Here is a 70,045-nt window from a genome sequence, read left to right on the forward strand (position 1 = left end):
TGTGCTATACGTTGCACTGTGAAGAGTCTATTTTTCTTTTCTTTTTTAATCATAGAGGAAACATCAACACAGATCCTCACAAGCCTGTCATAAGTAAATGGAAAAAATGCAGGTTGTGTGATATGTTTGCAGATATACATGGCAGCACAAAAGCATGATATGCCATCAAGGTTGGAGTTTGTGCCTCGTCTAACAAAGCGGCCGTTTGTTTGGTTTGTCCACATGAGCTACTGTACTTTACATCTCAGCTTCCTTCTCTGGAACACATTCCAGTGAGGTGTCCAGCTGTGCGTGTCTTCGGCATCTCTGCAACATCAAAATGAAGGCGGGTGTCTGTACACTGCTCGCTGCTCAGCGTCTCTTTTGGAGGGCAAGAATGTGTACGTCTTCACAGTTGGACTCCAGTAGATGATGCAAAATGGGGAAATCTGGAGAGGAGAAAAGGAACAACTTGTTAAACCGGATAATAAGATGAATGACGATGACAATACCTTTTAAGTAATTATTCCAAATGAAAAAGCTTAAAACGGAAAACACACATTGAGGAAAAACAACATCTCAAGTGACCTCACAACCTTCCCCAAATTTCTGTAATCTTTTTCTTTCCAATGCTTTCTGTTATGAGTGGGGGGGGGGGGTGTTCAGGGGATGAATGAAATACACTTGAAATCCAATATGACTACTATCAAATCTCTTTTGTGCTCCGTTTGTCACGACGCTGCCTTCTATTCATCCTTTGATATAATACAGAAGCAATGTGAACAAAGCTGCTGTTGCACAGTCTAAAGACAACGAGCGTCACAAACAGCTACTCTCTTACATTTGAGAAGCACTGCCAATGTGCCCACTCTTTATCTCCTGCTAGACTAATAGATGTTGTAAAGCAATGTTTCCTCAGTGCAGTCTGGCCTTCATCCAGCTTCTTATCTCCTATTCAGCCTACTAGACTTTTCACATCAGTGAGGAAACTAACTCTCAGATTTTCACTCTGACATTTCCTTTTTCAAAGCTTTAAGTTAACATGTACTTATCTATATGGCACAGATGGTCACAAGCTTGGCAGCTTCCTAATGTCTAATTTGGATGTAATTATTTGCTTGTGGCATAAATAATTCGACCATGAAGAGCCCTTACGAAGACTCGATGTACCTTCAGGTGCCGCAATTGTCTCGTGAATTTACTGGAAATCCAGGTTTGGGCCGAGCACCGGCACATTTTGGTGAAATTTGGCCGACTATGGATCACGATCCCAGGTTACTCGAGGCTAAGAGTTGGTGCGTTCTGGCCCAGTGTACATTCACACATCACTCAGGCTGGATTATTTCTTCTGGTCTGCCAGATCTAGGCCACTACATAGTCAAACCACTTCGGCTACTTGGGTAGTAAAAAAAAGACATGTCTGCAGCTAACAGTTATACAGTAGAAGCAGTGACTTCTAACCTGGGCTCACTGCTTGATGCCTGTAACTTCATATTTAACACACAGCATAGACAATGTCTAACTTAGCAAGGAAGTAAATAAGCACATTTTGCAGAATGTGAAATTATTCCCCCAACAACACACACACACACACAAAAACTGCTGCATTCGTTCATTTAGTTCACATCCGGTTGCAAAGCAACAATTGCATTTGAGTAACATTCATTAGATCACTCCAGCTGAGTGAATAATATATGCTCATATTTTATTTAGTATCATATTCACATTCCTTCTGATGGCTTCTTATATGTAAATATCTTCTAAATTTCCATATCAACATTACCAACAGTCATGTTGAAACTATGGCTGCAGCGACGAAGTCATACGACAATCGTGTGTTTTGTTGTGATTTTAAAAAAAGTAAAAGTCTGAAACAAGTTGGAATTGTTCCCCTGGGAAAAACTGAGTGAGAACATCTTTTCTCTCACAGCTACAACCTCCTTCTGTGAGGTCTAACACACTTCCTTCTCCTTTCATTCCTAAACAGTCGGCTTTCTTTTCCATTCCTCCACATTTTGTCTTTTCACTGCGTTCAGCGTGTGGACTGTCAGTTGCCATGACAGGCAGGCGCACAAAAAACATATTCTGTATTAAATTAGTGGTAGGGTTCCATCCTTGACTGAGCACTATGTTGCTCAGTGCTTAGAGATAGTTCAAAACGTCATCCTTTTCAGAGATGAGTCAGAAAAAAGAAATGGAATAATACATACAAAAAAAGTGTAGAGAGGGGGAACATCACAGCATCACAGCAGTGAAGCTGCTCTGAGCTGCTTCCTGGCATTATCAAACAGGAAACGGTGCTGGACAGCCTGGGAGTCTCTCTACACATCTTCTGTGCTTTCTCCGGAGCTGAAGGACGCCTGCTATTTCAACAAATACAGCAATACGGGAAAGGAGCGCCGGCAAGTGTATGTGTGGGGGGAGTCGGTACAGGACGCCGGGTTCGTGTGATATGATGTGACTGCGACCCTGCAGCTTTCACCATGCAGAAAGATCAGGTTTGCCAGCTAACTACCCCTGCTCCACATATGTCTGGCTTGTTTATCATCACAGCGGCAGAGCAGCGTTAGACTGAGGCCAACAAGAGCCTACGTTGAACAGTAAAATTGCAGAGCAAGACCAAAGCTATCGAGGATTTGCTGATGGGGGGGGTTGACTCCCTTTATCCGTACAACTCTTCCTCCTCACTCCCCCGCCGCTATCAGTCACCTCTCCTCGTAACTGCTGATGAATGGTTTCCGACACGGCGTGAGTCGCCATCTCACCCTGCGTAAAGACCATAACCTCATCAAAGGAAGGCAACTGAGAGTGGATTATGCTTGCCAGGGTGTTGTTGCCTGCTGGTGTGTGACTTGTCTAATTGGCAGACCCCCTTTTTCCTCTTGCAGAGATTTCCCCCACAGGAGCAATAAAAGTATCCTATTCTCTTTCAATTACCCTTTTTGTCCTTCGGCCCATCCCCATTGCTACATAACTCACTTAACTAAAGCACACAAGTCCCTATCAATCCCGCCCACTGTTCATCCTCCCCCCTCTAAATCTTTCTCCTCTTCTCTGCCGAGAAGACTCTACCGAGGCCTTTCAGCATTTCTCTTATTCTAAAAATGTGAAAGCCAAAGCCAACTGAGTATCACAAATTGTCTGTAGGCAGCACTGCATACCATCATTTTTAAATTTACATTCAAAATGTTCTTGTTGTGGTTGTCAATATTTTTTTCAATGATTTCACCTATTGTGAAGATTACTTTAAAACTCTAAAATGTGCTGCTTCAGGATTGTACATTTGCAAAGTTGAAGGTTGAAGGTTAAAGGAAATGGTTAATGTAATGTGTGAAATAGGAATATCAGCAAATATACTGGTATATATTTGAAATTATGAAACATGTGGGTGAATTTCCCTATGTAGACATAGATACATGACAAGTTAAACTTACTTCATGGAAAGGATGTAAGTAGAGGGTTTGGGGCTCAGGCAGGCAGGTGTTTCCAGGTGCTGACAAAAGCAGTGGGAATGAGTGAGTATGGCACAGTAGTGATGCTGTTCCAAGCATCCAGTGTGGGGTCATAGCAGTCCAGAGTTTTACACCGCTGTGTGCCAAAGTACCCACCCACCACGTAGAGTTTGTTGCCAGATGCTACAGCCTGGCAGCTCATCCGTTTGGCTGTCACGTCGCCCACTTTAGTCCACTGGTAGCTCTCGCTGCTGAACTTATAAGCCGAGCACGCTGAGAACTCTGTATCCCCGCCCATGACAAAGATCTGGTTTCCCAGCACCGCAGCAGCTGTGTAGCGCCATGGTTGTGGGCAGGACGCAGGCACAGTCCATCGATTCTCCTGTGGATCGTAGCATTGCACCTTGGGCAGCTTGTCATGGGTGACACTTGTTCCTCCAAAGGCAAACAGCTTGAGCTTGACGCTGACCACTGCTGCATTGCTCACGCCTTCTCTCAAAGGAGCCACCATGGTCCACTTGTTTGCCACTGGATCAAACTGCTCCACCTGTTTGAGTGACACTGACGGAGAAGCTGGGAGGCAGCCAGTTGCTGCAGTGTGACCTCCCACCACGTACAGGCAATGTTTCAACTCTGCAGAGCCATGGCCAAACCGGGCGATGAGCATGGGAGCAGCTTTGGACCATTCCTCATGGACAGTGTCGTAGACCCATACATCTTTGGACACGCCATTCTCTGAGCCTCTCCCACCAGTGATGTACACCTTACAGCCAATGGCACAGGCACTGAATTCCTTCCTGGGGCTGGGGATATCCGCCTTTGGAATGATCTCTTTGGCCTTCTGGTCCACCAGGTACAGCTTGTCACACATGAACGTCTGCCCTCCCAGAAGAAACAGGGCGTGGCTAGTTTTTCTCGGTCGGGCACATGGGCTGTTAACGACACCATCATTCTGCAAGATCTTCAGCTTACAGCGGATAGCTTCGTCCACTAGCTCCTTGCTCTTGGGCTGGGCGTTGATTAGCTCTTCTGTGGAGACATTCTCCATCAGAAAGATGGCGGGCAGCAGAGCCAGGCGGACTGTTCTCAGAAGCTCCGGAAGGTGGCAGTGTCTCCTCTCCAGGTCATAGTTTATCCAGTTTAGGGCAGCTTCATAAACCAGTCTCTCATCTTCTGTCTCTAGCTCCTCATGTGACAAAAGCTGCACCACCATATCTTTGGGCAGTTGGAGGAAGTCCTCTGTCTTGCAAATAGCAGGGAAGTTGCTCAGACACATGCCCCAGGAGAGCTCTGACAGCTTGGTACAATGGTGGGCGTCAGACAGCAACAACATGCCAAGGCAGTTAGATGGATGAAGGTTTCTCTCTAGAAATTCGGCGCACGCATCTCGGATGTCTTGAAACTCCAACATGTCCCCAGCCTCCAGTAGCGACTCTGCATTCTCCTCATTGATGACCACACGTGAAGAATACGCGTAATCCAGCAGCAGCTCTAAAACCTCTGGGTGGATGGAGTCTCGGAAGTCAACCTCACGGGCCTGGCTCTCCCTCAGCCCACCACTGAACATGGCCTCAAAGTAGCGGCTGCAGGCAGCCAGCACGGCACGATGGCAGGGAAAGGAGCGGCTACCGGCATGAAGCAGCGCATCTGTGAAAAGCCTCTGTTGCCGTAGTGAGTTGAGGTGCATCAGGACACTGTCAGCATAAGAGGACTTGTGGAACAGGTAGATGTTCATGGAGCCGGTGCTGGCTCGCGATTTTCGGTTCTCATGGACGCACACAGACATTTTCATTGAATCCTGCAAGACAAAAAACAGGGGAAAATCAGTCCTCAGTGAACTTCATCTTTAAAGTCCATAAACAAAAACATCTGTGGTGTATTGCTATGGAAAAGTATCAGTATCACAGTGTTTGGTGTGTAGTCTTGTTTTGAAATAGACCTTTTTACCTATTCAAATTCCTTAGACAAGGTTGCTACCATCCACAAGTTGACTAACTAAAGACAGTCTCACAAACAGCTCTTTCCTCTCTCAACATTCGCTAAAGATTTCACAGATTTTACAGTAGATGTGCCAGTAAGACAAACGGGGAAGAAGTTGACTCATATCAATTATTTCTGCTAGTACCATTGTGAACAGACCTTGGAGTTTAACGCCACGTGAATTGGTTTCCTGTAGAGGAGTCGAGTTTTTAGCAATAACGTGTTTGCGGCTGTCAAGAGACATCTTAATGGGCAAAAATGATCACTTGAGTGTCGTAAAAATTGATTTCCTATCATTCAATTTCCACCTATTCACTCCTCCAGTCTCCTTTCACAACATCAATCATTCATATACTCTTGTTGTCACTGTCAAGCCTCTTTGACATGATAATAATGCATGCACAGATTAATTCTGTACAACATTCGCAGTGATATTATTCCAAGAATGCTTACATATTTTAACTAGATACTCTGCAAATGTATGCAGATTTTTGTTTTTGTTGTTCCAAATGGAAAGGAAATGCGAGTGTTTTCCTTCCTTGCAATATGTTTTACTGTATTTATCTTATAATTGCCTCAAACACCAGATGTAGCAATTTCCATCAACACGTTCCAACTTCGTCCACTAAATATATAAGGCCCTTTACTGTATGCATTTATTGTAAGCCATGTCTGCATATTATATCTATTAGTCATAAAAAAGCCGAATTAGCAGTTTTAGCTTTCTGTCAAGTGGATCTAAGTGAGTCTAATTTGCCTCATCAAATTGCATCCTCAGCAGCAACGACTCTGTACCCACTGATGTAAATGCTGAAATATTACACTGTGCAGCACTAATATCCATAATATGATCAATGAGGTGCATTTCTTTGTCAAGATTGCGATCCTTCCCAAGAGATAGGAAGACATTTAGCAAGATTCAGTGATTACGAGTTGCAAAACAGCATTCGTCTGGGAGTTAGGAAGGTCAAGCAGATAACAACTGTCTGTGTTCTCTGCAAACAACAGGAGGCTTTTCAACGTGTAACTCCGAGCAGTTCTAGTCTTATTAAAATCTACAAGTGAATGTCCCTGGTTTGTCACTTTAAAAGAAATGCACAAACAGAACAGAAAGACACAAACTTTACTCCATCACTCTCCTCCCAGAACATATCAGCTCCCATCCGCATTGTCCTTGTCCCGTCCTCGCTCGGAGCTCACTTTCATTCCACCCAAACTCTTCACGTCACGACCTCCGCACTCTTTTTCCTAAGGTACTCAGTCCCTGTCTGCCCTAGTAAATCCACAGCTGAAAGATTCTTCATCCAGACTTACAGATATTTTAAGTTCTTAGACAGGCTTTTAGGTCTGTAGGTCTGTGTAAATAATTTAAGGAGTGATGGAAGATCTGAAGAGTAAACCTTAAGGCCAACTGCGCTCCACCCTGCCTTTTTAGTATCAAAACAGGCTTAAGGTCGCATTAGCATGTTTGTAGTTCTCATTGACAGTGTAAAGCTGCAGCTGCATTAAACAGGAATTCTATCAGTTACCTTGAAATTCCAATGCTGTTTTCAAGGCAAAAGATGAGAAGACCCAGAAAAACTTCTGCTGCATAACATTATTCTCCACCACCCATTCATGTCACAAAAAGTTAAAATGATTGAAACAACTAACATCCTGCAGAGCTTAATAACTTTGACGAGAGTCGTAGCACAACACAGACACTGTGAATCTATATGTACATTTTTTAGGAGGTGTTCTGACACTGTGTACTTTAGCAGGAAAGCTGGTCACCACTGTAACCTGCTGTAACTCACTGCGGTCAAGCTGATCGCAGAAGCAAGTGATTCTCTATCAGTGGGAAAATGTTTTACAAACCTCCAGGTGGCAAGTGTTTGATCCTCAAAAAACTTATTTTCACCTCAAGACTCGGAGAGTTCTGACATTCCTATGTGTCATAAGAGGTATGTGTATTACACAGCCATGAGAAGGACACTTTCCATTTTCCTTAAGTTGCATCATGCTCCTCAGAAGACTTTCTCATAAATAGATGATCAAACTCAAAACCTGCAGGTACAAAGGAAAGTTGAACAATGCACACTGCTGAGCAGTGCCACTCGCACCTTTAGCTTCAACCAGAGTGTATTGTTCTTTGTAATGAATTCCTTCCCCAGACCAGTTGCTCTCTGCATTTGCTTTCAAAAACCAAGACACCTATGTTGACTGTCATTGGGGATAAAACATCCTGCAGCGTGTGTTGGCCTAATATGCTCGCATTGGTTTCCAGCCTTAGCTTTCAAAACTGGAGCCACAGCAGGAGGCTGAATGAGTAAAGATTACGCCTGCATAACGAAAGACCTGTGTCCATTTGTTTTCAAGTTAAATGTGCCTGTCAGCAAATGTATTGGCCTAATGAAACTGTTTGATATTTTGAGGAATATGTTTATTGGCTTTCTTGGGAGGAGTTTGAGTTTTGCCGCACCTAATGGAAAAACTGTTCATTGACAGTCAGCTCGTACAAATGTTCCTTCATCTTTAGATGTAACAAAAATGGTCAAGTAGCGTATACAAGACAGTTATCGGTGCAAAGGTTTGAATCCCCCTTAATAAAGACTTAATGCTTGATGAGTGGCACCAGGTGTGTTAAATTTGGATTGCACCCAAATATGGAGGTAGGTAGATGCCCAGTGGTTGTTTTAAAGCAATTTGCAAAGAGCAACACAAACGATGGCATCAAGAAAACCATTTTCAGATCTCATTTAGAAATGGGTTAAAACAAACACTGCTCAGAGGCTACCCCAAGAGGTTGGAGGGGTTTTTAAAAGCAAAAGGAGGACATGCAAACTATTAGAGAACATTTTATAAAGGGCAATGGCAACTTTTCCACTAATATAACTTTTATTATTCTTGGGCGGCAGTGGCTCAATTGGTAGAGTGGCTTCCTACTGACCATAGGGTCGGGAGTTCGCACCCCGCGCTTCCCGACCACATGTCAAAGTGTCCCTGGGCAAGACACTGAACCCCCAACAGCCAATCCCCATCCCCAGCCTTGCAGCGCCAGTCCCAAGCCCAGTAGAAATTGGGGATGGTTGTGTCGAAAGGGCATCCCGCATAAAAACTCAACATGTGGACAAATGATCCACTGCGGCGACCCCGAACTCACAGGACAAAAATATCTTATAAGCATTTATGTTCCTTCTGATGATGAAGGACCATTTGAGCCGAATGTGCATTAAACTTTAGTTTTACTGTTTTCGCCATTTTAAAGTAAAGGGGTGCAAGGTTTAAAGTTATTAAAATGACAAAAATAACATGCTTGACTAAATCAAAACAATAAACAGGAATAAATTGTTTTTTCTTTTAAGGAGTAAATTTAGGAGGGTGACATTTATACCGTTTTCATATTCATATTTCACAACCATTATAAGGGGAAGAATATTATTATCGCAGCTTCATGAAAATGCAAAACAAACTGTAACCTCGGTTCAACAGGATTTATTGCATTCCAGCGCTGACAAAACTGGCAACCCGTCCTCTTCCGCCCTCTGGCTCAGTTATAATGAGAATATTCGAGCCTGCTCCCTCACTGATACATGCCATCTCCTACACATGCACACGAAAGACACACTATAGCTCATGATTTCTGATTATAAGATGTAGGATTTGCTTTGATTAAGTGGCTTTAATACATCAGCCACTAAACTAGAGAAGCTTTGCATAGACTAACAATGAGCATGTTAATCAATACGACCTTCAGTAATCCAGCACTGAGTTGCAGTAGCTGACAAGCAAATAAACACTGTGCGAAACATGAAAAGAGTAAAATGATTAAGATCAAACATGATAGTAATTTCTAATGATACTATGATAATTCTGTCTTCATATAAAGGATGATAATAAAAGAATAGTTACCTGAAAGCATCATAAGACATAAATGGCCTAGGTGCAGCACTTTTACCAAACAATCTGTAATTTCAATGTCCGTAGTGTGACTTCTAAAGAATATTAATTTCCTCTCTGAAATGACTCAGACAACAACAGCATGATCTCATCATGATAATGGCACGACACACTGTTGTTCTCACAAACATTTTAGTCTGCTGTCCAAATAAGTACTTACTATCCTCGTGAGAATCCTCGAAATTCCCTTTGCATTTCTTTCCGTTGGCTCGCTCATACATGCTGTGAGTGCAAGTGAAGCCGAACAAAGGAAAGAGCAGCGACCCGGACACCTATTCCATCTGCACATTAAAGGATAAAGCCTGGATTACCAAGCAGGCCTGCAGGTCCTGAAGACCTCACTAATAAGAAAGAATGACTTCAGAGTCAGAACTATTTTTACATGGATTTATTCATGTTGCATTCCAGTTCTCAAGCCCCAACTAAGACCAGACCCTAACGTTTCCTATACGTGACCATGTGTCCCTCTTTAGATCAACACCTGTAAACAGAGTTTACTGAGAAAATCAGATTAATATACTATAAGACTTTAATCTGCTTTTGCCTACTAAACAGGATACAGCAGCACTGTAAACAGCCTGAGTGCAACACGTTGCTGTTTAATGCCCAATAACAATCTGAAAGACACGTATACTGAAAATCAGGGACATATTGTTTGGGACCAACAGACTTATTCAGCTCTAAATGTGAAAAACTATTGGATTTATCATTCACCTTCACAGCTCTGTAATCTGGCCAATAGCACATTGGAGCCAACTCCCATAGCTTCCTAATGTTTTTAGGATTGACTTTATGATTCAACCTTTTCAAAGAATAATAAAAAAATAAAAATAAAAAAAAACAACAACAAAAAAACAGTTACACACCAGCTTTCCTGTTGCCCTCTTTGTGTGACTGTTTAGTTTTTGGCTTCAGTGACCTTACACACACAGTCTTTCTCAAACTACATTTTTACTTCCAAGTATAACTTTGTATTTTGACTAAATCAATATTCTTATTATTACTAATGATAAACAAACAAAGCAAAGAAATAAATACCAATGCCGTCCAGTCAGAAGTCTAACGTTACAAAGGCTCAGGCCAATCCAGCCTATGTTTGCTGCTTTGTCACTTTGGAAAAACCTGGAAATAACTAATTACATTATTTGCTATTTTTTTCACGGGTGACTGTATTGACTTTTCAAAGGTTAAGAGTATGATTGAGGGCAAACAATATAAAGTTCTACGTAATTACAATCTTGTCTTCACTCACATCATAATTTTACTTACAATGAAGCTACACAGAAACTTGTGTAGCTTTTAAACTTGTTAAAATACTCTGTTTCTTAAACATGGGCACATGAAGCTTTGTCAAATTAACAGTTAATGAGGAATAAACTTTTGCTCTTGATTTTCATGGTATTATAATTTGTCCCTGGTCTCTGGTGGATTTCGCAGCCTATTTCCTTACAGTACAGACTCAGTACTTTCCCACCAACGTGCCCTGAGAGGATGAAAAGATGCCAGCAGTTTGAGAGTGGCTGGTTGGATGGCAGCGACAGTTGTCATCCTCACAGAAAACAGATCCACAGACACAAAACCGGAAAGCGCACACTACATGCCTGCCACACTCACACAGTAAAAAAAAAAGGCATGCACATGTAGCGTCTGGTCCCTATCTGAGGCCTGGCTGGCTGCAGTCTGTTTAAAATCATTGCCAGGTGTTCACAGTCATCCATGTAGTCAGGAAGAGGGACGGGAGGGAGAGACTTTTAAAGTAAACACCATGGTTTTATGGGACAAGCATATTCATCTCCACTGGGAAGAAGGAAAAAAAAAATGAAACAGGATGCAAAACATGAGGGTGGACCAGCGGCTATTGATTTTCATGTCTGCATCAATCTCTAACAGAATCAAACGTCCAGACTCACGCCAGCTGTCCACACACACACACACACACACACATCTGAGCAAGCCTCCGTTTACACTGCCACACAAAAATCAAATTGTAACTTCCAAGCAAAGCGCGTCACACCTGATGTGTCTTTTCAAACATGTCAAACATCTTGAGCATTCAAGAGAATCCTTGTGATGATCTGAGAGGAACACAAAGGACTGCGAGAGGAGACGAAGCATTATTTCATGAGCATAAAGCAATAGTACAATCAATGCGCAGGGTAAACTACACCCACGGCATCATATTGGCACAATTAAGTCAACAACAGGCTTTTGACCATTAGTCTGTGGCGCTTCCTCTGTTGCAGCTCGGAGTTTTCCATCATCGGAAACCGGTGCAGCAAGTGTTACGATATAACAATCGGATGGTAAGATGATAAGCTGTTAGGAGATGCATTTATTCGATTTATGGTCAAATGTACCTCTTTGGGTGAAAGCAGGAGTTCAATTGCGCCCGCAGTATCCTTCGAACATGCCACTTCTGAAAGAGCCACGATGCAAGCCGTGCGCTCGGGGGAGTGCGGACAACTCCTTGGTTATTTCCCGAAGTGCTGGCGAACACGCGATCGTGATGAGGCCGTTTTCCTCCTCTACACTGCGAATTTGTCCAAAGGGACATTTACATGGACGCCAAGCCTCCGGATCAAAAACGCACTGGCTTTGTTGGAATGGGTGCGCGGAGATGCTCGGAGGTGCCACTCCAGCGACGCAGCTCTGCTCCAGTGTGACAACCCTGCTCCTGCGCTCCCAGTCCCCTCTCGCTGAAAACCAATGGGTGTGTTTACAAAGAGAGGGGGAGGACCGTCACCTAGAGCAGGAAATGGAGGGAGAAGGGAGAGGGGAGAGGGGGGAGAATGTAAAAAGATGCTGAGGAGAGTGGGTCACACGACGTCACTGAGGTAGAAATGTTCCTTTCACGTTTTAGCCAAGTTTTACTTAAATTCAACTTGTCTGCGTTTGAAGGTCATTCGTAGTCAGGGGACCACTGCACTGAAGGCATCAAAAGGAAGCCGAGTATTTCTTTCCTGGACACTAATGTGCTCAGGTTCTGTGCATCTTTATGAGACTGGTGCCAATTGTACTCAGATTTTCTATTTCTTTAAAAAAGAAAAAGAAAAGCACCAACGTATTGAGGTAAAAAAGCTTAAATACAAGTACATCCTGTATGTAAGTGTATTAGTAGTATCATAAGTGAAGGTGCTCATTCTGCAGAAAAACTTAAACGCATAATGATACTTCATTTTGCAAAATCTTTGTTGATGCAAGAAGGTGCATCCACGGATGTGGTTGGATCCACCTTAAGGAGTCACAAGGGGATTCTCAGGGGTCGTGCGATAAATAGATGATTAGAGACCCAAACAAAAGTTCACATACACACATTTGTGTGACTTATTCCAAAAAAATTAAATAGCAGACAGCAATGTCTTTTTGTTGGACTATGCTTAACTAGTCATGAAAAAATGTATTTGTAAACGCTTATAAGACATAAAAAATGAACTGTGTTTTATAATATCTTAAATTTAAAACCTTAATATGTAAATTTAATTAATGTAAAATAAAGTACCTTAGCATTACCTACTTATACCACAGTGGTACTTTTCAGCTTGGAGATTTTAAATAAATCATATGATCAGTTAATGAATTAGAATTTAAACTTTAAATTAAAGTGACTAATTTAACTTTTGATACAATTTATTGTTACTCTTTCTGTATTTATGTACAAATGTGAGTGCAGTACTTTTACTTACTATGGAAAACAATAGCAAGTAAATTCGATGTAATGGTGCTTTGTGCCAATTTCCACCATGGCTCCTATGGACCTGGGATATATGCAACACACACACACACACACAAAATGAAATTTACGAATGTCAATGCACACTCGAGTTTTCAAAAATCGCTTCTGTAAAATCTCTGTCTTCAATAAATTACGTTAAATGTTAAAGCAACACATGGGCTGCTCCCATTGTACAGGAGCAGTAGGTTACGCAGTTGTGGGTCCGAGCTATTCAACTGGAAAACGAGCAAAACAAAAACCTCTGTTGTGATCAGGGCCCCAAAGAGGTTTTGTTTGTGTGTAATCATGACTTTAAAAAAAAAAAATAACTATGGAACATACATTTAAAAAACAATACCATATAGGAAAGACCAAATACCAGCTTGATTGAATCACGGCAATTCCAACAGTGAATGCCACGGACACAATGCAAGTCCTATAGGATTATAAAGACATTATGGTTTTTGGTTGGGGTAGCTGGGAATGGGATGTCCAATTTTATGCCTGGAAATGTTGCGTGAGTCACATCTGCGGTTCTTGTTGACGATACTTTTGGCTGTGACTAAACTCTTCAGTGGAGCATTTAGGGAAAAAAGTTGTTACTTTCTTTGTTTATGCCTGTGTGGTGATTACATCTGTTGTCTTCCCCCATCAGCTGTTGTGTTCTTCACATTAAGTAATAGAGCACACTGTTCTTCGGAGAAGTTATTGAGTTGTGAAGAAAACTCATCTTGGCAGAAATGTACTTCATGTAAATGACAAGAGCGACATCTAGTGGATAAGCCTGAAAACAAAACTGAGGGAGCGGTGCAGCCTGAAAGCGGAAGAAGACAGTATAATAACCGCTGACCTCTTAAATAACTGCGTCAGGATTCTCATTTTTGTCGGTATCTTAAAGACCCCATTGCTGTGTGTGTCAATTAGAATAGACAGATTTTCATGCACCTTATGTAGATACACAGTTTTGTATTATGTGATGGAAAATCAAGTATGATTAAATGATTGCATTTTAATCTTAGCACTTTACCTAGTTATAATGGCAACTTGTAGTCACAGTACTTTTGAGGGATGTTTAAATGTTGTTCCAACTTTGTCTCATATACATGTTTTGTCTATAAGTGTTTGCACAACTGCTCCAAGGTCAGTTATTGTCTAACAGCAGACACATCCCACACTGTGGTGACCCAGAGTCACTTCATGCTCACAGGTGCTTATCAACGTGCTGAAAAGGGAAAAAGGTTTCCATAAAAGGAGATTGAGCATTTTGGTTTTCCTCGAGGAGGTTGCTTTAATAAAATAAGCTAACAAAATTAGAGGAAAAACGTTAAAACAAGAAAAGAAACTGAATGTTAAATATGTGAGCAAAGAAATATGAACTGGGTTTAGGTAGAGAAGACGACAAAAAAAAAACTCTCATGACAACTGCACCATTTTTTTATTTTTTGTCCTTTCAGCTTATCCCATGAGTTCAGCGTTGCCACAGCGGATCATTGTCCGCATACAGAACAGATAACACTTCAGTAGAGAACACACACCACCACCATATGCTCCCAGTGTGTCTTCTCTCTGTCCACAGATCACGGCACTGAAACTAAACCCTGGCTTGGACTCCTACCTGTCAGTGCCGCCACAACCACCACCGCAAGGACACCATGAACAACGAGTGCAACGACAACCACCACCTGACTCCACCACATCTCCGTCCTCATCCTCATCTTCCTCCCTTGGTCAAAGTGGCAGGCCCAGGCAGTCTGTAATACAGGATGAATATGTCTTCATTTAATGGAGGTTGTGGAGGACAATGGAGAGGCAGAGGACGAGGAGTTGGATGTGGCTGACATTCAGTAGCTGCAGATGGATTGCGCACATGTGGGCAAAGGGGACATTGTGCAGAGGACTGTCCCTCTGGGATTGAGGAGGACAGATCCAGAGATTGTCCTGAGAAGTCATCGCCAGTGGCAAACTGACAGGAGGAGGAAAAGCTGGTGTCCCGGGGACAGTTTGATAACTGACTAAAAGGAGGGAGGTGATGCACAGTGACACACACTGCAATGAAGACATGCTTGCTCAGACATGCACTGATAGTTTGCCAGTCAAATGCAATGAAAACTGCTTGATAAAGCTCAAACATGTTGGAATAAATGTGGATTTGATTGAACAATGTGTTCAATATCAGAGCTAAATTTAAAACAACCGAGGTTTAAATGCTGAGGGAGAGAGTCAATGTCCTGAATACACTCTGAAAGTGAGTGATGAAGAGCTGATTTTTTTTTTTTTTGGTAGGCAGTGGAGCAATAAGGTCAGTATTAAAAGTCACTGAAGAGTAAAAAAAAGAGTATTTGATTAATCGCCAGTCGTTGCCTTGTGCTAAGTCTCAATTGAACTTTTAAAAATGCATTCATGTTGTCAAAATTATGCCCCATAAATTTGACATATCTGATGTAGACATCAGAAGTAACACAAGTGTTCTTTTCTTTTTTTTTTTTTGTCCTTTCGGCTTATCCTGTGAGTTCAGGGTCGCCCAGCGGATCTTAGTTCGCATGTTGATGTGGCACAGCTTTTAGTGGTTCAGTGTCTTGCCCAGGGACACTTCAACATATAGCCAGGGCCAGGGATTGAACCACTCACCCTGTGGTCTGTGGACGACTGCCTTTAGCTGCAGCAGTCTGTCTTGTCTTGTTCATGTAAGGAAGGAACATTGTACAGCGCATGTTTCACATGGCCCTGATGTTCCTTATGAACAAAAAGGGGATTCAGTGAAGTTTGAGAAATTGACTGCAGGGTTTAATTGGTCTGATCACTTATGTGCGGTCTCTCTGAATGAGGAACAAAACTGTTTCTATGACGTTCCAAATGCTGTTCCCCATATTTTCATTAGTTAAATCAGAAAATGATAGGTGGGAAAATTCAGGCTATTTTGTCAAAAGTGTTGTTCTGTGCATGGTTGGTAGCAACTTGAGGTTGAATCAGTTGTGATACTTTCAGCGTCTGCCTGTTTACAGGAAGGCTCTTAGTTCTGTTTTGTTAGTTTGTGCCTGAGCAGAAAACACACTTTTTTGCAAGGTAGAGATGTTGGATTTTAGACTTGACTTGACTAGAATTGTTCACAAATCTGGAACACTGTGGACAAACAGAGTTCAAGGAATCAACAATCCTATTTTTTGTTTAACATATTAATGTTGCTGCATAGCTTGATATAAATGTTTGTGTAATAACACTCACTTAGTTTCAGCAGGAAACACAAAAGTGGATGCTGTAACTAAGGAAGCTGCCCAACAGGAAGTATCTCAAACACACACACACACACACACACACACACACACACGCGTTGAACAGACTCAGACATTTTATCATCACTCACTGCTGTGCAAAAATGTTCTGTCTCTGAGAAAGAAATGTAAAAAAGCGGGGGTTGCAAATTCCAAAAGTTCTAAAAGTTTTCCTAAACACTGATAAAGTTGACATGCAGGTTAAACCACGTGTCAAAAGAAGGGAATGTTGATTTATTACAGCAACAATGATTTACCAAGGGCTGTGTATCATACGCACAGAAATATGGTCAATCTTGCTTTATCTTTGTGACATTAATAAAGCCACAGGGAGCACATCCTCCATCTGATAAACCATTTGACCATGTGATGATTGATTTCATTGAGTTGATGCGCAATTGAGAGAAGAAATATGGTGTTATTATGACTGACGTTCTCAAAACGAAATTGGTACGAAGAAGAAGGTCTCCTTGGTCTGAGGGTTCTCCAGTTGTTCTAATGAACAAGGGGATAATGGAAAAAATAATAATAAAACTGTTTGGGAAATCTCCAAATTTGGGAAAATGACATGTTGCAGTATTGCCAGACGTTGTCTTCTGCTTTGTTTCAAATACATTAGCAGGTGAAGGACCTTCTCTCTATTCCAGCTAAAGGGTTTCTAGGAGGTGAAACGGACCCTTTCAAATGATGCACACAACCACACAGCAGTGAAAGACGTGGATACACACCACCCACTGCAGGAAGGGGCCAAAGCCTGTGGACGACCTCTCCCAAGGCTGGATGGCCCGACGCTCACCGGAGGGCAGGAGCCTTGAGGGAGCACTCACACTTAAGCTTCTTTTGGTGACAAAGAGGACGAGTGCAAGTGGGCGTGCCTGCACTCTGAGTCTCCAAGCCGTGAAGAAGGAAAGCAACAATGAGAACAACACCATGGAAGACAGAATGAGACTCCTTGCGCAACAGTACACTGGTTGAGTAAAACACATGCTTTGAAAGACATATGGTGAATCTGCGGAGGAAACCCACAACAGACTCGATCCCAGAACTGGACAGGAACGTGTACACAGGTTATGTTTGGAATCGAAGGTAGGAATCGAACATGACATATCCACACTCTCCAGGGAGGAAGTGCAGTGCCCAAAGAAAAGATAATTTGATGGAAAATTAGAAACCAAATTGCTGCAGGATTTGAGTCTTCTTTGTGCCTATTTACCAACATACGTATATATTACATATATTATATTCACCACACCTCTGATGCTGTGGAACACCTGGCGGAGCAGCTGGCAGAACAGGATGGACCTAGACATGCTCCTTGCTGAGAAAGAAGGTGTTTGTGTGATGTTTGGAGACTCATGTTGTCCTTTCATTCCTAATAATACTGCACCTGATGGGAGTGTCATCAAAGCCCTAGACGCTCTTAGATCCCTCAGGGAGGAATTTGCTTGAAACTGTGTAAATAGTGGTTGGACCGACTGGATTGACCAGATATTCGGTAAAGGGAAACCTGTTAGATTGTTATTGCTTACTTCTACACTTGTGCTTGCAATTTTTACATTTTATGCGGACAATGATCCGCTGTGGCGACCCTGAACTCACGGTATAGCCGAAAGGACAGGTGTGTTTGCAAACTAATTATAAGAATGGAAGGGATGTTCCCTTTTCCCACCACCTGTAATATTACTTAATAATGGTATAAAGAAAAGCAAAGTGAAAAGATTTAACTTCCTGCAGCACTTGGAGACTGTTGAATGTGTTTTATTAGACTGATCCTACAGATGCAACAATAATAATAAAATTCCTCAATAATCTGCAAATGTTGTTGGCTGCTTTGCTGGGTCTATAGACCTAGACCACTTTCCATTGTGGAGGGGATATCAAGGTAACCTAAAGGACAATGCCAAGGTGGCCGTCTGAAGCTTAGAAGAAGCTGCACAGACCATAACCCAATAGAAATACAAGGGGCTCAATAGCTGTTCACACTAGACATCCTGAAAAATGGCAGAGCTGAAGCTGTTTTGTGGAAAAATCTTCTTTCGACTTCTTTTAATATCTTCAGCAGTTATAAGTCCCATTACTATGAAATAAGAAGTTCAAAGACTGAATGACTTTCATAGTTTTATTTGGACTACTTTCACATTTCTTAATTGATTCATTTTCTTTTAGCTCCATCTCTAATGTAAGCCCACTTTTCTACTGGTCATTGTGTTCATTTATGGGACTAACTACTTACAAATAACATCAATGAAATGTTATGTTAAGAGCATAAATTTAAATCTTTTGTGTTGCCTTATCTATTAAATTTACATTTGCTTTCAAAAGAATCAGAGGAATATTTGAAGTTTTGTCCTTTTGCTTTTTCACATTTGTTGCATCACAAGTATTTTGAAAGTTAACCACAGGCCCACAGGGTAAAGCAATTTAAAAGAAGCACCGTGGCCTGATATTCTTATAACTTCCAGCAAACATAAAGTGAGAATAGATGTCAAGTATCAGACACGTTGTTTCAGGCAGTATAATGTGATACAGTGAACAATATTTACAAATATTCAATTTTCAATTAGAAGAGAGGGGGGTTTTATTTTAATTTATTGAGTTTGTGGAAAAAAATAAAACAATCTCGTTAGAAACAGATTATCAATTAAAGCAAACTAATGTTAGACGTCTTCCTGCATGATCCCTGCACATTGTGGCGATGGTTTGTACTACGCCTTTAAATCTTTCTACATAACGGACTTCCGCATTCAAAGCCCCGCCCCCGCTCTCTTCCCCATAATGCAGCTGACTGATTACCGGATCTTGTGACTTCGCTGTTGTCTACCAAGATGATCACTACTGTCCTGCTGTGTACACTACTGGTGTTCGCCGTTGGCGTTTGCAACGGGCTGCAACACAACCACGTCCTTGAAGAGTTTGAGCCGGTCTCACAGCCTCCAAACCGCGTCTCTCTGTGGCCTTTGCCGCAGAAGGCGCAAATCTCAGACGTTTCATTCAAGTTGGCCAGCTCCAGCTTCAGGATAGTTGACGACAAGGACTCTGCTGGCACCGGCTGCGTCCTCCTGCAGGATGCGTACAAGAGGTATTTGCTTTGTTTCTCATTTCTTTTTCTCTCTGTTGGAATAGAGAAAAAGCGAAAGAGAGGTCCGTGAACTGCTGCTGCGTTCAGGGACCGGTGAAAACACAAACACCTCTCTTGTTTCTCTCCAAAGGTATTTTGAATACATATTTGGCTTCGCTAAGAAATCGGGGGCGAGCAGAAGCAGGACAACAGATCAAGCTGAGCTGACCGAGCTGAAGGTGTTGATCACGTCACGTGACTCTGAATGTGACGGGTTTCCCAGTTTAACATCTGACGAATCATGTGAGTTTCTGCTCTTCCTCATTGCAATAAGATGTTCTGAGGCACAGACAGGTGTGAATTCATTTCCAGCTGCTTCTGTGAAAATGTCTGTTGCATTCTGTTATTTACAGGCTCCTACTGATTATCAAATGTAGCTTGAACATGCATTTTTTTTTTCAGTGTTTAAATCAACTTTGTAACATACAGCGACAGTAAGTTTTTGCAATAAGTGCATTTATCCAAGCAGTAAACACTCGGACTGCAAGCTATAGAGGTAATATCCCTCTAAAAGTTGCAAAATCATCAACAACCTAAAAACATTATACACCGATAATGTCATCTAGTAGGTAAACATTTTCTACTGCACATAATTTGTACTTAAGTTTAAATTTAAGGGTGACATCAAATATATTAGGGGGGATTTGTAGTATTTGTACCCCTAGTTGATTTTGAGTAAAAGTACCTCGAACACAGTTGATGGCTATCTGCCACCAGAGAGAGGGTGTAGGGCTTGTCAGTGGAACAGCAGGTGGATTAACACGGTCAGTCTGGACCAAATCGCTCACTTATTTTAAGAATTGGACTTTAAAACCTGCTTGTCAAGCTTTGACACGACTGAAAATTGCAATATACATCTGTTCATTTCCACAGATAAGCTGATAGTAAATAAACGGTCTGCTGTCCTAACAGCATCAAAGGTCTGGGGAGCCCTGCATGGTATGAATTTTATTATCATTATTATCATTATTATTATTATTTTTATTTTGCATGCTAATTTACCAGTTCAAATTATTTTATAGTTGAATAACCAGATAAAACCAAAATATAGGTGAAACACTCAAAGCTGTGGTTGATTATTTTTCTGTCACTCAAATGAATATTATCACTCACATTTTACTGTAGACCATAACAAATACACAACCACAGGTAAAACTTAGGGTAATGTCTGCATTTATGTCTACTGTAACATGTATTCACAAGCTACACAGCTGAAAAAAATGCTGAGTCTAACGTGGTGTTAAGCTTTGCGAAGCAAACCTGGCGTCACTCGCTGCAATATAAAATGATCATATCATATATCTGGAAGTGATTATGCAACATTTAAATTTTATAGTGTTTTAAAAACATCTAAAACTTATCATTAGATCTGTTGTGTGTGTTTTGCATATTAATAACCATTTCCATGGTTTTTTAGGTCTGGAAACTTTCAGCCAGTTGGTTTATGAAGATGAATATGGTGCTGTAAGTCAAAAATAATATGGCTGTTTATGAGTATTATCATAGTGACAAAACTTTGCTGTGATTAAAATCCAAAATTGCTCAACTGTATGTAAAGCAGGTTTGAATTCAAACTTAATTTATTGCTGCATCTTCACAGAAAACCATCAATTCAACAAAAATCCACGACTTTCCCCGATTTGCACACAGAGGCATCTTACTGGACAGTTCCCGCCACTTCCTGCCTATTAAAGTCATCTTGGCTAATTTGGTATGTCAGTGAGACAATCTTCTTGTTTTCTAATGTTAATCATACTATTTACAGAGATGGTTCCTTGTTCATTCATACAGGAAACAATGGCGATGAACAAATTTAATGTTTTCCACTGGCACATTGTCGATGATCAATCCTTCCCGTATATGAGCCGAACATTCCCACAGCTGAGCGTGAAGGTCAGTGAGTAAAAGTAGATATTTTTACTTTTTTTTTTTTTAATTGGGACCCTCTCCACTAAACATTTATATCTAATAAATGGTTTACAGGGAGCTTACCACCCATACACGCATGTATATACACCTGATGAAGTGAAGATGGTCATTGAATTCGCCCGTCTCAGGGGCATTCGCGTCATCCCGGAGTTTGACACTCCAGGACACACGCAGTCTTGGGGAAAAGGTGAGTTTTGGAGCTGTTGGTGGAGAGAGAGTTTCTAAGTTCAGACTTTTGTTTACTTTATACCTGAAGCATCTACAATGTTAATCTGCTCTGATTCTCCCCTCTCAGGCCAAACAGATCTGCTCACACCTTGTTACTCAGGTTCCAAACCCTCTGGCACCTTTGGACCAGTGAACCCCATCCTGAACACCACTTATGATTTCATGGGTCAGTTCTTCAAAGAGATCAGCAGTGTGTTCCCCGATGCCTACATTCATCTGGGAGGTGATGAGGTGGACTTCACCTGCTGGTGAGACATGTACAGGATATCTGGAACTTCTGCTCGGCATCAAACATTAGACGACGTTAATTGTTGCCGGTTGTTTCTGCTCTGTTGTGCAGGAAGTCTAACCCAGACATTCAGAAGTTCATGAATGAGCATGGCTTCGGACAAGATTACACCAAACTGGAATCATTCTACATCCAAAAGTGTGTTTTTCATCTACACCCCATCTCATTACTTGTACAAGGATAAACTAATTATTAAAAAACTGATGTCACCATTAGTAGAGATTCAACAATGGAAGAAAAAAATTACACTTATTGTATTTTTAATTTACTTTTTTGATCAATAGACTCTTGGACATTGTCAGCACTACTTCGAAGGGCTACATGATCTGGCAGGAGGTCTTTGACAATGGTGTTAAGGTAAGTAAAGGGTGGGAAATGCTAAATTTATAAAGATATTATCTTGCTAGAGTTAAAGCTACACAATGTAACTTTAAAAAAAAAAACACAAAAACATTAATTAAGTGGAAGTATATGCTCCAAAAGTTATATTATTTTATGTGGAGAGGTGCAATCGAAGACTCCTTGAACAGCACTGCCACAGATACAGAAATGGTCTCCTGTAAAGGGTTTTAAGAAAACCAGTGAGATGAAGTCAATTATTTATGCTTGTTTAATAACATTTGGAACATTGTCACTTATTGAAATTCATTATTACGTCATGATGCCTTTTTGAAGTGTAGCAGAGCAAAGCTGAGCTCGATGGAGTGGATTAATCTCAAGTGCTAAGACTTTATAAAGTTGCATGTTGTAGCTTTAAGAATAATGAACCAGGATGTTTGGGCAAAATTGTAATGAGTATTTCATCAACACTTCTTTGGACTTTTTGTGTATTGGTGTTGTCCATTCTGTGTTACTGAAGGAATAGTTTGACATTTTAGGAAATCATTTGCTCAAAGTCATGTCTGAATCTTGAATATGAAGTATTGAAAGCAGCCGGTTTGCTTAGCACAAAGACTGGAAACAGGTTTAACTGCTGCCCTGCCTGTGTCCAAATGGTAACAAGATCTGCCAAAGGTCTTTGGGGGCCATTTTACTGTGGCTGGCTGTTTTACCTTTTTCCAGACTGTGCTGAACTAAGTGGCTGCTTTTGGTAGCTTCATATTAAGCACATAGACATGAGAGTGGCTTGTAACAATTCCAGCTAAAGCCAGACACAGTAGTGCATGTGTGGATCAACGGCGGGTCTAACGAGGAGATGGGCAATGTGACGGCAGCAGGATACACCACCATCCTCTCCGCCCCATGGTACCTAGATTATATTAGCTACGGGCAGGACTGGCAGAAGTACTACAGGGTTGAGCCACTCAACTTCAACGGTCAGTTTTCACAGAAATGAGGTTTGGTCCAATCAACTTATGTTGTGAAGGAAAATTCTGATATGGGGCTTGATTTTATTGAGGCATAAAAAAAAGGAATTCTGGATTTTGTTCAACAGGCTTATGCTTGACAACTGCACAGTTGTGACGAGAATAGCGGCAGACAGGAAGTGAACGGGGGGCAGCATGGTTGGCTTTAGGTTGGTGTAATTACTTGATATAGTTCACCACAATGGAGAACTATTTCTTGTGGTATTTTTAAACAACAAACCAAAAGTAGCGTCGCATGGCATGATGCTACACACTTTGTCCTCGATGCCATGGGTTCATCCAGCAGTCAGGGCAAAGGAACTGAGCGTTGATCCTCCATGGATAGAAACTGAATAAACCATTTTGGTTTCCAGACACTTCTTTTAAATGTTGCATTGCAGATTACGTAACATGATCATAACCATCTGACACAATTGTCTGCATTGGAAGAAACGACAAAAGGCTCTGGAATTTTCATCTTCGTTCCATCCCCCATTTCTCTTTTTTTTGTTCCCGATGCTAATTTTATGTATGTGTGTACTGTGTAGCTGACACCAGACACACTTATCCACGTTTGGAAAGGAAACAAGCAGCAATACCAGGAAGAGATGGCAAATGTTACAGCATCAGGGTACCAGGCGCTGCTTTCCACCCCCTGGTACCTGAACCGTATCTCCTATGGCCAGGACTGGCAGGGGGTTTACAAGGCTGACCCGCAGGATTTCAAGGGTTCGTGTGACTTTTAAGTGAGACTTTGTTCCCCTGCTCATTTTGACTCGTCAATGACTGTTTAATACAACGCTAGTTTTTCGAGTATTTGCATTAAAGTTGCGTCAGTCATAAGATTGTTATTTTTATCGTGTTGACTCAGATTTTAAATGTTAAGGAGTTGTCACTTGTGCAAATATGTGTAAGCCTGTTGAATAAACATAAGCATCCTAATATTTTGCTATTAGGGGGAGAAAAATCATCCTTTAGTCAAATGAAGTATGCATTTATTTCAATCATCACTCTAACCCAGTGGAGTTTTTAGATTCCCTGGATGTTGGTCAGACAGTCTGATTTAATCGAATATTACACTTTAAAACAGGAACTGAGGCACAGAAGAAGCTTGTGATTGGTGGAGAAGCCTGTTTGTGGGGAGAGTATGTGGATGGCACCAACTTGACACCCAGGCTCTGGTATGGCACAGAGAAAATGTATACTATGTATGTAGAACCTCAACAGATTAAAGAAGTATTTTATTTTATTTATCTTCCCACTCCCAGGCCTCGTGCCAGTGCTGTGGCAGAGCGGCTGTGGAGCGACGTGGGTGTGACAGACATCAGCGACGCCTTCAACAGACTGTCTGTGCACCGCTGCCGTATGGTGGAGTAAGTATCTGCAGTCTCTTTACACTTGTGCATAAGTCAGTACCAGACTCCAAATGCTACATTCCATCATCTCCATCATCGTAACCACCTTTTCCCGTCTCAGGCGTGGGATCCCAGCTGAGCCGTTGTTTTACAGCTACTGTCCCCATGAGTACAAAGGTGTCTGAAATCAAACTCTGCACTGTGGCATAAAAGGGAATGAAACTTTATGCTATGAACTGCATTGATCTATTTGAAACCAAGAAATTAAATGCTGAACTGCCTTTGCAGAGAGATACTGATGCTGTACTGATACGACACATGATCTTTTTTAAAAGCGGCTCTACAGAATTGCCACATCATACATATTCTCAATGAAAAATGCACTTATTTTTTTATGAATGTTTATACCATTGATCTTGATTAAAATGTTGAAATTTTGAATGCCAGTCTGGTTGTCCTGCCTGACAGTTGTAAGTCCATGCTTATGTCCCAAAGCCAGTGGTCCCACTGCTGAAAACTGGGCATCACAACAGACCGGCCATTCTTTTAAGGAGCATATTCTGCTCCTGTGGGTTCATGGCTTCATAGGTGTCCAGCTCCAGGGAGAATGTGGCGTTGCCAGACGTCAGTGTTCGCAGGATGGTGGAATAGCCCTTATATAAGCAAAGCAATTCAAATAATAAGTAATTGTAAGGGTGAAAATTAAATCAAGTAGAATTAAATTAGCTCACAACTCACCATCATCTCAGCCAGCGGTACAGTTGCCAGCAGTACCTTGTTGTCATGACGACTCTGGATGTCCCTGACGGTACCTCGTCTTTGGGCTAAGTCCCCAAGCACAGAACTAAGGTGCTCTTCACTGACTGTGACCTCTAGTGACATCACTGGCTCCAGGACCTGACCTCCTGCTAATCTCAGGGCCTGCATCCAGGTAAAACAGAAGTGTTATTTATATAGGGAGAGTCCTGCAGTTTTTAGTTGTGACACAGGTCAGAAATGGGAGCCACAGTGTTTGACCTTAAGCATGCAGCGTGACGCACAGGCGGACACCATGGCGGGTGACGTTCCTGGCTCCATGTTGACACTTTGGATCAGTGTGGACACACCTTGTAAAGGGTAGCCTAACAATGGACCTGAAAGTTAAACGAGGTGTTAAAATCCTGCATGAACACACACACTCCAGAGCCACGGCTTGAACAGTTTTTACGGCTTTTACATTGAGAACAATTTAAAAATGTGTCTGTTCTGTTTAGGCTTTCCTCACACTGTTGGGAAATACAGGCCTAACACTATGAGCACTTTACTGCAATCCAATACAGCAGCTCTGCCATTTTTACAAGGTTTATGTTTCTCGGTTTTTAGGTTGAAACTGTCACAAAGGTGATAATTCTATTATGTGTTTATCATGGAGGTCAAAGTCAGCGGTGTTGTCATACTGGAGTGCAGTGTAAGAAAAAGTGGCCACCTCAGTCATTTTAAATGGGGTGAACCACCTTTTCTTATAACGTACTCCAGTACGACTCCACTGCCGACTTTGACCTCAATAATAAACACATAGAATTATCACCTGACAGTTTCAAATTATAACCCAGTAAAAGTAGAATTTACGGCAGAACCACAGTATTGGATTGCACTCGTGGTCTTTTTTTTTTTTTCTGTCTGCGGTTGAGGGGATTTTTGTTAGTGTAACAATTAAACTGTAAATCAAACTTGATGAAACCACATCCTCTCAAGCTCCTCTGAGAGGAAACTAAGTCATGAAATGCATAGCTATATTGTTCGTGTTTGTGTGATAATTGCCTTATGTGGTTGTATGTACACTATGAACTTTGTTCTCAGGTGTCTCTTGTAAAAAAAAAAAAAAAGATCTTATCTCAATGACTGATTAAAATTTACAGTGTGTAATTTAAGCTAGTGCTATCCTGAGACTTGGAATCAGTCCCTTCTGCTCCAGAACTACTTTGCTTCGCTTTTTTAACTCAACTCTGCACAGCTCTTCAGATAGTCCCAGGGATCAAATAAGAAGCTACAAAATGTACAATCTCTGTTCACAAGTGAATATCTCTGTTCCGGGAGTCTTTGTCACCGGATTTGAGATGTGTTGGACCATGCATATTAAATCAATATATGAAAATGTTGCGCAATTTAAATTAAGTTTAACACCCACACATCTTGATAAAAATTGTGTAGTGTTAATAACTAAGCCCCCCCTTTTTTTTCCTGGGGCTTTCAGGAAGAGAATAAGTGAGTTTCGTCAGTATTACCTTGAAGATATGAGCTTTGCACTCCATTCTCCACTGCATATTTCATTTCTTGCGATAGCTGTGCCTCCGATTCTTGTGTGAAAGCTAATTGACGTAAACCAACTGGGGAGGAGGGGTCCACAGGTCTAACAGACAGCTGAACCGTCACATGGTGTCTTCTCTCCCCAATGGTCCGGTCCAGCGTATCTGCAGCGGGGGAAAGAAAAGAATATATAAAAGGGACATTGAAGCAGGAATATACATTGGGGTATCTGCAGTATGTAGTGACATGATAGTTTGTTGTACCTGTCTCTGAGGCCTCATGGAATATGGTCTCCCTGTAGGCCACCTGTAGTGGTCCAAGGTGAGTCTCAATGCCATACTCTCTTCTGATTCGATCATGTATTATCTCGATGTGCAGCTCTCCCATCCCACATAAAATGGTCTGATGATGGAGAGTAGAGAACATTTAGTTGACCTATTGTGGCAGATGCTCTGACTGATGAATATCCCAACTAATCCAATGATGGGGGTTACCTGGCCCGAATCAGGATCAACCCTGACTTTAAGACTGGGGTCTTCTCTCTGCAGGCAGTTAAGTGCATTCTCAAGATCTTTCAAGAAAACAAATGTGTGAGTGACTGCAGGGTTGCTGGAGCACGTGCTTTATAACACTAAACAGTCACTGACCAGCTTGTTTGGCCATAGTGGGTGGTTCAATGGTGCAGAAGAAAACGGGATCCGGAACCTCTACTCCTGAAAGCACCACGCTGGCATGTTCCCCACACTTCTTCCCTGTAGCACTTTGATTTTGGGCTCGGCGGGCTGCAGCTGCTGCCGAGGGCTTGGATGAAACTATGGTGTCCCCTGTGACCGTCTCAAATGAAAGCAGTAAACATAAATAACTTTTTCAGTAGGGAAAATGTTTAATGTAGCAAACAACTGATGTGGTGTATGATGTGGCACCTGCTTTAATCCAACTGTTAGTGCAATGTTTCCTGCTGTCATTGAGGGGATTTCCACATGCTGATCAGCAAACGGCACCAGTAGCCTGCTCATCCTCTCACTACAGACAACATGTCACAAAACACAAAGGTTTCACCTGTATCAGCAGAAAACGGGTCAGAGCTTAATCAGGCATTCTGGTAGAATCTACACACTTGCAGTTTCTGTTGATGTTGTGGACAGCTGTCTGTGGTTTCAGAGTACCAGAGTAGATCCTAAGAAATACCAGAGGACCTCGCTGCTTGTCGTGGAGAACCTTAAAAGCCAGCGCACATAAGTCGTTCTTGTACCACTGGCTGTCGGAAGATATGTGATTAACAATTGCATCCAACAAAGTTGAAACACAAAACTCACATAAATCAAAAAACATGCAAAACAAAACAAAACATGTAATATCCAACTTCTGCTTCTTTGAATAGCATTTTGTTCCCAAAATATAACTTCCTTATAGCCAACAATTCTCTGTGGTTCAGTTCAATATCGAAGTGACCAAAAAAAAAACCATGAAAAGCATAACAGTCCATAAATCTTAACTAAAGCACAAATGAAAGTATGACTTTACCCAACTGCAATACTGTAGGACTATTGTAATATGCAGAATCTGGACAAATGCCACTTTAACTAGGTGTTAAGACAGTTGCAATTTAACTTAGTTACAGTTGAAGTTCACTCACACCACATCGTGATGCCGTTCATTGGGGGCAGGCAAGTAAGCAGTGATGGCGTCCAGAAGAGGCTGCACACCTTTGTTCCTCAAAGAGCTTCCACAGAGTACTGCAACGCCTTTCCGGGCCAGAGTCACCCGCCGCACGGCTTCTTGCAGCTGATGACACATTGTCACAGATTACACACCATTAAAAAAAAAAAAAACTGTCAATAAAGGGCGACTTCACGATTTTCAACTTACTTTCTATAGCTTAGGTTTAGGCTGTAATTGTACATTGTTACTTTTAAAGTTCCCTATGTTAAAATGTTTCTCTGCTTCCAGCTGAAAACATTTGATCATTAGGATGATGTCATCTGGAGGAGCTCTGGAAAAGCCGGTTGACCATGATTACAAACTCCATACTTATGAGGGACGAGATGATATAATCTGAACTGAAGTTTTCAGATAGAAGTAGAGAGATGTTTTAACATAGGGAGGTCAAAGGGGCGTTTAATGGCATTTATTTACACCTACTACCCAAACTAGAGCCAAATGGAGCAAATTCAAAATCAGTGAAGGTGTCCTTTAATTAGTAACTGTGATACTTTAGGTTTAGACCATACCGTACTCACTTTAACTGTGGGAACCGCATCAAAATTGTCACTAAAATCAGTTAACAGCAGTTCAGCAAACTCATCATCCAGATCAGCAACCTGTGATTGAGAAAAGGAATACAAAGTAATACAATTATCTGGAACATACAAAAATTATATTTTGTCAATATTGTGAATATAATGATATGTACCTGCTCAACTAAAGCTGTCCTGGCCTCCTGGGCCTCCTGCAGGAGTTCTGGCTCGTCTGACTGGTTAAGAGGTTTGCTTTCAAACACCCGTCCATCATCTCCTACACGGCCTTGTTTCCATATCAGCTTGTGGTTAGTTAATAAATCAACCACACCTGTGAAGTTTTTGCCACTTCCTATTGGTATCTATAAAACATGAAATATGAGCCTAATAAAACACAAAGTTATTATTCGCATTCCTTTTGCATTTCTTTTTATTCGGGTCATTACAAATTACTAATTTTTTTAATGAACTTTATGCTCCACCCACAAAACCGAAATTTGCTGAGTGATGACACTCGTTGACACGCGTTATCATTAACAACCTAATCATGAAACAGGAAGGAGATCATTTAGCAAATTTCATTCAGCATTCATAATGAAAAGTAAGGTGGAGGTGCAAACAGTGTTATTGGTTTACTGTTACAAACAGGTGCAGTAGGTGGTGATTTTGTTTACTGCACTGTTAAGTCTAACTATGTTGACTGTGATTTCAAAAGCAATTTTAGCAGATTTAGCAAAGCAGAATTACATCTTCACTTGTTAAGCAGATTTGCTGCAAATTGAGAAGTAGACCACATATTGAGAACTAATAACCATCATATCATTCACCTGCAATTATTTCAGTAGTGAGCCTACCTGTAGGAGGACTGGATTGGCTTTCAGCTTCTTTTTTATACTTTCGATAGAAAATCTCAGGCTGATAGAAAAAAAAATAAAAATGTTTTAGTTGCATATCAAAAAATTAAAAAAAGAAAAATTATGGTGAGGAGTTCTCACTTAGCTGTGGGTTTATCCATCTTATTCAGGAAACAAACACAGGGAATGTGGTGCTTCTCTGCTTGTCGCCACACTGTCAGAGTCTGAGCCTGTTGGGAGTTTTCCGGGCAAAAGAAGAGACTTTAAGAAGAAGAATTTAACTCACAACAGTTTTCTTTAAAACAAGCAAAAAAAAAAAAACACAGATCGCAAGCAGTGACCTCACCTCAACTCCAGCAGAGGCATCAAACACTGCAACAGCCCCATCGAGAACACGAAGTGCCCGCTCCACCTCAAGAGTGAAATCAACGTGTCCTGTTATCAAACAGAGACAGGCAAATTCGAGTGCTTGCTTCCTCTCATTTCCATTGGAATTGTTCAATGTCAAACGTATGCTTTTACATAATGTTATCACCTGGAGTGTCAATAAGGTTTATTCTATGACTTTTCCAATCAAATGTTACTGCTGCTGACTGTATGGTTATGCCACGCTCCCTCTCTTGGGCCATGAAATCTGTGACTGTGTCCCCGTCGTCCACGTCTGAGAGCAACAGTGACAGAAATAACGTGAGAGCAAGAAAACCAACAATTAAACAACAACAGACCATGTGTATGCTATAAAAATCTCAATTACATTATGTTTAAATATGTAATATTGAGCAAATGACTTATCTTGTTTTCCTACCTCCTAGTGCCCTTGTATAACCGGAGTAATAAAGCATCCTCTCTGTGGTTGTCGTCTTTCCTGCATCAATGTGGGCCATGATTCCGATGTTTCGGATCCTGCGTATACAGGACACAAATGAACATGGAGCTGAATCTAAAGAGGTTTTCAAAGAAACAACTGCAAAATGCAGATACTTACTTGGATATATCAGGGTTTGCCACAGCCCGCAATGATTTGACATCATCTATGACATGGAACATGATACACAATAAGACTGAATTAGTAATGTATAATTCTATTATTGAATATATCAGTCATTTATCCACATATTTTTCTAGAAATTAATAGATTAAATAATTTAGAACAAATAATCATTTAGAAAATAATGACGTATTTATATCACAATTCGCATAACTGCTGTGATGTTCAAACCTCAAAAAAAGTTAGGTTCAGTTTCCAAGTTCAATCCAGGTCTTGACTGACAAAAGTCCATTTAATAGCAGTAGCATTCGAGCTTTTTATCAAAAGCTCAGTTACTGAACAGACCAGAGGTGGTAAAATGATTTTGTCAACAAAATATATATCCATAATATATATACATATATATACACCTTCAGAATGCTGGGAACTGGAGAAAGTCCACGAAAATCTGTAATACTTAAGACAGCAAACTAGCATTTACACTTGAATTGCTCTAGTCAATATTTGAGGATCAGAAGTGGAAGCAACTTGTCTCTTGTTGCTTGACTAATAAATTAATCAACTACTTAAAACATGTCAGGCAACGGATCTTAATAAAAACGACGTACCTGGAATCGAGCTGTAAAGTCTCTTCACGTGATAAGTCACTCTACACCTGCAGCACTGGATCCCAGCAGTTAATAAATGCCTTCCCTGTCAATGACAACGCACATGCTATGTCAACATAAGATTAATTGATATCGCATACTCAAGTAAATATATCTTACCAGAATCATTCTGCTCAGTGCCCGAGATGCTCTAGCAGGCATCTTTAATATCTTCCAAGCTCCTTCCTCGGACTAAGACAAAGCTTCAGGTGAGCCATAAACCGCTCAAACCATAACAACGAAAAAGATGTCGACAGCTCAACAATGAACGTATTCCAGACCAAAAGTATTAAATTATACCCTACAAGTGTTTGGTAAAAGTCACGTTTGCATCCGACACTACTCCAAAATACATCCCTAGGAACAACCGTGTGAGACTTGTAGTTCCGGACATTAAACACAAAGGGTTTCCTCAGTAGTAACAGTTGTAAAAAATGTTCGATATATGTACACGATTTATGCATATCGATGCACATTCTCCATTTCCGTTTATTTTGACACTGTTGGAGCCGTGTCACCGTAATGTTTTGTTACGCCAAAGCCGGTCACATTAAACGGACGGACAACTCGCTACATCGAGATGACGCTCTTCCTCTAAGTTTCGGCCTCGGGGAAAACAACATCTAAACACCCGAGCCTCAAGAAAAAAAACACAAAACATCGCGGATCTTCTCCAACTGTAACCACCTGCGACGTTTTCACAGCAGCACCTAAGTTTCCTAAACACAAAATGGTAAGGAAGTCGTCTATTTGATTGAATCTTGCTACTTTTATTGGACAGGTTAAGGCATTAGCATAACATATTAGCTTTAGCTTTGGCTCACATGTGGCAGGATGATCTAGGGTTGGTTTAAAGCTACAGCTTTCTGGTTTACCAACCATAGTTTTTGCTCATAGATTAACGTTACATGATAAATGTTAACTCCGAACCATTTAGCTGGAATCATTTGACTGTTTATTTATATTTTATCTAGTGTAGAACTCAACGATGTGTCCAGCCATCGTTCAATGGAGTAATATGTCATCGGGTTTTTAATTAAATCTGAATTCAACAGGCCCAGTGAGAGAAACGGTATAGCGAAAATGTGTTTGTAATTTAGATTGTTATTTCTATTTCGATGCAAAAACAGTTTGTTTTTGCCAAAAATGTTAGCAGTATGATTTTCAGACCCCAAAAGTGATGCCCTCAAATTGGTTTCTTGTCCACCCACAATATATTAAATTGAGAGAACTTGTGCATTTTTGTACTTTACAAATTGAATTGGTAATTGGACGTTTGGTTTTTCTTTTATAGCCCCAGAACGAGCACATTGAGTTGCACCGCAAGCGGCATGGCTACCGCCTGGACCACCATGAGAAGAAAAGGAAGAAGGAGAGCCGTGAGGTCCATGAGCGGTCCCACAAAGCAAGGAAGTTGATCGGCTTGAAGGCCAAACTGTACCACAAACAGAGACATGCAGAGAAGATACAGATGAAGAAGACGTAAGCATAGAGGGAGAAAATCAGTGTTACCTTTGTCATGGTAGCTGACTTAGATAAAACTTTTAAAAATGCGTTCGCTAAACAGTTGACCAATCTAAATTATATTTTTGCAGCCTCAAAATGCATGAACAGAGGAAAACCAAACAGAAGAATGATGAGAAGACACCAGAGGGAGCAGTGCCAGCCTACCTTTTGGACAGAGAGGGGCAGTCCCGTGCTAAGGTCCTCTCCAACATGATCAAACAGAAGAGGAAAGAAAAGGCTGTAAGTGTCCTCTAGGATCTGCTTGTCAACAACTTATTGCTGGGTGGTTGTCTACCAGCATTCCACAGTGATTTTCTTTTTTTTTTTTTTTTTTTTGTTGCAGTCTTATAAGTGTGTAGAAGTAATGTGGTTTTTCCATCCTAATGTGTGATAATCTCTTTAGGGCAAATGGGAGGTACCAGTGCCAAAGGTGCGTGCACAGGGAGAGACAGAAGTTCTTAAAGTCATTCGAACTGGAAAGAGACAAAAGAAAGCTTGGAAGAGAATGGTCACCAAAGTTTGCTTTGTTGGTGATGGCTTCACCCGTAAACCTCCAAAATATGAGCGCTTCATTAGACCCATGGTGAGTACACAGTGCTATCTTAGATTTAAGATAAGCTGAGATGTGCATTCCTGTTTTAGATTATTAGAAGCCTCACCTCTCAATGAAGCCTTTCTCTCATCTTATTTACTTCAGGGTTTGCGTTTTAAGAAGGCTCATGTCACACATCCAGAGCTGAAGGCCACATTTTGCCTTCCCATCCTTGGAGTGAAAAAAAACCCTTCCTCACCCCTTTACACGTCTCTGGGAGTCATCACAAAGGGAACGGTCATAGAGGTGAATGTCAGTGAGCTGGGACTTGTTACACAAGGAGGAAAGGTCATCTGGGGTGAGTGCTTAATACCGTGTTTTATCACTTAATCGCATATAAAGTGCAATTAGGTGCATATCTCATGCCTCCTTGATGGTAATATGTAATGGATAAAAAAAAAACAAGTTATCTTAAATGTGAAAATTACACTACATCGTATTTCTGGTATCGTTCTGTGTATCGTTAGCTGGATTTCTCTTTTATAAATGCTTACATCTTTAATACCTTAAATATTACCTTTTATATTGTAATAAGTGTGTGTGTGCGTGGTGCAGCATTTAATATTATAACAAAAACATTTCTCTTACTTTTCAGGTAAATACGCCCAGGTGACAAATAATCCAGAGAATGATGGTTGCATAAATGCAGTTCTGCTGGTGTAAGAGCCAAGACCCTCATACAGACTATTTAACTCTTTGCACGAGGAGCGTTAACAACATTGCAAACAAAGATGCGTCAAAGTGTGGGCTTTTGATCACAGGACTGTGCAGAAGATCGCCAGTGGTGCACTTGGCCACACACCCGTTTTGGTTTCAGGACACTCAAACGAATACAGTCTAATATTGTTATACAATATTGTTGTGCTAAATGTGATTAAAATAAACTTGATATGATAAGAGATGTTTTTTCCTTTTGTCTCTATTTTGCCTAGTTGTAAAACACTGCATATAATACTAAAAAAAGGCCTTTTGATTTTTTTTATGGGCCTAAAAAAAATATATAGTTAAGCTTTATTGTATCAAAACCTAGATTCAGGGTTACTTTTACTACTAACATGCGTTTACCTATTAACTTATGACTTTACTATCAAGCAAAGGATTTATTCTCTTCTTTAGTTTACCTTGGACTTGAAGTCGCTCTTTGCACAGTAGTGTTAGTTATTTGATGTTACACAACTGCCATTTGTTTCCCAACATACTGCTTTAGGCTTATGTTTGGTGAGCAGATAGAAGCTAAAACTGGGTGATTTCCTTTTAAATGGACCAGAAGTTGTTGAAACATAAGTTGGCAACCTTGCAAAACTCCACCCTATGCACAATAATTATTAATTATGAAGACTTTTGTGTTTACTGATCATTATCTTGGCCATTTTAAAATAGTGGCTGTGGGGTTTACTTTAAAGTCAACATGGTCAGCTGTAGCTCACTTAGCAAGGCAGTCATCCAATGACCACGGAGTCAGTGGTTCAAACCCCTGCACCCTCCTGGCTAAATGTAAAGTGCCATTGGACAAAACCCCGAACCTGAAGTTTCTCCCACTGGGGGAAAACTTAAGTAACAATTAAAAAGTGCTTTGGAAAAAAGTAAAATATAAGCAGATCATTATTTTTCAGTATTGTTCAGTTGAGTGCTGAAACTACATAGTATTGTATGGATTGGGTAAACAATAGAACATATGTCACAACTCGTTTATACATTTCTTGTGCACTACAGTTAGTACATGTATATTATGCAACTGTAAATGAGTGTAACAGCTTCTAAAGTCAGTGGGCGGCTGCATTAATGCAGTCGTATTTGAAAATACTGAGCATTTTTACCTTTAAATGTGGGACATTTCTTTAAATACTTTTAATTAATAAAAATTAAGTCACCATAAACTGGTAATCTGGTTATTTTTCTTACTTATGGAACAGTAGTTTGTTTAGGTTCCCCCCCCCCCTTTCTTTTCTACTTTTCATTTGGAGAGGAGCTGTAACCAGACAACCCAATTTCCCTGTGGGATTAATAAAGTTGTTTGAGGCTCCAAAACCTGACAAGAAACGCACAACATTTTCTCTACTTCTCTTCAAAATAAAATAACAGTTTTGCTTATGAAGCATGATTAGGGTGCATTTTTTTACTATTAAAATCAATCAAATAATTATATATACAAACTTCATAATTCTGTATTCTGAGCTGTGCATTTAAAAAAATAAAAAGTAAACAATTATGAGAAGGAAATTAAAAAAAAAAAAAATGTGTGTGTGTGTGTTGTGAGAATGCTGTCCTTAGTTTATCCAAAATATTCAAATGACACACTCTAGTCATAGTATCCTGTAAAGACAAATTGCATTTCAATATTTGGACAGGGGCATAGAAACAATAATCTTTTACTCATATACAAAAGCCTATTTGTAATATATGATTAACCAAATTAAAAATTAAAGGCATGTGGCTTAACAGAACATCTTTTGGGTTTGAACACTGATACCACTGCTGTGCTGAATGTGAAACCTCGTCCACTGCCCAAATACCAACGTTGACTTTTAAGGAGCTCATATGTACAGTAGATGTGTTAAAAATAACAATAAAAACACCAGAGTTCACCAATCCATATATATGCAGTGATATGCCACAGTTTCAACAATCTTTGAGACCTTCATTGTAGTGTGACAAAATCATTAACGGACCCCTAATCAGGTACAAAGCATTTCCATGTTATTTTCCCCATGTCCCATTCAACTTGCCTCTTTGCGCTTTCACCAGCCCGTTCATTCAGTGTAAGAGAGATGCAACATTGGACACGACCTGCTGATATTCTCACCGTGGTCACAACGTGAGAGAAACCTCAATGGAGGGTTTAGTCAGCTTGGCTTCCTCAGTCTTTTGGCGGAAAGCATTTTTTTAATTTTTATTTTTTTTTTAAAAAGTGCACCTAGTGATCGAACGTAGTGTCCTTCAGATGCTGGCACTATGTGTAGTAGTCCAGCTTGCTCACTATCGTCTTGCAGCCTTTGACGGAGAACACTCGCTCAGATTTGGGGAAAAACACCAAGTCTTTGGCCACCTTGTTGGCCACATCCTTGTTTGGCTTAAGTCCTCTGGCTTCCATCTCAGCCAGAGTGCACTGAACAACATGTTGATACTCCAGAGGAAGAAAAGGCACAAAGAAGTCCACCAGATTCTTGTCAATCAAACTCGTACGATAAAAGCCACCTACAGGATCAAATTTACAAATAGTAAAACGATATATGCATGTAACCTATGAAATCTAGTTAATGAAGGACTGACTAGACTGTATGCAACTTATACTCACTTTGGTTGTTGTTGAACACTGCTAGAGACAGTGAGGTTTCCAGATCTTTGAGCTCAATCTCGTCTCGATTTCTTCCTGTCTTCCAGAATTCTAAAGCTGTCTTTATAATGCTGTCGCCTCCAGTGTTGCTACGAGGAAGATCAGAAAACTTATTGTTCTGCTGCAATTATATCAAATACCACTAAGTTTAGGGTAATGTTCTTACAAACATCATTTGCTTTTTAAGTAAGAGAATTTTCAAAAAAATCCAGTTAAAGACCTGCAGTTTTATACCCACAATTCTCCATTCTGCATTATTAACAGATTATTGCTTTTTCCACTTTCACTGGATGTTATTAATGCAACACAGACAGAATGATATACAGACTGATACCCTAACAAGGTTAGGGTAGAAATGTTATACCCTGTCCTGGACAGGGTATGTCCCTGACACAACTACACCCATCACTTCTCATGGGAACAACCAACTCTGAAAATATCCACTCTGCCTACCAGTATGGCCATTCCAAACAAGCTGTAAACACTTTAAAACTTTTTTGTTCCCATTTTGTTGGACAATGCCCTACATTAACTAGTTCTAATCAAGCATAAGGAAATGTTTTTTTAGATTTTCACCTGAGGAAGATGAAGATCGCTTTCCGATATGAAACCCCATCCAGTTTATCATAGTAGTCCAGATATGGCTTAATACTATCAATCAGGCCAGGATGCATCTTGTCCATCTCATCAAAGATGAACATAGAACGTTCACAGTTGGTGACATTGCCCTTGATCCACTGCTGTAACCGGGACTGATGAGAAACAGTGGCAAAGGTAATTACAGGAGGCTGAACAGAGCATTATCACTATGATTTAGTTGAAAGTAAACTGAAAGTACTTTGTGTACTCTGTACCTTGTAGGTAGGATATTCACTTGGATGAGGAAAGTGAAGTGTAGATGTGAAAACATGAACAAAGCTGCTCTCCATTCCCTCCCTGTAAATGTTTTCAGCAATCAGCTTACTGACAAAGTTCTTCCCGGTGCCAGTCCATCCGTGCAGGGAGAGAACCAAGGGCTTCTTTGGGTTGTCATTCCTCATGAATCCACTCACAGCCTTTAGGATAATGCGCGATGCAATGTGCTGTCCGACCAGTTTGCTTTGCAGGTCAACCTTAAGGCCTAGAGAGAGGTCACAATGTCAGTCCGATTATCAGCTGCAAACGCCTGGCTGCGACATTTCTCAGCATTGTCTCTTGGTAATTCTTTAAAGTTCCGGTGGAAAAGGCACTGCATGGGAAAATTGTATGCTATCTGCCATTTTATGCTATGCTAGATAACAACATGCATAGGACCTTGCTGTGACTGGTCAGTGTGCTCATGCCCCCGTCTACCATGACATTAAAAACCACCAGAAGGTAAATACTTTATTTATTATGTTGTAAAGGATGTAAATGATTCCCCTGTGGCTTATGGCGATCATTTCTCGCTATGTTCTGCTGCTTTGTGCCACGTGAAAACTGTACGTCGTTGCTGTTTCACCTGTAGATGTAGCAACTACTTTGTGCAACTGGTAGGAGATAGAAGGTGCTAATGTGAAGTGGAAGGTTAGAAGAAAATAAATGACATACAAATGGCAAGAGTATATTAAATTCCATACCAATCAAAACTGACACATTCCAAAATAACAATGTTTAATGCCATTTATTATTAGCGTTAGCGTTGAATGATTATTCCAAACTGTCTTAACGTTACTTTTCCTTTTAGGTTTCGCTTTTGTCTTTAACTGTAAAACACTTAAACCATCGCACCTTTATTGCCCTTTACACAGTCAGCTAAATAATTCATGTCACTGGTGTTTACGCTTTTAGGCGCCTTGAAACAAACTGCACATGCTCACCTGTTGCATTGAAAGCTACCCATTTTGAATCGCACCTCTCATGTAAATAATTGTAAATCGTCCGGCCGAGGGTCGCACCGATACCTATGACCACGGTTGTTGTGATGGGATCAAACGTGTTTACCTGCACAGCAGCTGTCAAAACTATGTGTAAAAACAAATATAACCGCGTCGCTTTCATCGTCAAAAACATTCAAACCCCGCACATCGGTCGTTTATATGTAGATAAAACACATTTAAGTCCCACCAAAACGCTGCAATTCAAGAGACTTCTTTCCAACGCGGAACTTCCGTATACGTCATAACCATGTGACAAACACGCCGAGCTGTGTTCAACACAGGCTCCGAATTGTTTAGCAATAAGGATAATGCAAAATAAATTCATAAATAGGCACATTTAGAGTTAGGATTGTGTATATGTATACGAGTGATAAACTAGCCGAGTGAATGTCACATTAGCAGATATATCCCCCCGGCAAACTTTAAACAACATGCTGATACTAGCTAGTTTACAGCTGTGCAAAGTTACTAAATACCAAAGCGCATCAAATGTGGTGGTCAATGTGTCAGCAGGGAAGCAGTGCGCCACCTGTTTTGTTGAAGGAAATCCACTCGGGTCGACAGCACTCGTTGAAATAGTAGAAAATGTTCTGGTAGCTAGCTAAAAAAGCCGTCAGAGTCGCAGCCATCCCGACAGCTATGGTGGTGCTGATGGGCTCGATAGCCTCCGTCATGCCCCCGGAGCAAATCAACATCCACAGAAGTAGGACGTGTCGCTTCCTCGGGTTCATTTCACACAAAATGCCACCACTTGATCAGACTTGGGTAAAAGGGGGTGAAGAGTTACCCTGTCTGCAAACACTGCGGGCCAATCCGGCCTGGGTAAAGTGGAGTGGATCAACAGAGAGACGCTGCGGTTGTCATGACGTCAGGGTCCAAAGGTTGTCCCCCTTCGTTTAGCGAGAATTTGAACGTTTGGACACATTTTAATTTCAATGTAAAACGATTTTTTAAAAAAAAGAAAAGAAAAAAAAGGCAAATGATTAACATAGCAGGAAACATGAGTTAGCGGGTCGAGTGTCTTAGATAAGAAGGATCGCTTTCCAATAAATACAAATTAAAGTGGAAACTGACCAATTTTGGTCATAACTGAATCAATACGGTTCAAAACCTCATCGAACGCTTTCAAGTCTTTGTAAGCCCCGACGTTCCATAAGGCACTAGGCTGAGTTATTTCTATTGTTTTTAATTGTGTTATCTTCCGCTATTTAGATGAGATGGTAAAAAAGTACAAATTTGATCCATATTGCTACAATTTGAAGTAAAATGTTTATTGCCCACAACACTTTTGACATAGAAAATGTAATATAATCTAAAAAAGTAATGAATTACCCCCCAACACCAAATTACCCCCAAATTTATTACTAATTATTATATTTTCAACCTACAAAATCTTTTGATTACCTTTTTTATTCCTAACAATAAGTTTAATTTTAAGTATATTTTTGATTTGTTCATCATCAAAATTATTTCACTCCTGAAATCAGCAGATAAAAACAGATTTAAATGCCATGCCATTAACCCATTAACCCACAACACAACATATTTTCTTTTCTTGTAATATCTCTAATGCATTCTGGGAGGATTTTCAAAACTGGACTTTGAACATACCAATTCTATCTTTTAATTATAATAACTTCGGACTTGTTACGGAGGTTGTTACTCAATAAATTACTAATATTTGCCTACTAATACTTTGATTGTTTACCATGTCTATCACTTAACTTGACCACACAAAGAAGTAAGTACTAATTTTATTTACGTATTTCTTTTTCTCTGTGGCTTTCATCATTACGTCTATGTTTTGATGCCTTGTACCTCACTTGTAAGTCGCTTTGGATAAAAGCGTCTGCTAAATGACTAAATGTAAAATGTAATGTTATAACGGTTTTTACTGTTACTTTTTAAAATTCTACCTGATTTATACTATAATTATATTTTAACACACCTCTGGCTATTCTGCTCAGTTTCAAAAGTTTTCTATGTAAAGGACTTGAATGGTTGTAAGATTTGTACTTTGAAGAAAATAAAGAAAAAAAACACCTTTCCTCGGTGCTGTGCATCTTATTTTTGAATAAATTTATTTTCAAAAAACCCTGGGACGTTGTAGTTCGTGAGAAGCCGTAAAGTAATATTTGTGTCGCGGGTTTTCTAGAATACACTACAAAACAAATCGATGGGCGACTTTTTTTTTTTTGCTTTACAACTTTATTGTAAATAAAGAACTGACAACGCCCATGCAAACTGTATGCTGCTATTAATCGAACCAAAAGAATATAAACCACTGTTATTGTAAAACAACAGCTAGATAGAAAATCTGACTTTCTGTCCAGGATAACCCAATCCAAAACAAAGAAAATTATTATTATAATTACTATAACCTGAAACCCGAAAACCTTAGTTATTCAGGAGAAACATCAAAAATTAATATGGAAAGTTTAGAAAAAAAACATATTCCTGCAATATAGTGTTCACATTTGACTTTTTTGCCCATAGCGAGCGATTTAGGTTCTTGTACCTAATATAAAACGTTGAATTATAACTTTAGGATAAGGTATAAACCCTTTTTTAACAAAATCCACTCAATAATGAGAAAAACAATTCCTGCAAATCTAACAATCTGAATTCTCAATAAAGTGAAAATCAATTATTACACAACTCACATAGTGTAATATCAAACATCACCATGTCTCTCAAATACAGAATTGATGTTTATTGTATTATGTACAGCTGGCTTGGTGCTTCATTTCTTCTGTAAAAAGACACATTTTCTTATTTCAGATAAATATCTTTCACTGTATTCAATAACTAAAGTGAAACCATTCAGGTTGAAACACATACCTGCTGGATGGGACAAACTGTAGCTTTCTTTTAACATGTTGCTCTGTGTGGTTTGGGACAGGAACACTACTCAGATGAGCTTTTCCCTGCAAGCATCACATAATACTTTTGTTTTTAAACACTGAACAACTGTTAACCGTCAATGTACAAATTATTCTCGGTTTCCCCTGCAAGTGATGGGGCAAAACGCTTTGGTTAACATGCCACTGGAAAACAGTTATGGTGAATACAGTAGCTATAAACTGTAATGTTTCTACTTAATTATACCTTCTTGTATTTTTCAGCCAGGTACCTCCTGTTGAACATACTGCTTCTGTCCTCTGTGGTAAGAGCTATGCAAGGTCTGAAAGTGATGCCAGGGTCAATGGCACTGGACAAAGACCTGGACAAGGTAGAGCAGGACATGTATGAGTCCAATTCCCAGTAATTAAAGTAGTGTTCTAAACATTCATCCTAATGTCCATTTTCAAGTCAGTGCACATCATCTGTAAAGTCTACATTGTCACACTAACCATTCCAAGTGCTATAATGAGGAAAGCAGTACTGATGAAAGACACCCATTGTTGATCCAATTCCACACTTTATTACACAGATGCACTTAAAAGACACAGCAGAAATTTTTTTTTGTTTTTTATCTGAAAGAGTAAATGAAAAGAACACTTCTTACAAAATATTTACAAAACCTGGCAATGCACAGCATGTTCAGTAACTTTTTTTTTTTTTGATAAACAAAAATAAATAGCCTTTCCCCCCCCACCCCACATAGGAAATTCAAGAAAACTTGACCAACAAATGAACACACTAAATATCACGTTTAGCAAGACAGACAGGTAATTATGTAGGCATTGTGGAATCTGGAACAACTCTTGAGTTGTAGAGGTAATAAGTCCAAGACTGCTATAGTGGTTTTCATAAACAAGTAAGCTTTCAATTCCCCATGTATGAATTTAAGCCAAACAATGAAAAAAGGACACTGTCTCTTAAAATGTTGCTAGGAAGATGTAATAGATCCTCTGTGGTTGATCCAAAATAGGGATCAACGGAACAATCTGTTGTGTACATTGGCTTTATATGCAAAAGTTAGAAAGGCTTTTCTGACTGTGGGGGTAACATCAAATCTAGCTCCTCCTATCTTTTATTATATATTTAAAAAAAATACAACACATGTTAAATGCCATTCTTTACAAATTCTGTAATAAATTGTATATTATTGACTAATCATTTTGAACCCTTCTACACGAGATAAGTGCTTTTGAAGTAATGTCTATACCGTTTCTAAAACAAAAAAAAACGTGTCTGTATTCTGTTGTATGGCCAAACTCAAAGCCAAAATCCAAATGAATGTAAGGAATTTTAAATGACATGTGTCTCGCATATACCAACAAAAAGCAGCACATCCCCACATTTGAAAAGCTGAAATCAGTAGATGGTTGGCATTTGAGCATGAAAAAAAAAAACAACAACAAATAATTAAACGCAACAACATAGCATAATATTACATTTTCAACTGATCAATAAATGCAGATCTAATCCTGCTTTGCATGTGTAAGACTCTTTCCTAGGTTCTCTAACTCTTCCAGTAAGTTTTAAACGTGTCCATCTAATGTACTGGATACCTGAACATGAATGGGTCTAATTGTGCAGTACACATTTTTTCTTCTTGCTTTTATTGACGCCCTCCCTAATAAAAGACTGCTGAAATCATAGCATATCAACAATACTGGGAGCTTTTAACTTTTGCACATAAAGCTCTGTCACGTAAATGGTGTGGCTTTATGAATTACTTTTGCTGATTAACTTTGCTAGTTTTTCGTGTCCTACTAATATATTAAAAAGATAACACAATTCAATCATTTGTAACTAATCCTTGTTTTGTCATATAAGAGATCGTTTTTCCCCGTCACTTCTTTTCACACTAATTGCCAAACTCATTTAGGATGACATCATTTTCTAGGAGAAAATACTCTGCAATTGGATTTTTACTCATGCAGCTTCCCTCTTGTACAAAACATCACCGTATTGCTTTTCGAAAGATTCATTGCTATGAACTAACCTCGGAGCACATTACGTTATGATGATGATGCCATTGCCTTACATAGTTGTAGAAATGTACAAACATTTTTTTTTAAATGCCTGTTTTATTGTATTTAACATTCTCTTAGAGCCTTTATATGAATGAGCTTGGTTATAACCAACATTTATTAGCAGGGCACAATCAAAAATTGAACGAGGAAAATTGGATTATGATTCTATGGGACATACAACCAAAGGAAATACTTACAATGAAGAAAATCCCTGCTTCATCTCTGGGTCTCTTCTGTTGCCTGACTCACAATCTGTCTCATCTACAAATTCTTCTTCTGTTTTTATTAGATGAACTTCTTTATCACCTATCTTCATGCTCTCTCCTTCTCTTTTTTTCTCACTTAGCAAGTCCACTCTTTCCTTTACCTCGCTCCTTTCCCTGCTTCGAACTTGGACATGGTTGGTCCTATTAGACTCCAATTCAACAAACACACTTTTGTCTTTAGACATATGCACCATACTCTCTGCCTCTCCTTCTACAGGGCACTGTGAACTGTGGCCAGGCAGCAGCCTCTGTGCAAAGGACCTCCTTGCGTGCTGCCCGGCAATAGAAAAATTCAAAACAGAGGATCTGAATGGTGTATTTACAAAAGTCTCTTTAGTGCAGGGGAAAGGTGATCCGCTGGTTCTTGCAGATGACCAGGCAGCGACTGGAGTTTGTGGTTTGAGGTTGATGCTCCTGCTTTGATATGGTGTATTTGCTGATGTAGTTTCACTTAATTTAGAAGAGGTGATGTGGAATGGAGTTCGACTGGGAGTCCTTGTCTCAGTAGTGGGAAGCCCCAGGCTCTGGCTCCCCTTGATCGACTCTGAGAGAGAATAAGCAACATTGGGGCTTATATTTGGTCGAACTCTTTCCATCCGTGGGTCGACATCCTGGCCATGACCTCTCCCGGTGTTAGGCCTCCTCTGCTCTGTTCTAGCAGCCCCTGCCCCGTCTGCTGGCTCCAAAACACTGTGGCTGCAGGACTGGACCAGGGACAGATGTGACTGCGCACCAATGGCAGAGATGTCCGGCAGCAAACTCTGTGGCATTGTATGCAGCTGCCGTTCTTGAGATGGACTAGGTTTTCTTGGAATTTCAGCCAGCTGATTTTCCTGCTCAGTGTCTTTATCTTGTAGTGGGAAACAAACCTTAACAGTGCCATTCCTGCATGCATCTTCATCTTTACTCTTCTCTGCAGTGCAAACTTTGGCCTTTTCAGCAAGAAACCTTCTGATCTCTTGCTCAATGCTGTCATCACTGTCTACTGAACTGCTATCGTCCTTTATCGGAACAGCATACTGAGTATTGTGCAGCAACAAGGGTTCTTTCACTGCCTCTGTTTTCACCTCCGTGCATGATGCATGATGCATTTCATTTTCATCAGTTGGTTTATGTTGGGAAATATTTTTTTTATTCGACCCAGATTTGTCTTTCATGTCATCCTTCCTCTTGTCTATTTTTTTCAAAGCACTGCGTTTAGAAATTGGATCACATTTTAACTTTTTGGTCTGTAAAGCATTTCTAAGCAGCGGTTCATCCTCTTTGAGGCACTTCCTTGATTTCCGCTTTAGGTCTCTTGTCTTTTTCTTTGACTTTCTTTTTGTTTTGAGCAGGTCTTTTATAGCGGTGTCTAGGTCCTCATCACTGTCAAGCGAGCTGCTTTTGTCTCCGCCTTGCTCTGTCTTGTGTGAACCAGCTACTAGGTGTGTTGGGCTTCTCTGGGAAAGTACAGATAGCCTGGAATCTTTTCTGTGCTCAGGTAAAGCCTTAGGGGGCGTGTCTTTAATCCTGCTATCTATTGTTGACACTTTAGAAATGCAACCGTTTTCCTCTTTGTGTTTTCTTCTTTGCGTCAGTGACAATCTTGGAGGTTTGTTTTGAGTTGCAACTTGTTTCGCTTTCACTTTCTCTCGTTCATTTATACTTTGACATTCTTGAGCCACGGTAGACGTGGGTGGCTGTTTGTGCATTTGGGCCTTCTGCTCAAGAAATTTTCTGATTTCCTGCTCAATTCCGTCCTCGCTATCAATGGAACTGTCATCGCTTTCTCCACCTGGGCAGTTGTGCAGAAGCGAAGACTGCAAGGAAGATTCAGTGGGTACACAACTGCTGAGGCCAACATTAGGATGGAAGGCCCCAGACATAACAGTTTTCGAAATGTCTAGGATCGCCTCCGCACACATGAGCTCTGCAGTTGTATTGATCTTTGGTGGGGCAGGAGTAAACGGCTTTTTTAAACCGTCTACCTTAAACGAAAGAAGTCCATTTCCATTACCTTTCTCACCTACTGCAAATGTATTCTTGGGTACGAAAACCGATGGAGGAACCGATTTAACTTCTTTCTCTGTTCTGGACTTTTTCTCTCTCAGTTTCTTTGCGCTTTCTGTGCTTGTAGTTCCAACCACGTGTATTAATGACTTGCTGAAAGGTTTTTGTTTTTGTAAGGATGGTTTCAGGGCACTTTTCTCCTTGAGCTGCTCGAGCTGGTAGCAGCGAATAGCTTCTTCAATTCCATCATCGCTAGTGGAGTCTGACTCTTCTTTGAATGCATGCGGATTGAAAACGTCCGTTCTGTTCTGCTGCTCCTTTTTCTCTAACTGGTATCTTTGAATAGCCTCCTCAATGCCATCATCACTACTGGAGTCATTTGAGTCTTGCTCTATTTTAATTGGAACTGAGCACTTCACCTTGTTGAAAAGACCAATTGCTTTAGATGGACTCTTATTCTGCTCTTTGGGCACATTTTTAGTCATTGTACCTTTATTAGGATCATATTTCTTAACCATTTTGTCATTAAGGAAACACTTGTTTTTGGTGTCCTTTTTAATAGGTACAACAGGTGCTGTGAGGGTCTCGACTTTGATACTTTTTGGAAACTGGTTGCTTGAAATCAGAAATGCATTACTGTCAGAGTTCTGTTTAGAAACCTCAGGAACAGGTGGCGTTTTTCTGGGAATTTTAGACGATTGGAGAATAGGGGAACAGGGTTCAGCCTTGCGTTTGTGATCATCTTTTTCTTTCAGGTATTCCCGTATTGCCTCCTCAATTCCTCTGTCAACAGAATCATCGCTGTCTGAATCACTGCTCCCATGGTTGACCGGGGGAATAATGTTTACCTGCTCCATTTGAGTGGGACTTTTTGTTTTGGACTTGGCTCCCATGTAAGAACCCATTGCAGCCTTGCAGACTTGGGGAGGACCATCTTGTCTTAATAGAACATTTCCCTCGATCTCGTCGCTCATCTCGAGTGAGGACTGGGTGCTCCTTAGACTCTCTATGATCATCTGGACCTTATCTGAGATAGGTGTGCCTGCAGTGGACAGCTCAGTGTCCGAGTCATTGAAGCATTGAAGGCTATAGCCTCCAGGTGGGCCACATGTTCTCCATTCTATTTGCGTCGCTGCAACAGGAGGTACATTCATCAAGTACATTCTAATGGAGTAGGATGAGGGCCTTGATCAGTGGAGTACACCTGCCTCCGAACACAATCACATGGTTAAATCTAAGAAAAAAAACAGGAACAGAGAAGCAGTGAAAGGAAAGTCAAGCTACACTGAAAATTCAAAACCCTTTGTGCAGAAACTATGTAAATTGTTCATCAGATTATTTGGGTGCGATACATACCAGGTTCTGAATCCTATTCTCCAGAGACCCCTGTTTTGCTTGTTTTCCAACTATCCCTTTTACCTTATCCATTGTTAATGGCACGCATCAAGTATGTTTAATCAATCAGAAGCTGGAAGATACCATAAATGGGGATGGAGAGGGGGAGGATAAAGTGAATTGGTATCTTCCAGCCTCTGATTGAGTGCACATATTGTACCCAGGTAATCAGAGGTGAGTGGTACAAGGATAGAAAAACAAGCAGAGCAGTGGTCCTTGGAACCAAGATTGATAATGTAATATAATTAAATATTATATAGTTTAATCTGTGTGAATTTTACATATTTGCCAACACACCTAGTAGTTTGCTGTGGTAAAATGCAAACCAATGCAAAAAACCTACAATGTAAATCCGTTAAAGCGACCATGTAGTCTAATCAACAGTTTCAACAAAACGTTTAGATTTTAAACCATTCTATAATCCTATTCACCAGAAATCATATATAGAAAAAGTGATTTCTATTGTACACCAAAACTAAACAGGGCACAGCCGTCCTGCACCCTGTTCGGGATGGTATGGATAACGCTCTTTGTTACAGCTGTCAAATGGTAAATATCCTTGAGTCTTAAAGGCAATGCCAAACCTCTGGAGGATGCCAGAAGAAGCAGGGCTGTCCATGGCGAGACAAATCTGCTAGCGGACCCCAGGTCAAAAAAAGGCCGTGGGATCCTGCTATATAGTTGCTTCAAGCTAATTAAATGGAAACTACTTCGCTCTGCAGTAGGTAGACAAAATTGCAAGTATTATAAATTGACTTTGACACTTCACTCCCCTTAAGATTAAAAATATATAAATAATGATATCATCAAAAACGATAAATAAATAAAAAGGTGCCTTTTTGTGTAATATTCTTAGCTATTACATTACAAATCCATCATTATTCAAATTACTACAAAGTACTTGTCATAGAGGGAACCTGTATCCTTTATGTTCCTTGTGGAAAGGACATTAAGTTTGCCCAGTTAGTAGCTCAGTCTTTGGGGTTACCATCAAGCAATGATTGGAGCATTAAAAACATTGTATTTTAAAATTCCACCCTGAAATATGATCATCTTACACAGTGTAAAATGACGCTAATATGTACATTATGTACATTTTACTTTATACTTCACTACTACAGCATCACTACATTTACTTTTGTTACCTTTTTGATGATAAGACTTTATACTGTATATTATCCTAAGTTTACTTAGGATTACCAAGATAATCCTAGTACTACTACTACTTAAGTAGGGTTTGAATGCAGGACTTCCTACTTGCAATAGAGCTTTTTTTTTATTGCTCCACTGTAAGTTACAGTACTTAAACTTTGTGACACACATTTAAATCATTTAGATTTTGGGCTGGTCCAACATGTAGCTCACACACACGGTGTAGGTGTAGCACCTGAGCTGTATGCTACACCGAGCCAAGCCACATTTCTTAGAGAGGATGGGTATTAATATTTGCATTAAGGGCTCAAGTTTCTCGTGGATGAGAGTGTGTGGGGCTTGATTTTGTGGTGGGGTTGAGTGTGCAACAATCCGCGCTTCAAATGTAAAGCCCCCCACCTCCTCCTCCTCCTCCTCTTCCTCCTAGCTCAGTGTGCAACCTGCAGGGGGAATGGGCAACCCGACTACCGCCTGGCACAGGGACAATACCTTCAACTCGTAACTGTTTCCAACTTTTTTATTAAAACACGCCGAATCGGGTAGAAAAAGTGCAGAGAAGCGTTGCAAATCAAGGACGACGCCTCGGCGAATAAACGCCCGAAAAACACACACACGAAGCGAAGACGTAGTATAACGTAGTCGTAACGTTACGCCAACTTTCCTGCCCGTCACATCATTTGTACCAAAACTTTCCTGAAATATGCCAACAGGACTGGCTCAGGTCTCCCGCATTACATAACCAAAGAAAATTTGAGTTGTTGCGTGTGTTTCCCCTCTTGGACGTTTTGCTGGTTGCAACAGAGCAACCCCGGCTGTCCCCGTAACCCTCTAGCGGCGCAGACCGCACTGATGCGCGGCGTGCAGCGTTACGAGACTCCGCAGAGCAACCATGTTTCTTGGTACCGGCCACGGTTGTCAGAACGCGCCGTACTCGGTCAGTAACGCCGCTAAACGTGAGTGAGATGTCGCTTAAGGGCTCTACATTAAACTGTAGGGCAAATTGTGGAGAAATGGACGAGATACTGCGAGACACTGGAGGGATAACCGCGGTGACTTAAAAGACACAGGCGGGCCTCCCGGCTGCTGCAGCCCCGGCATTTTCTCCAGCACAGAAAGCCTTTGTATTGAGCCACAGCTCGCCGTCCTAACCGCGGAAAAATGCACACAACGGAGCCACAAAAAAACCAGCCACTGCGTACGGTTTACTCACCCGAATGTGTTTCACAAAACGACAGCTACGGTGAGAGTGGGTTCATCGCGCCGATTGAAGCCGTCGTGGCGATATTTCGGTGTCCGTCAGCAGCGCTCGCACACCGCCTGCAGCTCTGCCTGTCGAGTCCCCCTCCGCTCCGACTGCCGGGCGGACCCAAAAGCTTCCTTAAAGCCTGTCCAGCCGAGCATGGACCCGCTCAGCGTGACACGGGCGTATTCTCCGGACAAAGTCTTCCTTTCTTGTTGCGTGACTATGTTTTACATTGACGAAGGGTTTAATTCGGATTCCTGCTGGAAACGCGCCTTGTTTTCTGGAGACGGTAGAAAATGATGGTTGTCCCGGAGCAAAGCGTCTCTTAAAGTTGTATCTCACCTCGCAGTCCGGCTCAACGTAAGCGAGGAACCAGAGGTGGCAACCAAGTGTACTCGAGCACTCAAGTGCACTTTTCAGGCACTTTACTGGAGTATTTTCTATTTTATGCCACGTTTAATTTCTTATTAAGAATATTCTAAACTAATGAGTACAAATACTGTACATCACGGTACCTGTCAGTAGAAGTGGGGGAGGGGTTTTAAAAGAGGGCCCCAGCTGATAGAAGGGCCCCGTTTTACTTCAAAGTTTTTTGCGGGGGCTGGGGTGGCACTGTGTAGTGCCTCCATGAGAGGTATCACGGAGGTAATAGTTGTCATTATGAATGGCCATTGGGGGGGCTTTTCCAGTTTCTTTGGGGGGGGGGCCCACATTTGCCTGGTTTGCCTCTGCTGATTACGCCTCTTCCCGTCAGTGCCAACACGTTTTTATTGGGTACTGTGTTTTTAAAATTGTGTTATTGTGCTACTACGTTTGTACTTGTAGAGCATCTACCTCGCTTTCAATAAAAGATTAAAAATGAAACTTTGAATTGTAGTCGACTAACTGGTGAATAATAGCACGTTTCTTGGATTGAGTTGATGTACTTTTGCCACTGCTGATCACTGCTGTCATGTTGTAAATAAAATCCTACAGTGCGTCTTTACAGTTATAATAGATAACCTGTCTGTGTGCATATAGGTTTCAACAACACAGTTGACTTTAAAGTGTTTTTAAAATGTACAAAACAGTCATTAAAATACCATTTAGAAACTAGGTAATTTTTTAAAGTGAAGTCAATGTCTTTAGTAAGGGTCTCCAAAGCGAGGGTATTTTACCGTAGGGTTATAAAACCAAATATACTGGTTTTGATAAAGTTACAGGTTTTGAGTAATCTTTCAATTTAGAATGTGTTTGGAGGTTTTCCCTGTGTGTCAGTTTGGTGGTTTTACAAATGGTGCCACTATAAAAAAAAAAAAAAAATTCCCCTTGACAGCTCTTTTTAAATAACATCCTCTAGGGGAATTAATTTCAAGTGGCAAATTTTGTATTTTTTGGAAATGTCAACGCATGGGTAAATTAAATGGTGATGCATTTGCCAGGAACAATGCATTTTGATCACTACAGTCTTTTCCAAAAGGAAGTCGCCAGTCGTACTACTCACTCCAACAATAAAGCAACAGAAGAGCCAGTGTAGTGTTAAAAGCCTGCTTGTTGGAATGAGGTAATAGGCACATTTACAGACAAAATTCTTCAAGATGCAAAACAGCACATTTAACACAAGTGCGTGTTACAAGACATATGTAACGTAGTTTTTTTTTAATAATAGTATAATGTTTATACTGTGCTTATATTTTTCCCCATTTTGTTATGTTACAGCCTTATTTCAAAATGGATTAAATTCATTATTTTCCTCAAAGCTCTACAAACAACACCCCATAATGACACTGTGAAAGAAGTTTGGTTGAAAGCAATTATCACATGTCTTTGCTGCCTTTCATCGATACTTTGTTGAAGCACCTTTAGCATCAAGTACAGCCTCAGGTCTTTCTGAGTGTGATGCTACAAGCTTGGCAAACCTCTTTTTGGGCTGTTTCTCCTATTCTTCTTTGCAGTGCCTTTCAAGCTCCATCAGGTTGGAGGGGGAGCGTCGTTTTCAGATCTCTCCAGAGACGTTCAATCAGTTCAACTATGGGCTCTGGCTGGGCCACTCAAGGACATTCAGAGTTGTCCTGTAGCCAATACTTTGTTATCTTGGCTGTGTGCTTAGAGTTGTTGTCCTGTTAAAAGATGAACCGTTGCCCCAGTCTGAGGTCCACTGCGCTCTAGAACAGGTTTTCATCAAGAATGTCTCCCAGTTCCTGCCACGGCAAAACATCCCCACAGCATGATGCTGCCTCTACCATGCTTTACTGTAGGGATGGTATTGGTCAAGTGGTGACCGGTGCCTGGTTTTCTCCAGCCATGATGCTAGACATTAAGGCCAGGTTCACCTCCCTGACTAAGAGCCTTCTCTCTCGATTGCTCAGTTTTGCCGGCCGGCCTGCTCTAGGAAGAGACCTGGATGTTCCCAACTTCTTCCATTTGTGGTTGCTTCAGGCCACCGTGCATTGGGACCTTCAATGCTGCAAAAATCTTTCTGTACCCTTCCCCAGATCTCCGCCTTGATACAATCCTGTCTCGGACGTCTACAGACAACTGCATGGTTTGGTTTGTGCTCTGACATGCACTGTTAACTGTGGGACCTTATAGAGACAGGTGTGTGCTTTGCCAAATCATGTCCAATCAGCTGAATTTCCCACAGGTGGACTCCAATCAAGTTGTAGAAACATCTCAAGGATGATCAGTGGAAACAGGATCCACCAGAGCTCAATTTTAAGTGTCATGGCAAAGGCCATGTAAACTTGTGTACATGTGATTTATTTGATTTTTATTTTTAATAAATGTGCAAAGATTTCAAACAACATTCAGTTTGTCATTATGGGGTATTGTTGGAATGCACTGTATTCTTGTATTACACATTCAGTAAAAATCGATAAGTGTAGATGATCAATGAATCATTTACTGTATGTGCCAAACACAACACAAAAGGAGCCACAGTGAATTCACACAATTACTGCTTCATACTGCAATATGTAATAGTTCATCAATTGTATTTCGATTCCACTTACATCTTTCTACCTCTTTGTTATCCTTTATCTTCACCTTCAACACATTTCTTCTCACTGTCACCATCTCTCACTAAACACTGTAAGATTTAAATAATTCTCTTCAACTAATACACAGTCCAAATCCATTTTCCTAAAGAATCCGAGGGTTCAGTGAGCATGTACTGCATTAAGTTAACATAATAGTACAAGCACCGCTAGGTCAGTCATTTAATGTGCTTGTAGTAGTGTAGAAAAGATATTCTGAGATTATTAAAAGGCCATGTACAGTACAGCTTTTCAAAATCTCATCTAACTGTAAGTTTTGTAAAAACGCCGTTAACTAAAAATGAGCAGTTTATCCTATTAGTTCTGCACAGACTCTCTCAATCACCATCAGCTTGGATGGTACGTGTCTGTGAACTGCCATCTTCAGGCCTATCCACAGAAGTTAAGTCTGGGCTTTGGTTTGGCCACAAGTCAGAGACTTGTCCCAGATTTGTCTGGACTTCGGGTCATTGTGATTCTGAATGGTGAACCATCGTCTGAGCTACTGATTATGACCATTCTCTTCGGAAAGTGTTGAGGCAGCAAAAGTTTTGCACAAAAAAAAAAAAAGCTTTACTCATCAGCGAACAACCTGTAATGTGAAAGAGTAGACATTTCGCAAACTATAATCACTTTTTAGTTTGCGTTGTATTTTGTTGTATTAGTCCATGTGTTATTGTGTTATGTGTTATTCTTATTGACATGTGTCCACTTATGACAAATTGAATTATTTGGACATAGTTGTAAAAAGGCACACACTTTTTTATTCAAGATCCCACAATTCACACTTCATGTCAGAACAAAAATCCAGCCTTAAAGTCCAAGAATTCTCTATACACCTCCCCAATAACATTTTGTTGTGAGGCACAGAGCAGGACAAGGGTATGAAACCTTCACCAAGGACTCACTTTTTGAGCATATCCCAGTTTTCATTAGTCGAGGGGTGGGGTACACCGTGGACAGGTCACGTTCACACATACAGGCAATTTAGAGTCACCGGATAACCTTGAGTGGATGGTATTGGACTGTGGACTGGAAACTGGAGTACCCGGAGGAAACCCACGCAAGCACAGGGACAACATGCAAACTCCACACAGAAAGGCTGCAGCCAGCTGGGATTTAAACCGTGGACCTTGTAGCTGTGAGGTGGCAGCGCTAACCACTCCGCCACTGTGCTGCCCCTTTCTAAAATCAAGGATGGCTAATGTAGTAATGTAAAGTATTGCCACACCTAAACACAAGCACAGGCTGCGCGACCTACAACCTACTGGTATGCTTCTGACCTTGAAACACACTTTGCCTGGCAATTTGGTGTGTTCATTTGCATGCAAACGAGGAAGTGGGGTCTAGTTCTTGGTGCTTGGTGATAATTGAGTCTGACGTTGCATGGAGAATAGACATCAGAGGACCACATTCTACCAGCATCACTCATTTGCTAATAAAACTAAATGGTATGATGGTCCCTCACACTTCCTTTATTTCTCTCTCGATCAGCTGTGGAAGCTCAGCCGTGCAAATAAATAAAAGAGGTTCAGCACCATGGACAGCAACCCTGCTCGCTTCAGTCTCGGAGATGAAAAGTACGAGACCATTTTAGATAAATTCAGCTTTTACCACCAGAAAGCATTGTATATATACTCATACAGACATTCCAAGCCGCTGCTGACAAATGTTGTTATACTGCTGCTGAGTACTTAGTAAAAGCCAGACTATCATGCTACTCAAAAGGAAAATGTTGAGTGGAATTGAACAAACCGGTGGCCTTATTGCCACATGAAACTTATGGTATTTTGGATTTTTCTTTTCTGGAAACCAAACATTTGTCTGCTTCCTCTGTACTCTGAGCCATGGTTACATTTGTCTTGATTATACCAGAAGGACAATAATTGAACAGACTTTAAAATCATGCAAAACTGACATATCCTAAGGCAAACGGCTACTGCTTTAACAGATTTACAGGGTGTATTATTAAAGCATCACCCATTAATCCAAATGAGCGGCAACAGTCTTTTAACTGAATCCTCCCGTGCAAGTGGTCCTGCTGTGCCTACAAGCTGTAAAAGGTCTAAAATTAAACCATTGCCAACCTTAATATAACTTCCCTAAAACGGCTTCAAGAAGTGATTTCTGGTGTTATACTTGGATTTAACTTTTTCATACTTGTTCTAGGACTCCCTTCCTTTTGAGTAGGCAGTCTTGGCAATACTTCAACTGCATTCATTTCTTCCACATCTCTGTGTGCTGTCAATCGTGAGAGAACCTGCAGGTTGACTATTAAAAGTGAAGCTGATCACTTGAAGTCCGTAATTTGGTAAAGATGAGAGTGTGGAAAGCACGCTGAGAGAAAAGCTGTGAAAATAACATGCTCTAAAAAATCTAATAAAACAGCAGACCACCACCACCTCAGAATATTCGAGCTACTAAACTGGAGATAATAAGTCATAGAAGTGTGCCAAGTATTGGTATCAGAATAATAAAACAGGGTTCAACCTCGAGCAAGAGTAGAATAGTTAGTCGAAGTCTGAACAATTCATGGCCTGACACTCTGCAGAAATACACAGGTTGTGTTTGCTGGGTTGTTAGGGAACTAGTCAGCCCTGTCAAATTTGAGTTTGCCTTAAGATAGCTCCTGGGTGACAGAATTAAACGCCTTAGGCAGAGCCCGAAACAGGGCAGTACACTGCAGCTTATAAGTCATTGATAGAAAAGGTTATTGTCAACACTGTAGTTCTTGGAGTGATCCACATTGATTCATGGCATTGTCCAAATACCGCACATATAACGAATTTTCAAATATATATATATATATATATAGTTCTGCAGTACGCCACCAGATGGCAGTGCAGACCTGTGTAAAATCCAACAGAATAGCTTTGCTCCATTATTTGGAGTTTTAATCAAATAGACAATTTTATGGTGCATGGTGACCATACACATACGGCATGAAAGAAGCATCAGCATCATCTGGAGGGTTAAAGGGAACTTTCACATTCATCCAGTGTGAGACACAGGGGCATAAAAATGCGTTGCCTTAAATCATCAGTCCTCGTGTTCTGCAGTGATATGATCCCCCAGCATCTGCAGTCGTTATATTTTTATTTCTACTGTACATGACGACTTTGCCACTTACTGAACATCTTCTTGTAAAACTCCCAGTAAAAAGCTGGATTTCTCTTATGAAACATCTTGTAGTAGTCACAACTGTAGTGTCACTGCTACAGGGGGCAACAGAGACCCACTCCGCAGCTTCCTTTATTTCTTTGCAGTATTTGTAGTATTCAGATGAGATGAAAGTAGTACACCAGTAGCCATAATTACACAACAGAGTTCAATTTCAATTTGCTTGCTCCGTTCTGCATCATCTCCTTAGCAGAGCTTGACAGCCTGATATGAAGGCTGATGTTTACTAACCACAGTGAAACTGATCCACAGCTTGAAATGCCACTTGGCAGGGCTATTATTTTCCTTAATGTGCCTGTCAAATATCAAAGTACACATGTCATTCTGGCGTGGATTCTGAGTTGGTGGTCTAGAAAAGAAGATGCCGGCACACAGGCTCTTTGCCCGCTTACCGGTACAAATGAGGGCGCAGGAGTCAGCTGTTACTTAGTAAATCTTCCACTTACTGACGCTTCCTACCTGGGGTTGATCTGAGCGCTTTAATCATAAAGAATGCACAGGGAGTAAGGGTTCAGAGTCTGTGCATATGAGATAAACATTCAGCAGATAAGAGGACACAAGGGAAAAAGAAAGAAATGTGCTTGAGTCTAATGCAGAGATACCGTAGAAGAACGAATAACTTTAGAGTCGGTAAGCGGAGGTTTTATATTGATATGTAAAAAGGCTTGAAGACGGCGTTCAGAGAAAAAAGCCAAGACCCCAGCTGTGCCCCTTCTCCCACTCAGCACACATGTACACACCCCCACAGAAGTAGTGTGGATTTGCGTTGCAAAAAGAAAGCTGCATATTTAAACCAACCTGATATAGTGGCGATGATTCTCTCATTATATTGACAGTGTATAAACACCAGAACTATCAAACTCAATGTCACTGGAGAACTATTTTCACAAATTTGCATTGCAAGTCCAGTATTAGCCGTCATACGAAATGTCTCAATGGAGAAAGATAACATTATAAGTGTTGATTATACAAACCAAGTCAAGCAAATGCAATTTTAATACTCACAATCTGCATATTTATGTAAAGTAGTGAATATCTTTAATATTTCGGCTGCCTTATGCACAGGAGGCTGAATATAGAATTTATTAAGGCAAATGAATGCATGTGTAAGGTACCTAAAGGCACCGCATGCTGTGTTTGTGCGGTTTTCAAATAGTGCAGTAAGTGCACAACAGTGTTTACTTATTGATTACTTATTGGAAGTAATTCTCCCTGCTTTATCCACTCTTAGAGGAAATGTAAGCTGCAGAACAGTCTCTCTGTGAGGATGAACACATTTATGTTTCAGTTATTCACTGACCTCCAACATCCATTCCAGACATCCATGACATGACCCTGATGGCAGACTTGTGGCATCGGTTTCATTGTGCTTGTGCAGTGAAGTGTCACCTCGGCAAATGAAGCTTTTTTGGGACCTTCTCCACAGCGACTGCAAATGCATTTGTAAAAATTCCAACATAATCAATGGTTGAAAAAAACACAGCTTAATTTAGCTCTGAGTTTGTGCCATGTTTAGTTTGCTCTTGTATCGCACTCTGGGGAAAGTATTACTTTTCAGCGTGTTTCCTGTTGACCAACATGTGGAGATGCATTTGGCTCCACTGCTGTTGTGGCTTTTGCTGTAGTACACATTTTTGGATATTACAAGTTTACGTCCTTGCCTTTTCTCAGAGAGGGCATCGTCCTGCTCTGCAATGTCAAGCACAGGCCACGTTGCACAATCCCTTTTTAATCCCAACCGCAGGGACAACCTTTGACTTGCTTCTCACAAATCTTTTAGAACACTAACAATTTAACAAAGAACAACGTGATGATCAGGTGTACGATGCCCGAATCTCCGGGAGAGATACAGTATTTGCATAGTATTTTCCACTGTGGAGTCAACTAAGTGATCCAGAATGACCTGACATTTCAAATTCACATAGCGTGGAAAAAAAAAAAGAGTAGCATGAGATGAAAAATGGAAGAATAATTCCTTTGCACATCACTGTATAGTTATTTAATATAGAACCTTTCAAAATGTGTTAGCACATGAAAAATATCTCTCTTATGAATACATTTATTGTAGGTCACCTCGAGGCATATTAGATAAAGGATGATTTAGGAAGCCTAACATGCCTTTTAACTAAGTTTACAGATGCAGACGGTGGGATGACCTTCAGAGCTCCGAGGACAATGTCATGTCAGATAAACACTCAATTTCTAACCCCAACAACCCTCCATAATCACCACACAGTGGGGTATTGATTGGTGAAGAAAGTACATTTAATTTCTCTCTCAGCAGGTTGGCCGAGCCCAGCTGTCCTTTACATCCCTTTTTCTTTTCTTGGTGGAATATTCCAGTCAGTCAGTCAGACAGACAGACAGACAGACAGGCAGACGCAAAGACACACACATGCACGCGACCTGGGCGACTGTGGCCCAGGAGGTAGAGCCACCTCCACTCCATAGCAAATGATGAGTTCCTGTCACACAAAAAAAAAATCACGAGCGTTATGGAATTGGCAGTTTTTCCCCTATTCATTCAGGCTGTGACTGAAATATGATTAATCTTAAAGGAAGCTGCTAATGGTAGATGATCTGCATTCATGCACCGTGCAAGAAGCAGTTCTTCTCTGCACAGTGGGGATTATTTAAAACAACTTAACAAACGGAGCTTTATAGAAAAGAAGCATACAAAAGGTAGCATTTTTATAAATTACATAACAGGCTATAGCATCCTTTCTCCCCGAGACAACAGTACTGTCTTTTTTATGTTTGAGGGTTTTCCATGATCTGGAGGTTAGCCTGGCATTTCTACTAATTTGTCCACCCTATTTCTATCATGAACATACAATGAAACACAACAAAAAACTAATCATCACCTTCATGAATTAGGATGCAGCATGATTTGTTGTATGATTTGCAGTGCAGGGGCGCATTAATAGAACACATGAAGAAGAATACATGCAGACTACAAAACACAGATCCATACGCTCTTCATAGAACTTGGAAGTCTGAACTAAGTTGCAGGCCAAGTGTAATGTTTTTGTGACATTGTTTGATCTTGTTACTTTTAGAATCACATTGTACTTTTGCCAGTTTGCTGAAGAACTGACCTGTCGTCATTACCTACGTCATGACATCCCACACTTTTTACAGGCTTTGCTCTCCTGTCCTTTGGCCCAAAGAAACATCTGAAACATGCAAAAGCAGTTTTTAAGTCTAGGAACAAAAGAAGTCGTGATTTAGTTTGATCAGGAGTGAGACCAGCTATTTTATTTGGTACTATGAACTGGTGTTCACCTTTATAATCAAGTATTTGTTTTGCCTGAAGTGAAAATTGACTTATACATTTTCTAGTTGACAACAAATGCCTTTGGAATAGAATTTCAAAGTGTGGCCATATGTCTCCTGAAGGGACAGTATCCCCACGTGTCCTTTATTTTTCCCAGTTACCCTTTCTCTGGGGCTTTTGCAATCACATTCGACCTCATTATAAGCACAGATGACATCATGTGCAGTTCTTCCTTTCTCCCTGAAGACTCGGGAGAGAGTGTGAAACAGTGTTTCCAACACCACCCAGAAACACGAGAGATTTGTCCCGATTGTGAGGTGAAAGTGGACAGTTTGATTGCGCTGTGATTCCTGACAATATAATATATATGACAACATTTTGGAGAACCAAAGGATGCTAACTTATCATCAGTTAACAAACGCCACTGACCTAAGATATGACAAAATGCAAGAGGCAACAGAAAACACACACAGTATGAGATATAAGCATGAAACACTGTTCACCCTGTGTGATTCATCTACACAATTTACACGGATAGAAGTTATCCCACATCCTTCCTGACTCCTTGGCAGCTGGAATGGAACTGTTTGCCTAGTTAATGTGACTTTTAATCAGAGTGCCCCCCCCCACCCACCCCCAGGTTCAGGACTGGGATTGGAGTGACAGGTCGTCTATACAATATACATGTGAGTGTGTTTGTGGGTTGTTCTGTGTGGTGGGTGCCATGCTGAGGGGTCACTAAGATGTTGGGGTATACACTCCCATTCTGTGGGCAGATTTAACCGTGTGTAATTCGAATGCAGCTTTCATTCAACTGAAAATGCAAACACACTGTGGCATTTTGTTTTCATTACGTGATTATGTAAAATACACTGCATGCAAATATAAAGTCATTTAAAATTCTCACCTTCTATGACACGCTTTTTAAATAATTTATACAGGAGATGGGGACAGTCCACACAGAATAGGAAAATCATCTTTCATTCATTCTGTCAATCATGAGCATGCACAGAACTTTCAATATTGTAAAACTGGGCTAGAAACCTTTACATTCTACATGGTTCTATTGTTGCTGAATGAGTATAGAATTTATTGTTAGCAATATTTAATTTCCCATGAAGCCAATGTCTCTTAACAGTCTTCATGGCTGCTTTTAATTTTGCATTATTTTAAAGAATTTCCTCCTTCTTTAGCTTCTGCATCGTTGCTCAGTGTCCATCTACTGAAGTGACTGGCAGCTAGCAGCTAAATGCAGATAACACAGCAGCGAAACTAAACCATGGTGATTCGTTGTTGCTTGCTTGCAGTTCATACATTTTGTGTGAAAGGTCTGCACGTCCCGGTCACCCTACAAGTGTTTTACTACATGAACTGGTCTGATATGAAGGCTCCCAAGGCCCTTTCAATCTGCTTCCTCAGCCTGTATTCATGTGTCCGGGCTCAGTCAAGTGAAACAACATGGCGTTTATTTCCCACATACTTCCTCTGTTTGCTACATGACAGGAGAAGGCTGAGGCCTTGGTAGATTGATTCCTAGATAAGAAACTGACAGATGGGACAAAGAATCGGAGGCAGTGCAGGATGCGGAGTGTTTCTACAGAGAACCCTGTAGCTCTGGAAGCAAACTCCCAGATAAGATAGGACTCCGCTTCTCGGTTGTTGCCTAGGATTAGAGGCACTCGGCAGGCAAAAGTCCCAAGCTGAGCTACACTGCCCTGCGCTGTTTTCACATTTATCCTGCAGCATAACAGCGCCAAGCCAACTTCATCCTTTCTGTAAAGCAAAGAAATCTAAAAGGCATTGCTGTACTGTACTTACAGTGACAATAGGAAATCTCCACTGGAAAGATTTGTTGTGGTGCTATGGTAATGCTACTGGCATGGAATATAAATTCAGCTACTGGTGTGGGTGAAAAACATGATTCGAGTGCTGTTCCTCCAGTGTAAAAGGAAGACTTTGTACACATCTGTGTGTTGATGGGTGTTCAAAGACAGAATAAAGCCATTCATTTGTGAGCAGCATCTACAGAGGACTTATCACATAAGGTGTGTGGTTGAAGTGAGGCACAACTGTAATATAGCTGTTTATTAACTTTGTTTACAGTCCAGGAAAAAGCTCTGCAGCATCTTGGTAAGATGTTCCATTATTGAATCCTTTTGTCATTTTTAATTTTTTATTTTTAGTTGTATGGCCGACCCTGTGGCAGTTCCACCAAAGCATAAACAGCCCAACAGCTCCCCTGTGGTCTTAAGACACACAATCCCCTTCAATAAAACATGGACATGTGAGTAAAGCACTATACAGATGGAATAACTGGATGGTGGTTTGGGATAATGTCACCTCTCTGCACTGCCAACCCTTTTTGTTGGTTGCTAGGAGACAACACTGTAGTGCCTAAAGGTTTTTCAGAGATAGTGTAATGTTCCAGAGCCCTACTTTTTCAGCTGAAGTGTGAGAAGCATGTTTGCAAAGATGGTGGACGGATTTATTCCTTCATTTTTTTCAACTTGCCTGAAGCAACATGCCAGCACGTGAAACATGTGGAAAAATGTTGCAGTGATGTGTTTCAATGGCATCACCAGCAACGTACCGTGATATGGCAGTGTTGCAAATTAAAAATGACACAGAAAACAATGATTACATAAACTGTATGATGTCCAGGAAATAAAAAAAAAAAATGACATGTAAGTGTTATCTTCTTTTGTCTTGATGTTTGATTGTAAATGACTTGTGTACCTCAACCAGTGGGGGGCAGTAACGGTCTTTATCAGGTGGACGCTTTTTTTCTTTATTGTTCCTTTACTTCTGGCCTTTCTTTTCATTCTGTTTCAGTTTGCTGGATGTCCAATTCGTCTAGTTTCAGCCAGTCTATTTTTCATGAAAACCTCCACAGCCTGGAACCCTCCAAAAAAATCACATTTACAAAAATTACATTCGATTCAGCTCCAAATATATTAGAAATTTTTATACATCATGAATATCTCTCTATATAGTTTTTTTTAGTTTCTTTTTTGTTTTTGTTGGCAGTTGGGTGTTATTAGCTTTAAATGTTTGGGAAAAGAATCTGAATGACACCACCTCCCTTCCAATCTCCTAAAATGTGAGATTTGCTTGTTGATGAGGTAGAAATCCCTCATCTTATCTTATGTTTAAGCTGTTCCCAGGAATCATGTTGGATAAACGTGGGAATAATAGAATAATAAGCACAAAAGTATTCTTTATATGTTTATAGCAGTGTCCAGGATTGTTTGGCCAATTGGTTTAAGGACACAGTGTAGACACACACAGACACACACACACACACACACACTCACTCGCGCACACACACACACACACACACAGTCTAGTCATGTTAGTTTCAGCTTTGTCATTGTTAAGACACCGATTATCTTGCATTTTCCATGATGCCTCTTGTTTTTACCCATCACATGTGATATTTCCTACAAACCTTTAATAAAAGAAAATGTGTTAGATTAAGTTGTACTGAGATGACATTTCTAACTACACTGTGTCTTATAGCCCCTAAAGTATAGTCTCATTTACTTCCAGCTGCTCTATAGTGTTTTACGATTGATGTATGCTAACGAGAGTATAATGGTCATGGTGGTTACCATGTTCTCTAACTGAAGAAAGAGGATGTATTTTTGCAAGTATTTGATTAGATACAAAAGTACTTGACAAAATGATAAAATGCAAATAATTCATCCAATAATTCATCTAATAATAACAGTAAAGAACTATCTATCTGATAGTTCTTCAGACATTTCAGTGGTTAAGGCAAATAATTATGTCATGGTAATGCTAGCAGGTAAATCATCTTCAAAATCAAGGGTTCATTGCCTATGAATCAAATGTTTGCTTAAAATGTACCAGAGAATCTATCTGATCCTGATATACAACATGTCAACTTTGACCTAAAAAAATCAGCACAGAGACACTAACCCTGAATCATCTCCACTCATGTTTGCTCACTTGTCAGCCTGCAGCCCAGATTAACTTGTTAGTCTTTGTTAAACAGTGCTCCTCCATTGTTCACGTATATTGCCCGTCTGGGGGACATATTTCTTTAATCCCTCTGTTTTTAACATCTCCGGTGGATTGACAGTGACCCACATCACTTTAGACATTATTTATATTGATCCCATCTTTTGGAATAAAGAAACATGTCAGCCAGTGGAGCAGCGTTTGTGGCTGATGTGTTTTTAATAGTTGTTGGACACCTCTGCACAGACAAACAAGATATTTGACAGCCGACCAAACGTGATTCATTGTTGGTTTTCGCATCTGTACAGTGATTGTAAAGAATATGAATAACTAAGGATGAATGTCTTTAAAACCATTTCACAGCACTGTAGTTGTCTTTGTCAATGCAAATTGAATACAGTTGCTCTTACTGTCAGACCTGGTGAGAACACCACTGTCCTGCGGCTTTAACAATTTTTAACTCTTCTGAGGCCTCGATATGTGCAACTACTTCCAGTTTACAAGCAGATACAGTCTGGCTGTATGATGCCCACCCAAAAAGCTCAAGTAAACAAGTGAGTGGTAAAGACAACCACCAAGCCAAAAGAAAAAAAAAAGTTTTTCTCAGGAGTTGCTTTGGTGAATGGCATTGCATGTGATAGGCAGCGTGAACTCGGCCATGTTGTTCTGTTCTTGTGTGTGTGTGTGTGTGTGTGTGTGTGTATATCTTTAGGGATGTGTTTGCTTGAACCATATAGTAGCCATAGAAACTCGACAAGTTGGCATCTGAAAATGTGTTACTGAAAGTTTGTTCTGGAGACTATTTTCTCCCCCTTGGATAAACAACAAGAGTTTGGTACAGATTTAAAATCACCATCGAAAGATACACAAAGGGCAAACTTCACATCCATTTTACCATTGTCTATTATGCACTAACAGTTCCGCGCAGTACAACCAGGAGGGTCAAAGCTGCCTCTACCACAAACAAAATGAATTTCTAAATAAGACTCACAAATGGATCAAACAAACCCCTAAACAAATTCTTTTGCGTGGTGCAAAATTGCTGTGCATCCCTTTTATTCCAGGGTTTTGTGTCTCTCTTGAATTTTTATTAGTCAAATTGACAGAAACAGAGTATAAATGACAGCTGATAAATTTTCTTGTTGGTGTATATTCACTGTTTATCCTGTCTAATATTTAGAGACACTTGAGAGAGACTTAATAAAACAGTTTTGGCAACTGACAGGTTGAGTTTACCTGCTATGTGATGTTGGACAAATACAGAAAGCAAATTGATTTTCTTGTTGGTATTTTTCCTGTATTTTCTCTGAATACAGAGCAAATACAGCTGTGCAACCCACTGTGCTCCCCCTGATTTGATCCTCATCTTTGGGAATTAATCGTAGAGCACTACCTTGAGCTGAGAAAGGCTTGGAGCTTCTTGGCATGCCTGCAGGCCCATGTACCTCAGGTGATTTGGGACTTGTTGTGAGAGACTGCTGCAGTGGCAGCGTATGGAGGTGAAGAAGTTGCACTGATCTAATGGCCCATTCATTTCTGTTGACAGGACGCTCGTGAGTCTGGACTTTGGCCATATGCTGAGGTCTTGTGTGGCCGTTTGCCGCCACACTTCCAGGAAGCAACGTTTAATCCTCAGCGGATCAAAGGCGGAAAATGTATTTGTTGAAAAAGAGCAATTTGTTTAGTGGTGCGCTGGCTCTCCCGAGGAAACTCACCAACTGAAAAAGTATAATAGAAGTCTACACACAGAATAAAAAGGCAGAGCGGGCAAATTACGAGCGCCAGGTATCACAAATTTTGTTGCCAACTTAAGTCACGTAATTGAAAATGTAATCAAGACACCACCATTCTGAGCATCTTCCGAATAATGGATTGTGATGAGTTATAGCTTGCTTGGCATCAACAACAACAACAACAACAAAAATAATATCCACTTCATTCTTAAAAATATATTGACTGGACTGAAATAATACAGTGTTGACTGTGCCAAATTTCATTTTTGTAAAGTAGAAACACTAGAAAAAAGATGAAAATTGCAAAAATCTTTTGAGCCTTGGCTAAGGTGGAAAAGTTTTATATAAAAACTGACTGGAAACACACTTAGTGACTAATTCATGACTTACATGAAACGTCCGCTGTAGCTTCTGCTCTACTGAAGGGAAAAGAAACGGCAGCAGACGAAACACCAGATTTGTGGGGAGCGGTGAGTGACTGCACTGTCCCTCAAATAATACATGAGACACATTTTCTGTTGTTTGAGGTGTTTTTTTTTCTTTTCTTTTTAATTACATCAACTGCTTGTGCACCTGAGTGTAGAATTAGTAGCACCAGATGTTCAAGAAACACAACTGTGGATGAATTCATTTGCTTTTTCTTTTGACAGTTTTCTGGAAAACCAGATAAAAGTCAAGCTACATGGAGATGAGCAACTTGTGCGGAAATATGTCAACGTGATCTTATCACTCTTCTCTTCTCTAACCAAAGTGACAAATTAGACTTTTGATCGAGAAGAATTATGGCTTTGGATAACATCTCAAAGTGTTTCACATGAAGCAAGGATTTACATAAATGGTCGGACATGCATTTAGCACGTGGATGATTTCCTCCCGTGTTTTTGTTATGAGAAGGTTCAAGTTACAGGGATCCTGTCGATTTGATTCTCCAAAGTTAGGACTTGCATTGGAAGTAGATGCCTTGTGGGGTTGTGTGTAGGAAACAGCACATTCGGCGTTGGCAGCAGCCAGATGTACGATACAGCTCTCAGCTGAACAAAAGTGCAGCTGAATTATTAATGTACATTTGTAAGCTTGGATAGACAGAATGGCTTCCTGTGGTTACACCTTGTGCATGTCAGTTCTAACATCTTCAACATGCAGATTTCAGTTAGTTCATGTGTTATAGCTGTTATACTGTAGACGTGTGTGGGTCTTCATGGCAGAATGCTGATGAAGGTGGTCGGGTGGAGGCCGAGCCGTCAGACACAGAAACACTTTACCAGAATGCATCTGTCATAGTTGTGTCAGAGCACTCAATGCCCAGCAGGCAAGAGGGAAATAAAGGCGAGAGGCCATTTTACAGCACAATGTCCTGCTGTTTATGCACCATTTGTGATTGGTGCATAAAGTTGAACAGCCTGTGGGATGTTCAGCTGGAATGTCACTTTGTATTTTGACAAAGATATTGAGCTCCACAGTGCACAGCTCTGAGCATTTATTATAACCTTCACCCCCATTGATGCCAGCAGCCACCGAGCTGAATGGATAGAACGATAAATCAAAGGCCACTGAGCCCAGGTTCCCTCGTATCAGCTTTGAAGTGCAGTAAAATTTGTGAGCAGTGAAGTCGAGGTTAAAACACACCTGCTATTACCCTGAACAAATGACTGGCTCTGACTGAACTGTTGGCGTTCGAATTGCATTGTGGGTAATGTAGGTTTTGAAGAATGAAGAATGGACGGGAATAAAAATGTAGGTCTTATGCCTCTTTCTACACTGCTGCACTGGTTCACACAAACACACTGTGTATTTTGATCCAATCCATCATACAATGAACTGACATTCTGGTCTGGCTATTTATTAAATCAATAAATATGTAGTAATTTCCAGGTGGAAAAAAAATAATTGACTCTTGTTTGAGTATTATGTCCTAAAACTAAATTACTCAGATGTTTAAGAGAATTATTTAGCTTTTTTTTTTTATAAAAATGAAGCTTTACACTTTTTAAATGTTTTGACTTTGGAGATGAAAGCAACACAGATGAAAGCAATGGCAGAGAAATCTGAAGTATAAAGTAATGAATAATAGACTGTTGATTTGCATGACATTTATTTGTACATTTACTATTCATTCATACATTTACGCGACTAGTGAATGTTTTATGACTTCACAAACATTATGAACATACAATATTTTGTACTTCAATACAAAAAACAAATAGATTTTGTACATCATACTTAGAGCATCATCAAACACACACACACATACAGAAGTGACTGACTTGGTGTTGTCTATTCTCTTTGTTGTGTAAAAGTCATCTTGTGATGTTTTATTCTTGCTCCACTGATGCACTGTTAAAATCTAAAGTCGGGTTATGTTTTAATTCCCCTCACTCTGGATTCATATAAAACTTTAATGGTCTCTGTATGGAAACTGGGTCATTGCAGCAACTTTGAATATGATATAGAACACGATTAACAGGAAGTAATGAGTGTATAGGTTGTAACAGCGCAAGTGTACACAAGTTTAATACATAGGTGTATTAAAAATGATATACATGAAATACATACTGTGTAATATGTGCCTATTATGTAATATGTACTGGTCTAGGGTGTAGAGTATGTAGATGTAGATAAAATTCCTTGACATAATTACAGCAGATATACAGTATATTCCACTGTGCCTTCAACGTGTACTCTGCTGTTTTTTACTTAACAATCAGCTTCTGACACATTTGCAGCAAGTCTTTCATCAGTTTCCTTGTTCAATACTTGGAAAAATAATGGTACAAAAACTAAAAAACTAGGGCATTGGATCAATTTAAGCATTTTTTCTGTAATTATACCATTGTTAATTTTCCCAGTTGCTCTCAGACATTAAAACCTTCTCCATCTGCATTCAATCCTCCCACAAGTTCTGCTGTACTTCTTATTCAATATTCAGTTTTGTTTTGCTACTTTTCTTCTTTTTGTTTTTACTCACCTCTTTTCCCTTTGTGGCATTTGAGTTCTGCAGATGGATCTATGGAACAGAAGTAGAGAGCACTGCTTTGTGTGTGTGTGTGTGTGTGTGGGGGGGGGGGGGTCATAGAATAATAACACATTTGACACGTTGTGCTCTTTGGCCTGATTGTGACATTAACATTTATAGTGAGGCAGTGGGAATGTGGTGGGAATTGGCTGTGACTAGGTTTAAATACTGTGTTTCTGACCCACAGTCACTCCATTTGCAGAACACTGTGGGAGGACTGGCTGGATGTAATATGCTTTAAATCAAATGATCATGAAAACACATACACATAATATTTCAAAGCAGAAACAAGAAGTCCCATTTTCCAAACATAAAATATGTAGAACCTGTCACTGTTATTTCCTTTTGGGTGTCAAAATGTTAAGAGCCAGATGCACCAGCTGCTTTAACGGTTGCTTTTAATTAATGGTAAGTGAACCGTTGGCAACTGTTGACATGGGTCAGATCAGTCACCTGACCGGGTCAGAGCCTCTCTGAAAGGTCAGGGTTTGGGGGTTATCAGGGGTGACTACCTTCCACGGAGGAATGTTTATTGTAATGGTACATCATCACTGTGAAGCTGTAACAACATTTTGACTCATCACTGGTATAAACTCTTGTTCTGGGTGGTTTTAGCAGTTATGCAATCCATCTACCCATTATGTGTTACTGCTTATCCTGTTTTAGGTTAGCAGGTCACCGATTAACCTAACATGCACGTTTTTGGACTGTTGGAGAAAACCGCAGCACCTGGAGGAAACCCACGTAAGCATGGGGACAACAAGCAAAGGCTGCAGCCGGGCTGGGGATTTGAACTGGGCACCTTCTAGCTGTGAGGCAGTGGCTGCCCATTAACGGAATGCTACAATGTAAAGACTAGATTATAGAACTTTAGAAAGTAGTAAGCAAAACTACTTCTTCAACACCATTAGTCTGTAAACCTGAACTATTTTACACACTGTGGAGAAATCAAGCAGGATAAAAAAAAAAGTCTTAGGAAGGAAGCTGATAAGCAACATCTCATCCCATCTTTCTGTCCCTGGGCAACTTCATTTGGTTTCTACATCCCAGAGTTAAGTGCTTCCTCTTTTTGTGGGCCAAAACTCAGCCACATGTGTCCTGTCATTGCTATAGTACATCCAGCTGCTGCTGTTGTACAGTGCTAATGGAAACATACTGGTGTAGCGACTCCAGTCTGTCTCCACTGACTGCAGGCATCATTAAAACCATGGAGGGCTCAGTGGCCTGTCACACCACTTCTCTATGCCCATTTATTTGAGGGTGACCACTGTTGCGTGATTGTGTGCATGCTCCGGAGTGTCAGCGTGTAAGAAAATTGAGACGTGCGCTTGCGTGTCAGTAGATGTTCTGGTCAGAGATGTCTTTTGTCTGTGCCTATTTACTGATTTCATCTCAACACTGACAGTTTATACCACAAACACACATTTCCCATATAGCACAGGCTGATAATAAAGCTTGTGATAACAATAAGGTGTATTTTACACAGCACTATCCACTGTATTCTCCCCCTTTCCAGATACACAAAGGCAGTTCATTCTGTGGACACATTGTTGGCTTTCTATTTTTGCATGTTTCCTGTGCAGGCTGTCTGAAAGTCCTTGCACTTTTGGCATTTTACATCTTATTAGAATTCACTGCAGGCATAATCCAAGGACGCCCCTGGTCTCCAGGTGGATCATTTAAGCTGTCAGGTTGTATTAATTTTTTTTTTTTTTTTTTTGCAGGAAACATTGTAAACAACACTTGAGGATAGTGAAACAGTTCCTTCTATGACACTTCAGGGAAGAATTAGGTCTGACTTGTTTCATTGCACGGAATTAGTGAGCAGAGAAAGCAACGACCTAGAGAGCACGTACCTGAGCATATTTTATGTGTAAGACTTTTTGATGAATGTGTGCCGGTCTTTTCACCAATGTCCTTGATAGTGGGATGAGCT

General features: G+C 40.5%; 6 protein-coding genes across 9 annotated transcripts in view; 2 read left to right on the forward strand and 4 right to left on the reverse strand.

The window, feature by feature from the left end:
• enc1 (ectodermal-neural cortex 1) overlaps positions 1-12,071 on the reverse strand; it is a 14,114-nt gene extending 2,043 nt beyond the window's left edge. The window contains exons 1-3 of the mRNA XM_067485198.1: positions 11,708-12,071; positions 3,414-5,229; positions 1-428 (exon numbers count right to left, since the gene is read on the reverse strand). The exon at positions 1-428 is cut by the window's left edge and continues 2,043 nt beyond it. Coding sequence (XP_067341299.1) covers positions 3,448-5,223 — 1,776 coding nt within the window. The 5' untranslated portion in view covers positions 5,224-5,229; positions 11,708-12,071 and the 3' untranslated portion in view covers positions 1-428; positions 3,414-3,447. The remainder of the gene's footprint in view (positions 429-3,413; positions 5,230-11,707) is intronic.
• A 7,036-nt stretch (positions 12,072-19,107) lies between these two features.
• On the forward strand, positions 19,108-25,042 carry hexb (hexosaminidase B (beta polypeptide)). Of its 2 annotated transcripts, none has more exons than XM_067485199.1 (14): positions 19,108-19,410; positions 19,541-19,692; positions 20,323-20,388; positions 20,867-20,913; positions 21,050-21,160; positions 21,241-21,342; positions 21,433-21,565; positions 21,674-21,854; positions 21,947-22,033; positions 22,180-22,252; positions 23,790-23,970; positions 24,332-24,422; positions 24,510-24,614; positions 24,718-25,042. In XM_067485199.1, exons 1-14 carry the CDS (start codon positions 19,157-19,159, stop codon positions 24,779-24,781), a joined length of 1,647 nt encoding a protein of 548 aa, XP_067341300.1. In that variant the 5' UTR covers positions 19,108-19,156; the 3' UTR covers positions 24,782-25,042. The 2 variants fall into 2 exon arrangements, with proteins under 2 accessions (XP_067341300.1, XP_067341301.1); XM_067485200.1 differs by lacking the exon at positions 23,790-23,970 and adding an exon at positions 23,037-23,211 and having other exon boundaries at positions 19,111-19,410.
• On the reverse strand, positions 24,464-31,976 carry gfm2 (GTP dependent ribosome recycling factor mitochondrial 2). 2 transcript variants are annotated; one of them, XM_067485196.1, is made up of 20 exons: positions 31,729-31,973; positions 31,570-31,654; positions 30,959-31,004; positions 30,779-30,876; positions 30,509-30,634; positions 30,320-30,408; positions 30,115-30,203; positions 29,974-30,034; positions 29,296-29,481; positions 29,123-29,203; positions 28,519-28,667; positions 28,000-28,140; positions 27,806-27,905; positions 27,530-27,716; positions 27,377-27,453; positions 27,146-27,284; positions 26,861-27,046; positions 25,614-25,729; positions 25,335-25,517; positions 24,464-25,249 (listed from the first exon to the last, which is right to left on the reverse strand). In XM_067485196.1, exons 1-20 carry the CDS (start codon positions 31,768-31,770, stop codon positions 25,121-25,123), a joined length of 2,310 nt encoding a protein of 769 aa, XP_067341297.1. In that variant the 5' UTR covers positions 31,771-31,973; the 3' UTR covers positions 24,464-25,120. The 2 variants fall into 2 exon arrangements, with proteins under 2 accessions (XP_067341297.1, XP_067341298.1); XM_067485197.1 differs by lacking the exons at positions 24,464-25,249; positions 25,335-25,517; positions 25,614-25,729; positions 26,861-27,046 and having other exon boundaries at positions 27,377-27,424; positions 31,729-31,976.
• Positions 31,977-32,180: 204 nt separating this feature from the next.
• nsa2 (NSA2 ribosome biogenesis homolog (S. cerevisiae)) lies at positions 32,181-34,605 on the forward strand. Its single transcript, XM_067485203.1, has 6 exons — positions 32,181-32,341; positions 32,903-33,090; positions 33,204-33,354; positions 33,518-33,697; positions 33,812-34,004; positions 34,302-34,605. The coding sequence occupies exons 1-6, from the start codon at positions 32,339-32,341 to the stop codon at positions 34,367-34,369; spliced, it is 783 nt and encodes a 260-aa protein (XP_067341304.1). The 5' UTR covers positions 32,181-32,338; the 3' UTR covers positions 34,370-34,605.
• A 775-nt stretch (positions 34,606-35,380) lies between these two features.
• tor1 (torsin family 1) lies at positions 35,381-39,808 on the reverse strand. Of its 2 annotated transcripts, none has more exons than XM_067485202.1 (5): positions 38,879-39,420; positions 37,895-38,160; positions 37,617-37,792; positions 37,002-37,129; positions 35,381-36,901 (listed from the first exon to the last, which is right to left on the reverse strand). In XM_067485202.1, exons 1-5 carry the CDS (start codon positions 39,069-39,071, stop codon positions 36,657-36,659), a joined length of 1,008 nt encoding a protein of 335 aa, XP_067341303.1. In that variant the 5' UTR covers positions 39,072-39,420; the 3' UTR covers positions 35,381-36,656. The 2 variants fall into 2 exon arrangements, with proteins under 2 accessions (XP_067341303.1, XP_067341302.1); XM_067485201.1 differs by lacking the exon at positions 38,879-39,420 and adding an exon at positions 39,468-39,808 and having other exon boundaries at positions 35,808-36,901.
• A 1,737-nt stretch (positions 39,809-41,545) lies between these two features.
• On the reverse strand, positions 41,546-50,539 carry ppp1r26 (protein phosphatase 1, regulatory subunit 26). The gene is made up of 5 exons (XM_067484539.1): positions 49,876-50,539; positions 44,061-47,352; positions 42,047-42,161; positions 41,780-41,865; positions 41,546-41,690 (listed from the first exon to the last, which is right to left on the reverse strand). Exons 2-5 carry the CDS (start codon positions 47,279-47,281, stop codon positions 41,651-41,653), a joined length of 3,462 nt encoding a protein of 1,153 aa, XP_067340640.1. The 5' UTR covers positions 47,282-47,352; positions 49,876-50,539; the 3' UTR covers positions 41,546-41,650.
• Between the last annotated feature and the right edge of the window lie 19,506 nt (positions 50,540-70,045).

Source organism: Channa argus, chromosome 18 (genome assembly GCF_033026475.1).
Source record: "Channa argus isolate prfri chromosome 18, Channa argus male v1.0, whole genome shotgun sequence".
Classification (NCBI taxonomy): domain Eukaryota; kingdom Metazoa; phylum Chordata; class Actinopteri; order Anabantiformes; family Channidae; genus Channa; species Channa argus.

Excerpts from the sequence above, each read along its gene's own strand:
- hexb (XM_067485199.1), top strand. The coding sequence starts at position 19,157 with ATGATCACTACTGTCCTGCTGTGTACACTACTGGTGTTCGCCGTTGGC. Across the intron at positions 19,411-19,540 it reads CTGCAGGATGCGTACAAGAG|GTATTTTGAATACATATTTG; the intron begins GTATTTGCTTTG and ends TTCTCTCCAAAG. Across the intron at positions 19,693-20,322 it reads TTTAACATCTGACGAATCAT|ATAAGCTGATAGTAAATAAA; the intron begins GTGAGTTTCTGC and ends TCATTTCCACAG.
- gfm2 (XM_067485196.1), bottom strand. The coding sequence starts at position 31,770 with ATGCCTGCTAGAGCATCTCGGGCACTGAGCAGAATGATTCTG. Across the intron at positions 30,877-30,958 it reads GCAAACCCTGATATATCCAA|GATCCGAAACATCGGAATCA; the intron begins GTAAGTATCTGC and ends CTGTATACGCAG. Across the intron at positions 30,635-30,778 it reads TTATACAAGGGCACTAGGAG|ACGTGGACGACGGGGACACA; the intron begins GTAGGAAAACAA and ends TGTTGCTCTCAG.
- nsa2 (XM_067485203.1), top strand. Across the intron at positions 33,091-33,203 it reads AAGATACAGATGAAGAAGAC|CCTCAAAATGCATGAACAGA; the intron begins GTAAGCATAGAG and ends ATATTTTTGCAG. Across the intron at positions 33,698-33,811 it reads AGCGCTTCATTAGACCCATG|GGTTTGCGTTTTAAGAAGGC; the intron begins GTGAGTACACAG and ends TATTTACTTCAG.
- tor1 (XM_067485201.1), bottom strand. The coding sequence starts at position 39,669 with ATGAACCCGAGGAAGCGACACGTCCTACTTCTGTGGATGTTGATTTGC. Across the intron at positions 37,793-37,894 it reads GTGAATATCCTACCTACAAG|TCCCGGTTACAGCAGTGGAT; the intron begins GTACAGAGTACA and ends GTTTCTCATCAG. Across the intron at positions 36,902-37,001 it reads AGTGTTCAACAACAACCAAA|GTGGCTTTTATCGTACGAGT; the intron begins GTGAGTATAAGT and ends TTGATCCTGTAG.
- ppp1r26 (XM_067484539.1), bottom strand. The coding sequence starts at position 47,281 with ATGTACTTGATGAATGTACCTCCTGTTGCAGCGACGCAAATAGAATGG. Across the intron at positions 42,162-44,060 it reads AAGCAGGGATTTTCTTCATT|GTCTTTGTCCAGTGCCATTG; the intron begins GTAAGTATTTCC and ends TACCTTGTCCAG. Across the intron at positions 41,691-41,779 it reads CAGTTTGTCCCATCCAGCAG|AAGAAATGAAGCACCAAGCC; the intron begins GTATGTGTTTCA and ends GTCTTTTTACAG.